A 72,089-nucleotide genomic window follows, 5' to 3' on the forward strand; every position below is an offset into this window, starting at 1 on the left:
TAGGGTATATGTACCCATATCATACCCAGCTTTTATACGTATTTACTATTGGTATATACACATCAAATCAACATCCTAATCAACATTATTACTGCCCTAGATATGAGGTAACTAGGATTTGTCAAGTAGTATGAATTATTAGTATGAAAACAAAATTAGGAATCTTTTTCTTTCTTTATAAACTAAAAACGTTTTTATAAATGAACACCATTTCTTCACTCCATTTTCTCATACCTACACCCTCATTTCTCTCTTAAAATACTCCTAACTTCATACTTGATCATCTCCAAGCATTTTCCCCATCATTTAGCTTCAATTATAAGCCTTAAACACCATAAGAAAACTCTTTTAAGAACATATCAAAATAACCACCCATTTGAAGAAGTTTACTTCCAACCTTTTGATCTAACTCCACCACTCTTTGATTCCAAGATTATTTCTTATCTTTTGAAGTAACTTTGTCCAAGTAACTTGAGGTAGTAACCTTGTTCATAATCTTATTCAATTCATATTCATATAGCTATCTTATTTTGTGGTATAAAATTTTAACAACAAGAACATAGTTTGAATGATTTCAAATTTGTTCGCAAACTAAATAGATCCTTCTAACTTGACTTTTAAAACACTTCAAGACCTGTAATATATCATAATGATATGCTAACCTAACAAGATATAACTTGGTTTTACAAAGAACATCTTAAAAACTGAATCTACGTCGTCGGAGTGCAACCGGGGGCTGTTTTGGATTGGATAATTAAAAACCATCTTGAACTTTGAATTGGAAGTTCATGTTCTGGAAAAATGATATTTCTTATGAATATGTTAACACATAAAAATTTCATGGTTTAACTCAAAGTGTAAGTATTTTTAGAAAAATGATCATTAAATGTTGTTTTTATGATGGAAAATGATCACTTTCATAAGTTTCACCAAAGTTTGACCTATAACCTATGATTTCGAATACAAACTAAGGTATTTTCAGTTCATATTCTTAAAATTTGACTCGATCCAAGGAAGTGGCAAGTTGAACCAACAAAAACGGAGTTGTAATGAAGAAACTACGACTAAAAAAAGATTGGGTATCCGAAGCTAGTTTAGCTACGAAAATATTTGGAGAAAAAGTAAATTAATCATATCTTTTCTAATTAATATGATATTTTATATATAATTACTTATGATTTGATTTTATATATTTCAGGACCACCCGTAAACAACACGAGAAGATTAATCATAAGACCTCATGATTGTACGCAACACGTCATTTGACAACACGGTACTTTATGTACACAACACGTCATTTGACAACATGGTACCATGCGTCGAGATTAATTCTGATCAATACGAATACGATGGGGTCTTTATTTATTTTATTTAAGCAACTAATTGTGGACCACTAACATCGGACTGCTAACTACGGACTAAGAAAATATTAAAAGTATTAAAAGTATATATATATATGTAACGATTACTTAAAAAGAAAATATGTTGATATATTATATATATGGTTGGGTTCGTGATATCTATCGGAGACCAAGTCGAATTAAATACCTTCAAGGCAAAAGTGAGTTTCATTTGCTCCCTTTTTAATTGCTTTTGCATTATATATTTTTGGGCTGAGAATACATGCGCTGCTTTTATAAATGTTTACAAAATAGACACAAGTACTTAAAAATATATTCTACGTTGAGTTGTACCACTGGCATATTTCCCTGTATCTTGGTAACTACTATTTACATGGGTATTCTAAACACGAATCCTGTTGATAGATCTATCGGGCCTGACAACCCCAACCGGACTGGACGACCAGTATTCAACGGTTGCACAGTACTTCGTTTTGGTGACTACACTTGGTACGGTGTAGTGAGATTTCATAATAAAGGGAATATGCAACGTTGATTAAATGTTAAGTATGGTTACCAAGTGCTCAACCACTTAGAATGCTTTACATACACTTGCGAGTGTATTATGTTTATGATTATGAAATCTTGTGGTCTATTAACATATTGAAATGATTGTTATGATAAACCTATGAACTCACCAACCTTTTGGTTGACACTTTAAAGCATGTTTATTCTCAGGTACGAATTAAGTCTTCCGCTGTGCATTTGCTCAATATAAGGACATTACTTGGAGCCGATCATCGCAATGGGACCAAATGTTGATGACTTCGTCCAGGTGGATTAGGACGGGTCCTTTCAGTTGGTATCAGAGCGGTGGTCGTAGTGAACCAGGTCTTGCATTAGTGTGTCTAACTAGTAGTTGTTAGGATGCATTAATGAGTCTGGACTTCGACCGTGTCTACATGTCAAAAGTTTTGCTTATCATTTCTAGTCGGAAATCATCTGCTTATCATCCTTAGGAAATTACCTGCTTATCATTCATAAGTCTAGACACGTTATACTGCATTTACTGCATTGATAGTGTATAGACGAATTCTTATCTTAGCATATCTGTTATTGCGAACTTTGACTGATATCTTTTCAAAGATTCTCCGTAATTTACGGGATTTTGGTATTATATATACATATGTAAATTATGTATTGAAGAGTACCAAATCTAACTCCTATAATCTATTCCATACCAAAAATTCATTTTCCCCATTATACAAGATGGATTCCGTAACTAGTTCGAATTCTTCAGATTCCGACAGTTATGCCGATATGAATTTCCATTCGGGCTCCGAAAGCAGCGTCACCGGAATGGATCAACCAATTTCCCATCATCTATTCTGGATGAATTGGGGATGGGTTCGTAATATACTAAATCACTGGAGAAAAGAAGAAGGTGGTCCATTCAATCCACCAAATTGCCCTCTTGGCGATGAACCTGAAGCACTTATCGGCAAACCTATTCGAAACACCATTTTCTCTCTCATTTCTAGAGTATCTCATCACGATTATATACTATCCCATATTACAAATCTTGTTCATTCGCTCGCTCCAACCGCCAATCATCCCGGTGTACTAGCAGAAGTTAACAAACTTCGCGCACAGCTTTGGAGAACATGGTGCGAAGGTTGCAAACACCAGCAGCAGCACCAGCAGCATAATCAGCACCACCATCAATAACATCAACAATACCATCATCACCACTAACAAACAACATCCGCATCACACGTCTTGACATCATAATCTGTCCCACAAACATCAACATCATACGCACCATTGATACCAAGGAGTACCAACAATAATGAACGATGAAGTATTGATCCATAACTTCGTTGATATTCTGCGAAGAATATGTGGTTTCAAAAAGTTTTAGAGATTTCTTATTCTAGCTCAAACCGAAAAGCAAATGAGATTAATATCATATTAACTCATTAAATTCATGATTTCATCTGAATAAAATATATATGTATATATGTTTTCATAAAGATTGTAATTAAAAGTTCTTTTGTACAAAATATTAATGGTGAAATTTTTTTTTTTAACGGGTAGGTAATACCTGAGGAATAATTAGATTTCATCTTAATAAGTTACATTGTACATTCGTCGAAGCTGATTCAACAGTCATTTACTATCCTACTTACAACCACAGATATACGTATCCGTTCACCGCAGAATAACCATTTTCATTCAATTTCATATTTGGATTTTGACTTCCCAGAATCCAACAAGTGGCATATGAAGAAAACATATGACAAAATAAAATCTGTTAGAAACAAACAAATTAACTATGAAAAATTTTGTTAAGAATCCACGCTAACTGTTCCAGCTAACTGTTCCTAGCTAACTGATTACATTTTATTTATCGCAGTTTATTTATCGCAATTTAATTATCGCACTTTTATTTATCGTCATTTAATTTCTGTAATTATTTTACGCACTTTAAATATCGGGACACGTATACAATGTTTTGACATATCATATCGACGTATCTATATATATTATTTGGAATCACCATAGACACTCTATATGCAGTAATGATCGAGTTCTCTATACAGGGTTGAGGTTGATTCTACAATAATATATATAGTTTGAGTTGTGATCGAGTCTGAGACGTATACGGGTCACGACACGTATTAATTAATTCGTATATTATATATTAAACTATATATGAATTATTGGACTGTTACTGTGGACTATCGACTGTGGACTAATGACATTGGACAATTAAAATGAATTAAAATATTGATTATAACATATGAAACTAAACATTTCTTCAAGATTGCCACTTGATTTCATCTTAAACCTCATTGTATCTCGACGATTACAATCAGCGTTCAAATCTATCATGATTCTTAAAAACAACTCAATCGAGAGGATAAACCAACCGCACTTCATCTACGGAAGAAAAGATTGATGCATATAGTTATGCACCTGAAAAACCCTCGGAGACTGAGTAAACGTTTGACACGTATCTGTTCTAGTTCCTTTGACATTGTTAATACCGAAGATCGTTTTGCAATCCCTTTCCAAAGTAGCTAATTTTGTCACAGCTCCAGCAAGTCAACTCCGATTTTTCATCCGAAACAACTTTATTATAACCGTGATATATATGCATACTCTTTATTGTTACTGGGGAACCTTTTATATTCCACAATATTACCATCGGCGATTAATCATTCTAAAAACACAATTCTCCTGAAACTACCTCGGTTTGATAACCGATGACCCAGATCAGTTAACTTTGAAAATGCTGATGAAGCAGCATGTTGTAGATGATCTTAATGGCCAAAAGTTTGATGATAAAGAAAGGAGTGTTAGGAATGCTCGATAGAAAATTTAGTACCGAAAAGCGGATTATGCGAAACTATGAAGAAAGCCGTGGACAAATCACAAAGAATAAGTTTGCCTTCAAAGAATCCAAATGATTCTGTGCCTGCTGAAATCGTTAGCAAACATCTTATTTCTCATTCTAAACGTTCACAGACAAATCTTCTTCATCATCCATTGATATTAGAAATTCTAAGATATTCTCTTATGTTCTATTATAAATATCCTCCATATTTCTGGCGATATTTTCACAACTATTCTTATCTGAGATCATTTATCTCTCCGTAATATCTGCAACATAAAAGAAACTGTGTTAGTTTCTAAATTCTGAAACCTTCGAGTTTAAAATATGAATGTTTTGAAGTAGTGTTGGGAACTGAAGCATGGATTAGTATAATATAATTACACTTGATCAACGTCATTATATTACAGTAAGTCATGCTGAGTTTCTAATGAAGCATGATGATTCACAGTACCGTCATCATGTGCCATTTACACGACTCTTACATTCTATCTAATCTCTAAACATATCAAGAGAATATTTTTCTGGATGACTCGGTCATCTCCAGGGTATTCTGGTAATTTAACAAATCAAAATTGTTCTATTACCATTTTCTTCTTAGAGCATTAGCTATGTTCATTCTGAATTTCATATCTACGAATTCCGGACCATTACTCGCTTGACTCGAAGTCGGAAAGAGAAAACGAAAGCATGAAGCTCCGAAAAATAATGAAGAATATAAACTTCGATAATAACCCCGAAATTACAAACCGTGTATATCGATGCAGATAGCAATATAGAGATACCGGAGAATTAGAAACACTATAAACACAAGAGTATAGTAGAAGTAAATAGATTCTTCTGGTGGTAGATGAAAAAGAAGAATGACAGATATAAAAATTAGGAGTATATCTAGAATCAGGACTGGATGGAGCATATTGATGAATGCTTTAAAGTAAGAATCAAGGGAGAAAGAATAGAAGGTGTGAGTCGTGGAAAATAAGGAAACGAAGGGGTGAATTTATAGTGAAATATCCGACAGAGCAATCGAAACAGATTATTGCATATAATCAAAGAAGATCCTGATTTCCTTAATCACCAAAGAACCAAATCTTATTACGTAAGATTCTCTTTAAATCCCTTAAATCTCGGAAATCAATCATAACTACGTCATCGGTTAAGACGAATATATTTTACTCATCTCACTCTTTTACGATAGTCTCATTTATATTCTTCGCATAATCGAATCGTTTTATCTACATTACTCAATGATGATAAAACTCCATTATCACCTTATATTTGTCATGAAAACCTTCTTATTGTTATCCATAACAACCTCTATCAAATTTCGGGGACGAATTTTCTTTAACGGGTAGGTACTGTAATGACCCGAAATTTTCAGACCAAATTATACTTATGAGATTAATATTTACATAAATTAAACCATACCAACATGATAAGCAATCCAAATTGTTGAGACTTGTGTTTTTGAAAAGAGTTTTACACAACGTTTGACCGTCCAATATGACCGATGATATCACGAACTATATAACATACGATAATTATATGTTTGTGTATATATATGTATTTATATATATTTAACATGATCTAAGGATGGTTTAACATCTCATTGTGTACTAATGACAATGAGTTATAAGTATATTTTGAAACTACTAACTTAAGTTTTCAAAACGATAACTATACGTAACATTCTTTGATATATATACTTATAATCTATAATGCTTATACATGTATCGTATATATAATGTATTTAATCACTTTTTAAGGACTTAAATACATAAAACAATATAAGTATATTCACAAAAGATAGCTATATTTGAATTCTCGTTCCGTTTCCTCAAGATTTCTATACGTATATCTAGGGTATATGTACCCGTATCATACCCAGCTTCTATACGTATTTACTATTGGTATATACACATCAAATCAACATCCTAATCAATATTATTACTGCCCTAGATATGAGGTAACTAGGATTTGTCAAGTAGTATGAATTATTAGTAAGAAAACAAAATTAGGAATCCTTTTCTTTCTTTATAAACTAAAAACGTTTTTATAAATGAACACCATTTTTTCACTCCATTTTCTCATACCTACACCCTCATTTCTCTCTCAAAATACTCCTAACTTCATACTTGATCATCTCCAAGCATTTTCTCCATCATTTAGCTTCAATTATAAGCCTTAAACACCATAAGAAAACTCTTTTAAGAATATATCAAAATAACCACCCATTTGAAGAAGTTTACTTCCAACCTTTTGATCTAACTCCACCACTCTTTGATTCCAAGATTATTTCTTATCTTTTGAAGTAACTTTGTCCAAGTAACTTGAGGTAGTAACCTTGTTCATAATCTTATTCAATTCATATTCATATAGCTATCTTATTTTGTGGTATAAAATTTTAACAACAAGAACATAGTTTGAATGATTTCAAACTTGTTCGCAAACTAAATAGATCCTTCTAACTTGTGACGATCGCTCCAAATCCATTTGGCCAAATACGTCATTCATTGATTTCATTGCGAGGTATTTGACCTCTATATGATACGTTTTATAAACATTGCATTCTTTTGAAAAGGCACACCATAAATGAATATTAAATCAAAGGTTTTCGACATCTGATGATTTTTACATATAAACAATCACCTTATATAATAGTTTACAACAGTACTTCCATTGACAATGCAGTCTAAATAAGGTATATGGTGATGAATTGGTGAATGCAACGTTTTCTTGAAAAATATGCCATGTAAGACTCCATGCACATGGCTTGTCTATCATATAAGCAAACAGCGGAAGACTTCTAGAGAACCTGAGAATAAACATGCTAACAAGTGTCAACACAAAGGTTGGTGAGTTCATAGTTTTAATGTTTCGTATAATCTGTATATAAAGGTGGATCACAAGATTTCAGTTGTTTCATCTAGAAACGTTTATCAAAATATTCTACAAGATTGAGCACCCTGGTAACTAAACTTAACGTATATATAATTTATACCCTTTGTATAATCATCTTAATAATACACGCAAACCAACGTGTACGCTTCTCAAATAGCATACGTCCGTTAAAAGGCTAGTGCTCTAGCTCGGACGGGGATATCAAGCCCTATGGATCCATATACTACTACTCGCGCCCACCAGTTCTTATAACTGGCAGTTACTAGTTACCAAAGCTAAGGGATTTTCGGTTCAAACTCAGTGTAGAATTTAGTATGTACTTGTATCCATTGCGTTTAAAAAATAAAGTGCATGTATTCTCAGCCCAAAAATATAGATTGCAAAAGCAATTAAAAAGGGAGCAAATGAAACTCACGCATATAAATCTAGTATTTTCAGTATGTATAAACAGTTGCATGTATTCTCATCCCAAAAATATATTGAGTAAAATGGATCATATGAAACTCACGCATATAAATATTGTATATCGGTTAATAAAGCATTTGCATGTATTCTCAGCCCAAAAATGTAGAGAGTATAAGGGATCTTATGAAACTCACAGTTTAATATTGATATACAATATTGCAGGAAAGCACGTAGACGCATCGGAGATGATAAACACGAGGTTTGATTCACAAAAATACCCCCGAACATTACCCATAATTTCCTTGGCAATAACCCATATTTTCCTTAGCTCTAGCTCGCTCGGAAACTCGTTTTGAAAATTACTTGGACAGCACTCCGTCGTAATATTTTATGTACATTATTATTTTTGTATCGCAAAAATAATAACACTAATAATAAAAAAAATAATAAGATTAATAATAATCTTATTAATAATAATAATAATAATAATTATAATAATAATAATAATAATAATAAATAATAATAAATAATATTACGGAGTATATATATATTTGTGTATGTGTGTGATTTAAATCGAGCGAGAACACTGGAATTTATAGATGTGGCCTGACAAACACTGCCATGCGATCTCATGGGTTTGAAGGCCTGTGGCCATGCGATCGCATGGCCTCCCCTTCCAGCTCACATATTGTTTGTCATCAAGCTTGTCGACATATTTTAAAAATAATATATATTATATATAATTTTTACTGTAGCAATTCACTGTAGCAAATAGTGATTTTCAAAAACACTGTAGCATTTTGGGTACTGTAGCAATTTGAAAATGTTACTATCGTTTACTAAATAACTTGAAATTATATATATGTATATATCTTTTTTTAATATACATAAATCAGTTTTTAAATACACATTGGAAGTTATTTATAAATAAATTTTAATAATAAATATTTCAACTTATCATATATATTCAAATAGATATTTAAACCAATAAGTTTAATGCACGGTATCAAATAATTAATACATTGTTACCTTTTCAAGTTATAGTATATATGTATCTATTTACATATAATTGTTCGCGAATCGTTGAAAATAACCGAATGGTATTTAAATATATAAAAGTAGTTCAAAAATTTTGAGATTCAGTTTTACAGACTTTGCTTATCGTGTTGAAAATGTTAATCATACAAAGATTAAGTTTAAATTTGGTCAGAAATTTCTGGGTCATCACATAACTTGACTTTTAAAACACTTCAAGACCTGTAATATATCATAATGATATGCTAACCTAACAAGATATAACTTGGTTTTACAAAGAACATCTTAAAAACTGAATCTACGTCGTCGGAGTGCAACCGGGGGCTGTTTTGGATTGGATAATTAAAAACCATCTTGAACTTTGAATTGGAAGTTCATGTTCTGGAAAAATGATATTTCTTATGAATATGTTAACACATAAAAATTTCATGGTTTAACTCAAAGTGTAAGTATTTTTAGAAAAATGATCATTAAATGTTGTTTTTATGATGGAAAATGATCACTTTCATAAGTTTCACCAAAGTTTGACCTATAACCTATGATTTCGAATACAAACTAAGGTATTTTCAGTTCATATTCTTAAAATTTGACTCGATCCAAGGAAGTGGCAAGTTGAACCAACAAAAACGGAGTTGTAATGAAGAAACTACGACTAAAAAAAGATTGGGTATCCGAAGCTAGTTTAGCTACGAAAATATTTGGAGAAAAAGTAAATTAATCATATCTTTTCTAATTAATATGATATTTTATATATAATTACTTATGATTTGATTTTATATATTTCAGGACCACCCGTAAACAACACGAGAAGATTAATCATAAGACCTCATGATTGTACGCAACACGTCATTTGACAACACGGTACTTTATGTACGCAACACGTCATTTGACAACATGGTACCATGCGTCGAGATTAATTCTGATCAATACGAATACGATGGGGTCTTTATTTATTTTATTTAAGCAACTAATTGTGGACCACTAACATCGGACTGCTAACTACGGACTAAGAAAATATTAAAAGTATTAAAAGTATATATATATATGTAACGATTACTTAAAAAGAAAATATGTTGATATATTATATATATGGTTGGGTTCGTGATATCTATCGGAGACCAAGTCGAATTAAATACCTTCAAGGCAAAAGTGAGTTTCATTTGCTCCCTTTTTAATTGCTTTTGCATTATATATTTTTGGGCTGAGAATACATGCGCTGCTTTTATAAATGTTTACAAAATAGACACAAGTACTTAAAAATATATTCTACGTTGAGTTGTACCACTGGCATATTTCCCTGTATCTTGGTAACTACTATTTACATGGGTATTCTAAACACGAATCCTGTTGATAGATCTATCGGGCCTGACAACCCCAACCGGACTGGACGACCAGTATTCAACGGTTGCACAGTACTTCGTTTTGGTGACTACACTTGGTACGGTGTAGTGAGATTTCATAATAAAGGGAATATGCAACGTTGATTAAATGTTAAGTATGGTTACCAAGTGCTCAACCACTTAGAATGCTTTACATACACTTGCGAGTGTATTATGTTTATGATTATGAAATCTTGTGGTCTATTAACATATTGAAATGATTGTTATGATAAACCTATGAACTCACCAACCTTTTGGTTGACACTTTAAAGCATGTTTATTCTCAGGTACGAATTAAGTCTTCCGCTGTGCATTTGCTCAATATAAGGACATTACTTGGAGCCGATCATCGCAATGGGATCAAATGTTGATGACTTCGTCCAGGTGGATTAGGACGGGTCCTTTCAATCGATTTCATTGCGAGGTATTTGACCTCAATATGATACGTTTTGTAAACATTGCATTCTTTTGAAAAGGCACACCATAAATGAATATTTAAATCAAAGATTTTCGACATCTGATGATTTCTACATATAGACAATCATCATAAATAATAGTTTACAATAGTACTTCCGTTGACAATGTAGTCAAAATAAGATACATGGTGATGATTTGGTGAATGCAACGTTTCCTTGAAAAATATGCCATGTAAGACTCCATGCACATAGCTTGTCTAACATATAAGTAAACAGCGGAAGACTTCTAGGGAACCTGAGAATAAACATGCTAACAAGTGTCAATACAAAGGTTGGTGAGTTCATAGTTTTAATGTTTTACATAATCTGTACATAAAGGTGGATCACAAGATTTCAGTTATTTCATCCAGAAACGTTTATCAAAATATTCTACGAAATTGAGCACCTGGTAACTAAACTTAACGTATATATAATTTATACCCTTTGTATAATCATCTTAATAATACACGCAAACCAACGTGTACGCTTCTCAAATAGCATACGTCCGTTAAAAGGCTAGTGCTCTAGCTCGGACGGGGATATCAAGCCCTATGGATCCATATACTGTTATTCGCGCCCACCAGTCCACATCCTATGTACTGGCAGTTACTAGTTACCAAAGCTAAGGGATTTTCGGTTTAAACTCAGTGTAGAATTAAGTATGTACTTGTATCCATTGCGTTTAAAATAAATTGCATGTATTCTCAGCCCAAAAATATATTGCAAAAGCAATTAAAAAGGGAGCAATGAAACTCACCTTAGCAGCATATAAAGTCGTTCACCAAAATGTGATCGAAACTTGGATTATCAAATAATCGTAGATCTCAACCTAGAGAACATATGATGGTCAATAAATGTCTATCAAGCTAGGTCAGGTCATAGTGTATCACAATCCTAATGCTCGAGATTGACATACAAAAGTTATCCAAAGTCGTTTCAAAAAGTCAATTTTGACATTAGTTCAATAAAACGAGACATACCTTATATAAGGAGTCATTTACTCGGTTGGTAATATTCAAAAAACCATTTTATGAATCTCGTAAACAAGTTGTTTAAATCTTAATTGCAGATTCAAAAGCAATTTCAATTAACGTCAATCATAATTCAGTTGATCATATCTCTTAATCCGTTCATCGAAACTATTTGATATCTAAATGAAAAGTCATTGATTTTTCGCCAGCTTTCCAAAAACATGTATATCATATACCTTTTACCAGTAATATATGTATTTAATTAGTGATTCATTATAAACTGTTTAACGAAGAAATTTAGTATACAAGCGTGCATAAACATATATACTTGAGCACTAGACATGGATACACAATTAATATATAAAAGATAAGATATGAATGCTTACGTATCAATATTGTGATTTAATATTGCAGGAAAGTACGTAGGCACAACGAAGATGATAAACACTAGGTTTGACTTGCAAACGATACCCATAAATATTATCCATAACCTCCAAAGCAATAACCCATAATTTCCTTAGCTCTAGCTTGCTCGAAAACTCGTTTTGAAATCATTTGGACATCACTTCGTCGTAATATTTTATGTATATTATTATTTTTGTATCGTAAAAATAATAATACTAATACTATTAATAATAAGATTAATAATAATAATAATCTTAATATTAATAATAATAATAATAATAATAATAATAATAATAATAATAATAATAATAATAATAATAATAATAATAATAATAATAATTGATAAAATAAATACGGAGTAAATGAATTGCATCAGAAGTGGAAATGATCGAGCTTTATATAGATGTGGCCTGATTTCAGACCCCATGCGATCGCATGAGTTTTCAGTGTTTTTGCCATGCGATCGCATGGCCGCCTTATCCGTTTTTGTTTGCTAGTCCGTCGACATCAAATAGTGTTCACTGTAGCAAATAGTGTGTACTGTAGCAAATAGTGTACTGTAGCAAATAGTGTGTTACTGTAGCAAACAGTGTTACTGTAGCAAACAGTGTTTACTGTAGCAAATAGTGTTTTACTGTAGCAAAGTCGTTTTCACTGTATCAAAGTACGGTTTCACTGTAGCAAATAGTGTTTACTGTAGCAAATAGTGTTTTACTATAGCAAAGTCATTTTTACTGTGGCAAATAGTGTTTTACTGTAGAAAATAGTGTGTACTGTAGCAAATAGTGTTACTGTAGCAAATAGTATTTTACTGTAGAAAAGTCATTTTTACTTGTACATATATATATATATATATACATACATATAATTGTTCATGAATCGTCGAGAGTAGTCAAAGGTAATTGTATATATGAAACAGTTCTAAAATTTTGAGACTCAATCTAACAGACTTTGCTTATCGTGTCGAAAACATTAAATCATTTAAAGATAAAGTTTAAATTTGGTCAGAAATTTTCGGGTCATCACAATCACCATTATTATGAAAGTGTATCTTGACACCAAGCATGACATGACAAGTACCGAATGGAGGAAACGTGGCATGGTTGGGGTAGAACGAGACAAATTAGGAATCTTTTATTGGTTCCTAGGATATAGTGGTCTCGAGTGATGTGCTTGTTGTCACACCGAGTTCTTTGCAAGTCGGGAAGTGTTACGGTGGATTCGTTTAATTAAGTGAGTGAACCAACTCACGAGTTGGGTGCGTGCTTAGTCACCCTAAGTAGTGGGTGCACTATTGAGATTGTTATTGGTTTTAGTTACCCATCGTAACTAGGATAACTGATTTATTGTATGTGTGTGTGTGCGTTGAGGACTTAAATTCCGTAAGGGAATGCGACAAGTCTAATGATTGTAGTTTTGAGTTACACTCGGTAGAGTGTGTGGTTAGAGAATCGTGTTGGGATTCTTATTGTGAGTCGCCTTGGAATTGGCAAATCGAGGAGTCTTTGGGTCGTTAAAATCATGGGAGTGGGACCCGTATGACGGTGATTGCGTTAGTGTTTTGTGGATTATAGGGTAACATTCCTAATGGAATATCCCTTGTAGTAGTGGTGTTATCGAGATGTAGAAGGGTATAAGACTTGGTGTTCCCGAGCATCTCCTTAGTATTAGATGAAGACCTCATTAGGCTAGATCGTTTGGCCTTGTGGAACTGCGGGTGACGTGTGATCGCTAGGAACTTTTGAGAAGACAATAAACCATAAGGTTTGTCGGGTAGGTATGACTTCGGGTCATTATTGTGGAGAAGTTGGTGACATCGGGTGTATGGAACCTAAAGATCGATTTTCTAAATCTCGATAGGTTGCGGTGGGAGTTTGCATGACACTGCGACAGGTGCCTTCTTATACCTGCTGGTGTAATGTTCAACTCCGGTGATGGTGTGGTTACTTTATGCTTAGGGAGTCCATGAGATAACCTTGGAAGTAGCTGAGATTACAATGGTGATCGACGGGTGATAGTAATTCGACGGTTGCGAAAGTCGAAGTTAGAGAGCATTGCGGTAAATACTTCCTATGAAGTGACGGATGAGCGAATCTGGTTGCTCTTGTGAGAGACGGGTGAAGATGACCGGCGAGCCGGTAACGGACTTAATGTTCGGTTAAGACCGAAGGTTAAGATGAAGTGTTGATATTGCGGTCAATGCAATTATTGTGTCCAATTGGTCACTCTTCTCCATGAGAGTGGGCAATTGTTGGTAAAGGTTCGTTGAGTGGAAAGTCGGGTGATCTCGACTGAGATGCACGACTGATTTATCGGAGTGACGTATGCTTAGGCATAGAGACGTATGTGGGACTTTGGTGGAGTTCGCTTTGTGAACGATTAAGGCAGTTGATTGTGATTTGTGGTATGAGGGTGCGAAGTCGTCGCGTGTACGACATCCCTGGTAATTTTGTATGACGGCTCTGAGAGCCTAAAGTGAATTTTCAGTGAATCGATGTTTATGATTAGTGATGAGAATGATCACGTGTGTTGTGGAATGGTAATTCCACGGGATGTTATCATCTTTGCGATAAGAATGTGGAGCTAAATCCTAAGTGGGAGAGTTCTTATTGCCGCCCGAGGAAGCTCCCGTGGTACTAGATCAAGTGAAGTGTAAAATTTCTTATGTAAGGTGGTCGTGTAGTACCAAAGTACGGTGTGAGACCAAGTGTGAAGTTTGAGATCACGGGAGTAAGAGAATGTAACTGTTATTGCGTGTGCTCTCGTGATATAAACTTGGGTTGGTGTGAAACTCGGATAGTACTGTCGAGTGAGTATGAGTTCGAGATGGTGGTGAATACCGTATTTTCCCTGTCGGGAAACGTGATAGTGAGAATTTTCAGTGGATTATCCCACTTTGTGGATGATTGTGAGGCGGGGAGCGCCGGTTCTGATTGTCTCACGTCGAGACACGCGGTTGTTGTTTGTTTGCGAGAGTGCGTTCCTTAGTGATGCGACCCGTTGGTTGCATGGAAATGTCAAGACCATCCTTAATGGACGGTCTAGGTAGGTGGGTTCACCCGACTTCGGTGAATATTTTTATGGGTCGTGTGTCGAGTGGCGAAATTGTGGTGATGATGATTTGCTGTTGATGGGATTCTAGTATATGAATAGTCTCCATGCTAGTACTAGAAAGCCTTCATGTGGTTAGTGTTGAAAACTATCGGTCGTTTTATACACCGATGGTGGGGTCTTCAGGACCATGTTGTGTGATTAGTGATGCGATAGCCGTGTTTCGCTCACATGTTGTTACGGGTGTTACAATAGTCAATTTTGTACACCTTGGGATTAGCGTTGCCATAGTCGTTTTGGACGCGATCGGTTTTAACCGTTTGCTTATGATGTTACGATAGTCGCGTATTAGTCGTATTGCGCACTAAACAAGGGATATTTAGTGATAAGTGTTATCCGTAAGGATTCATTATGTTCGGTCTTCATCGTTCGAGTTGTTGACCTTAGGTTGAGACTTGGTTGCTATTAGCATTGTACTTGGTAAGGGTATGCTAAGGGATTGATATCTCGGTAAAAGATTGGTCGAGTTTTTCCCAATGTGAGCGATTGAGCAAGTTCTAGTGCTCGAATTTTTGGATTTGATAAATCGAGGATGACGATTTGGTGATTAAGATGATTCGTTAGGGAGAATCGCTGATAATGCTAAAAACTAACATATATTTCATAGCATTATTCCTCAAAAAAGACAAGCTTTTAGTTGCAATTGTTCTATTTAAAAGTGTTATTCGTTTAAATAATAAAAGGTGAAGACAAAAGACAGATTCGACGAATTGAAGACGCAAACGACCAAAAAGCTCAAAAGTACAAAAGACAATCAAAGAGGTTCCAATTATTGATAAGAAACGTCTCGAAATTACAAGAGTACAAGATTCAAAACGCAAAGTACAAGATATTAAATTGTACGCAAGGACGTTCGAAAATCCGGAACCGGGACCAGAGTCAACTCTCAACGCTTGATGCAACGGACTAAAAATTACAAGTCAACTATGCACATAAATATAATATAATATTTAAATAATTCTTATAATTATTTATATATTATATTAATATTTAAAACCGTCGGCAGACTAAGATCCAATTTGGAGTGAGCTGTATTTTCAAACTCCGCGACTCGCAGAGTTTGAAGGCAAAAATTGCCGCGAGTCGCGGAGTATCCCTGAACTCAATTCCCTATAAAGTCAACCGAATTCTTATCATTTTTAAAAACATATATCTATCTCTCTCTCAATATATACGTAAATATTTATATTTATATTTTAATTTTAATTTTAATTTTAATCCTAATAATAAGGGTATGTTAGCGAATGTTGTAAGGGTGTAAGTCGAAATTCTGCCCGTGTAACGCTACGCTATTTTTAATCATTGTAAGTTATGTTCAACCTTTTTATATTAATGTCTCATAGCTAAGTTATTATTATGCTTATTTAATTCGAAGTAATCATGATGTTGGGCTAATTACTAAAATTGGGTAATTGGGCTTTGTACCATAATTGGGGTTTGGACAAAAGAACGACACTTGTGGAAATTAGACTATAGGCTATTAATGGGCTTTATATTTGTTTAACTAAATGATAGTTTGTTAATGTTAATATAAAGATTTACAATTGGGCGTCCCTATAAATTACCATATACACTCGATCGGACACGATGGGCGGGGTATTTATATGTACGAATAATCGTTCATTTAACCGGACACGGGAATGGATTAATAACCACTAGAATAATTAAAACAGGGGTGAAATTATGTACAAGGACACTTGGTATAATTGATAACAAAATATTAAAACCTTGGGTTACACTCAGTCGACATCCTGGTGTAATTATTAAACAAAGTATTAAAATCTTGTTACAGTTTAAGTCCCCAATTAGTTGGAATATTTAACTTCGGGTATAAGGATAATTTGACGAGGATACTCGCACTTTATATTTATGACTGATGGACTGTTATGGACAAAAACCAGACGGACATATTAAATAATCCAGGACAAAGGACAATTAACCCATGTGCATAAAACTAAAATCAACACGTCAAACATCATGATTACGGAAGTTTAAATAAGCATAATTCTTTTATTTCATATTTAATTTCCTTTATTTTATATTTAATTGCACTTCTAATTATCGCATTTTTATTGTTATTGTATTTAATTGCACTTTTAATTATCGTACTTTTTAATTATCGCAAGTTTATTTTATCGCACTTTTATTATTCGCAATTTCATTATCGTTATTTATTTTACGCTTTAATTTAAGTCTTGTATTTATTTTTAATATTTTACATTTGGTTTTAACTGCGACTAAAGTTTTAAAATCGACAAACCGGTCATTAAACGGTAAAAACCCCCCTTTATAATAATAATATTACTTATATATATATTTGTATTTTTATAAAAGTAAACTAATATAGCGTTAAGCTTTGTTTAAAGATTTTCCCTGTGGAACGAACCGGACTTACTAAAAACTACACTACTGTACGATTAGGTACACTGCCTATAAGTGTTGTAGCAAGGTTTAAGTATATCTATTCTCTAAATAAATAAATATCTTGTGTAAAATTGTATCGTATTTAATAGTATTTCCTACTAAAATTTAAAAGCTATTTTATATACACCACGCATAACTATCAATCGCCTAGAGGAATTGGAAGAAATGCGTGATGTTTCCATGTATGCAAAACGTTTGTAGTAGTTTTCGGATGATTTGTGCATTGCATATCTCGAAATGCGTGCACGGGTGTATTTTGGTAAATGGGTTAATCTCCGGATTAATGAGAAATGTGTTGGAAGTCGGATTGGAACGATTGTCTGAGAACCATAGCGTATAGGTTTGGATTGGTTAAGTGACTAGGATCACGAGGACGTGATCGAATCTAAGTGGGGGAGAGTTGTAACACCCCGTTTTTCCCCGTACATGATTTACAGGTGTATCGCGTATGTACGATAGGTGTATGAAGGAATTGAGACATGTTCGTGCATTGAAGTTCTTGTATGCGAAAAGTGATCAGACCAAGTTAAAGGTCGCGGTGCGGAGGTATGGGTCGCGGCGCGACATTTCAAACAAACCAGGATCAGGAGGCACGGTAAAGAAGGCACCAGACCATGCCTTGGGTCGCGGCACGACAGAAAGGTCCGTGGCGCGACATTCAGCTGATTTCAATTCCAGGAAGCATGTTAAGGAAACCACCAGAATACGTTATAGGTCGCGGCGCGACGATTGTGGCCGCGGCGCGGCATTCTGGGCGAGCTGGTACCAATTTTGTGATTTTAAAAGATATTCAAGGGCATTTTGGTTATTTCGCGTATGTGCCAGATTTGGGATCTTAAATCCCATCCACTCATTTCATTTCTTTTTATCTTTTTCCTTTTCTTCTCATTTTCCTCTCAAAAACTTCAAACCCCAATTGATTCTAAAGGATTTTTGGAAAGGAAAAAGCGAGTTTTGATCGAAAGCGTAAGAGATAAGTTTGTTCTCCTCGTTCTTAGCTACAAGTTGATACTAGCGGTAAGTTCTAACTCCAAAATTCATCTTTATGATTTGATATTCAAGTTAGGGTTTTGAGCTTTTTAGTTGTAAAACCCATTTAGATGATGAAGTGGGTTTATGGAAACTGGTTATTTTTGATACATATGACGTCATTAAACAAGTGCAATGTTGGCCTTGGATTCACGAACCTATATTAATTATATATATTTATATTCTGGTCAATATTTATCTAACAATTTAGGCCAAGTCATAGTGTACCACAATCCTAATGCTCGAGACTAATATGAAAAAGTCAACAAAAGTCATATTGACCAAAATGTCTTCCAAAATTTATACATGATTATTATATAGTTTAAATATAGTCATTTTATTTATATAAATATTTTTAATAGATTTTATTAAAGTAAATAATATAGTTCATTTATTAATAAATAAAATTTTATATTAAAATTTATATAATAAGAATATACTTTTATAAATCTTAAGTAATAAAATTTATAAAGTTCATTTAATATCATAAAAATAATGTAATAGGTATTATTAATGTAATTATATTATACATAGTAAAATATCTTTGTATCACATATTTATTTGATAAAATAATATTGATAATAATAATAATAATAAGTAAAAGTTGTATTATTTTGTAATAATTATTATTATTCTACTAATAAAAATTACAATAATTATATTTCTAAAAATGATAAAATGATAATTTTTATTAACAATAGTACTAAAATTATAATAATAATGATGTTTCATATTAACAATGGTATTTTTATAAAAAATAATAATTTTAGTAAAAATGATAGTTTTAATATTAATAATACTTTTAATCATAATAATAGTAAAATAATGAAAACGATATTTTTCCTTTAAATCAATATCTTACAAAATCTTAATTTCATCATGATACTCATACTCATTATTTCCTAATCGCTTCGTTTAATAGCTTTTAGTCGTTTTTTATATCGCGTTCATATTAATAATAATAATAATAGTAATCATAATAATTAGATGTTACTAATATTAGTTTTAATTATAATAATACTAATAATAATGATAATACTAATAACTATTTGAATGATAATAATAATAATAATAATAATAATAATAATAATAATAATAATAATAATAATAATAATAATAATAATAATAATAATAATAATAATAATAATACTGATTATAACCTTAACGATAATAACGATAGTAATAATAATAAAAATAACAATAATATCTTTTATTAATAACGACAATGATAATAATAATAATAATAATAATAATAATAATAATAATAATAATAATAATAATAATAATAATAATAATAATAATTGTAACACCCCGTTTCTCCCCGTACATGATTTACAAGTGTATCACGTATGTAAGATATGTGTATGAAGGAATTGAGACATGTTCGTGCATTGAAGTTCTTGTATGCGAAAAGTGATCAGACCAAGTTAAAGGTCGCGGCACGGAGGTATGGGTCGCGGCGCGACATTTCAAACAAACCAGGATCAGGAGGCACGGTAAGGAAGGCACCAGACCATGCCTTGGGTCGCGGCGCGACAGAAAGGGTCGCGGCGCGACATTCAGCTGATTTCAATTCCAGGAAGCATGTTAAGGAAACCACCAGAATACGTTATAGGTCGCGGCGCGACGATTGTTGCCGCGGCGCGGCATTCTGGGCGAGCTGGTACCAGTTTTGTGATTTTAAAAGATATTCGAGGGCATTTTGGTCATTTCACGTATGTGCCGGATTTGGGATCTTAAATCCCATCCACTCATTTCATTTCTTTTTATCTTTTTCCTTTTCTTCTCATTTTCCTCTCAAAAACTTCAAACCCCAATTGATTCTAAAGGATTTTTGGAAAGGAAGAAGCGGGTTTTGATCGAAAGCGTAAGAGACAATTTTGTTCTCCTCGTTCTTAGCTACAAGTTGATACTAGCGGTAAGTTCTAACTCCGAAATTCATCTTTATGATTTGATATTCAAGTTAGGGTTTTGAGCTTTTTAGTTGTAAAACCCATTTAGATGATGAAGTGGGTTTATGGAAACTAGTTATTTTTGATACATGGCGGGTTTTGGGTTGATTGACGTTTTGGCCATGATCAGGCTTTGGTTTTGGGTGTAATCACTTAGTTTAGTGATTTTGGTAGTGTTGGAACCCTTTTGGGTGTATTTGGGTTGACTAATTTTGAAATGGGTCAAAATTAGAGTTTATGGGTCAAATTGGGTAAGCTAAGTGTTTAACACTTGTGATTTGGTTTAATTGGTGTATTAGGGCCATTTTCACTTGTGTTAGTGATTATTAGTTAGTTTGGGCATTTTTATGACTTTGGTCAAAATGGTAAATTGAATTGGCTCAAACTTGATGATGACACTAGTTTTGGTCAAACGATTGTTTAAACACTAGTGTTAAGTGTTAAAGGACGTGTTTGGATGTGAGTTAATCGTTGAAAATGATTTTGGGTTGAAATTTGGTGTTTTGGCAATAAAGTCAAACTTGGTCAACCATGGAATGGGTTTTTGTGTAAAATGCGAACTATTATGCGTTTAAAGGTTAAAGTTGATGCATTTGGGTATTTTGGGAGCGCGGGAACTAGTCTCATCAGTTTTAGACCTTCGGGTAGCGTTAAAAGTGTAAAAGGGTGTATTTTGTACTTATGGTTCATTTGGGTGGGTCAAGAGTCCAAATGAGGTAGTATGTTGACTATGTGTATACCTATATTCGTATTATAGGTAAAATCTTGCTCGGTTGCATGTGGTGGAGATTTCGCGCATGGTTGGTAATGCTCGAGTTCACAAGGTGAGTGTAATAATTATACGTGTATGTATATGATGTATTTATTTGCGTAGCGTGAGATGTGAAGTGTCGAAGTGTTAAGACGCCACATTTCACGTGACGAGTGAAGTGTCGAAGTGTTAAGACACCACTCCGGAATGTTTAACAAGTGAAGCATCGAGGTGTTAAGATGCCACTCGGGGTGAAGCATCGAGGTGTTAAGATTCCACCCGGAGTGAAGTATCGAGGTGTTAAGATGCCACTCGGAAGTGAAGTGTCGAGGTGTTAAGACACCACTCCGGAATGTTTGATGAGTGAAGCATCGAGGTGTTAAGATGCCACTCGGGGTGAAGTATCGAGGTGTTAAGATGCCACCCGGGGGTTAGTGATACGAGGTGTTAAGTACACTAATGGATGTTATGAACTCCGATGGTCTTTCGCGGGCACCATTCCCTTGTACGATTGGTTAACCATGGTTATGTGTTGTAGTGTAGCATATTATATTGTTCGAGTTATATGCTATTGTTTGTGCTAGCTTGCGTATTGGAGATTTAGCGTTATACTTTGCGATGGTATGCTAATTATATTGCTAGCGTGTATGCGGTAATTGTGTAAGTGATTGCAAGTAAGTAGGTTATATAAGTATATGTATAACTATTGCACTCATTAAGCTTTAAGCTTACCCCTCTCGTTGTTTACTTTTTACAGGGTTTGAGATTGTGAAGCTAGCTAGTTGTTAGACTAGACGAGTAGGAGCACTTGGCTCGATGGGGTAGCTTTTGGATGATTTGGATGCGAATTGGGGATTTGGTAGTCCCCGGGATTATGCTCTTGGTATTGGGTTGGGTTATTGAGTATTAACCCGTGTTTGTGTAATTGGATTATTAATACAAATGCTTTTGTAAGGTGTCATTTGGATACCAAGGGTCATTGTAAGTTGTTAAACGTAATGTCACGATGTTATGTTTTTGGTTAAAACAGAGTTGGAAATATTGTGTATTATTGGGACCTAACTTATAAAAAAAAAATGTACTCCGTTTTTGGTTTAATGGATTGGGGTTGTTTCAATAATAATAATAATAATAAAAATAATAATAATAATAATAATAATAATAATAATAATAATAATAATAATAATAATAATAATAATAATAATAATAATAATAATAATAATAATAATAAAAATAATAATTAGATAATAACGACGATAATAATAATCATTTTTAATAATAATACAAAAATTCAATTGACTATAAGTTCTAAACCGTTCATCGAAACCATTCGATATCTAAATGAAAAGTTCTCAATTTTTCGCTAGCTTTCCAATGACTTGCATATCATATACCTTATCTTAATAGCATATGTATTTAATTCAAGATTCGACATAACCTATCTAACGACAATAACGAACGTATAAGCATGCATAATCCTATATACTCGAGCACTAGTCAGGGATACACTAATAATATATAAAAGTTAAGTTATGAGTGCTCACGTATCAATATTGAGATTCAATATTGCAGGAAAAGTACGTAGTTGCAACGGAGATGATAAACACTAGTTTGACTCACGAGCAATACTCCCGAACCATACCCATAACCTCCATAGCTATAACCCATAATTTTCTTAGCTCTATCCCGCTTGAAAAACAATTTCGAAATCACTCGGATAGCACTCCGTCGTAATATTTTATGTATACTAATAATATCTTGAAATAATACGGAGTAAATATATATATGTAAATCGATTGAGAGAGTTTAGAGAAAAATATTTTCAAGTTTCTATGAAATAATGAAATCTATTGAATTCTATTTATAATAGATTTTTGAATTATTAAAGTATGAATTATTAAAGTGAATTATTAAAGTATGAATTATTAAAGTGAATTATTAAAGTATGAATTATTAAAGTGAATTATTAAAGTATGAATTATTAAAGTGAATTATTAAAGTATGAATTATTAAAATGAATTATTAAAGTTAAAGTAAAGTAAAAATAAAGTAAAGGTAAAGTTTAAGTATAGTAAAAGTATAAAACTATGTACGTATAATACGCGTATAAATATATATAATATTAATTTAAATCGTTATATATATTTAATAAAATAAAATATAAATATCGTTATCTTTATCATACTGGTTAAGTAATGAGTTGTCAAAAGTGGTTCTAGATATTTATAAAAGTTATATACGTTTTAATAATAAAGTTCTTTTTAAACTGAAAACGTTTTTGTACGTTTGAAACTAAATCAAATAAATATGATAATTTTGTTTTCCAAAACTAAATATATTTAAGAATCATTTTGTTTAAAGGTTAAAATAATAAAAATCGTTATACCATAAAACGTTTTAGAAAAGTAGAATCATATATATTCATGATATGTTTCAAGTTTTTAAATTACAGTCTGTTGGTGAAGCATGGGATAAAGTTCAAAGGTTAAATAAACGTATAAAATCATCTTAATGAAAAATGTCGAGTTACTTAACTTGTCGATATCCAACATCTAAGTTATTTACACTTCACGTTCTTACTTATGAATTATTTTACTATTTTCCGAATATTGTCAAAAAGAATATATTTCTTAAATCACAGTGGACCTCATAAGATAGACCCGTAATCATATCACAATGTATCTGATAAATCATTCATTTGATAATATCTTCTAATTCCATCGATAAACATATTGAAACAAATACGTTCATGTAAAGTATTATACGTTTAATACTTTATTAATATTCTCAAGTTATAATATATATATATATATATATATATATATATATATATATATACATACATATTTATTTATATATAACGCTTCGTGAATCGTCGGAATATGGTCGAGGTTATAATGAATGTATGAACACAATTTAAAATTCTTGAGATTTAACTTAACAAACTTTGCTTATCGTGTCGGAATAATATAAAGATAAAGTTTAAATTTGGTTGGAAAATTTTGGGTTGTCACAGTACCTACCCGTTAAAGAAATTTCATCCTGACATTTGAATGGGATGGTCATGGCTGACAATAAGTATGTTTTCATGACGTATACGAGTTGAAAATTAGAGTTTTATTATCATCAAGTAATATAGATAAAGCAATTTGATTTTTGTGAAGAGTACGAGTGAAGTTATCACAAAAGAATGAAATGAGTAATTGCACGTTCTTTTTAACCAATGACATAGTCACGGTTGATTTCTGGAATTCAAGGAATTTAAAGAAAATCTTCGTAATAAGATTTGGTTCTTCGGTAGTTAAGGAACTTAGGATCCGCTTTGATTAAATGCGATAATATATTTTTATTGCTCTGTCGGATATTTTACTATATATCCACCCCTTCGTTTCCTTATTTCCACAACTCACACCTTTTATTCTTTCTCCCTCAATTCATACTTTATAGCATTCGCTAATATGCTCCATCCAGTTCTGATTCTTGATATACTCCTAACTTTCATATCTGTCATTCTTCTTTTTCATCTGGTGCTGGAAGAATCTATTTACTTCTACTATACTCTTGATTTTATAGTGTTTTTAGTTCTCCCGTGTCTTTATATTGCTATATGCATCGATATATATGGTTTGTAATTTCTGGTTTATTCTTGGGTTTTATATCTTCCCTTATACTTCAAAGTCCCTGCTTCTGTCTTCTATGATCATTGTCATCTACAGTTAATACTTCCTCCTATTTGCTGCGATTTATACTCCAATTTCTATTTTGGAGCTTTGTCCTTTCGTTTCTTCTTCTTGCGATTAAGCATCGCTTGTAATGGTCCATAATTCGCAGAAATAAATTTCGGAATGAACATTGTTAATGTTCTAAGAAGGAAATGGTAATGGCACGGTCTTGATTTGTTAAATTACCAGAATACCCTGGAAAAGACCGAATCATCAAGAAATATTTTCTTAATATTTTAGAGGTTAAATAGAATACAAGAGTCGTGTAACATGGCACATGATGATGTTATGATCTGTGAATCATCACGTTCCATTTAAAAACTCAGCATGACTTACTGTAATATAATCACGTTGATCAAGTGTCATTATATTATACTAACTCATGCTTCAGTTCCCAACACTACTTCAATAGTATACATATTTTAAATTTGAATTTTTCGGAATTTAGAAACTAAAATAGTTTCTTTTATGATGTAACACAGATAGCGCAAAGAGATAAATGATTTCGAATAACAATAGTTATGAAGATATCTTCAGAAACATTGAAGATATTTATAATGAAAGATATGATGATATCTTAGAATATCTAAGATCAGAGGATGATGAAGAATATTATTCACAAGGGTTTAGAGTCAGGAGTAAGGTATTTGATAATAATTTCAGCAGACACTGAATCATTTGGATTCTTTGAAGGCAGGTTTAGTCTTTGTGATTTGTCCACAGCCTCCTTCATGGTTTGCTTAATCCATTTTCCAGTTCCAAACCTTCTCTTTTTCTGAGCTTTTCCAACACACTATTCTTTATTATCAAACTTTTGACTGTTAAGGTCGTTTACAGTTTTTGCTGCTTCATCAGCATTTTCCAAACTTCGGAGAACTAGTTCGCAGTTTAGGGTGTTTTCAGAAACTTCACATTCGAAGTATATAAGTCTAGGAGATAGACGTTATATATACACCTATAACCGTTAGCATAGACATGCTGCAAGATTTCAAAATACTGATTGCTGATTCCCAGTAATTGGCATGACAATTCTTGTTACAAGATGCGGATGAGTAAATGATGGGGTTTCGATAAATATAATGATTTTTCGAAAAGTCAAAGATCAGTGAAGTTGTTGATAAGTTTATTGCTAATGTGGTGAGATATAAACGGTTCTCCGGTAACAATGACGAAAGGGCAACGTCTATATCAAGGTTATAATAAGACTGTTTCAACTGAAAAGTCAAAGTTGACTTGCTGGAGCTGTGGCAAAACTGACTAATTTGAAAAGGAATCGCAAAGTTATTTTTGCTAATAAATGTCAAAGGGTTTGACACGGATACGTGTTAAATTATGACTCTGATTTCGAGAGCTTTTCAGATGCAAGACTGTGGTTAATATGTGGTTGGATCATCATCTCGATTGTTCATTATTTGAAGTGTCTTCAGGAATTTCGAAGGGTTTTGAACACAGATTGTAATCGTTAATATACATATGATGTCCTAACACAGTTTTGAAGTTAAAGTATAGCTTGTGAAAGATGTAAGGATCTAAGAGTGATGATTTTGGTCATATCTCGAGTTGAATACTGAGATTTCAAAATCAGAATATGTAATTAAATTTTGAATGAGTATGGTTGTTTTGATTTCTATAAAAGAATGTATATTGTTGTGAAAGTAGGGAGTATAATAGATGGTTTGCTGAATCAGATTCGAAGAATGTAACATATTAATTGTGAATTTATATATCTCTCGGGTATTACCTACCCGTTAAAAAAAAATTCACAATTAATATTTTGTACAAAAGAATTTTATTACAGTCTTTATGAAAATATATATATGTATATTTTCTTCAGATGTAACATAGATTTAATGAGTTAATGTTAAATTAAATTCATTTGATTTACGGTTGAAACTAGAATTGAATAATCCCAAGAGGCTTTAAAAAATTACATAACTTTTACGGAGTATTTCTTTAATGACATTGAAATTATGAATCAATACTTCATTATTTGTTGATGTATGATGTTCGGTTCGCGGAATTCTTGTGAATTTCGTAAAGTACGAATGATGTTATTTGAAAAGTTTCGAGTACATCGATGATGAAAGGGTAAAATCAAACATATATTTGAATAATACACTTGATTTATTATGAGATGAAATTTATTGAATTAAAACATAGATTGTAGTTAACGATGGTTAAGTTGTTAATGAAGGATGTACATCTTAGCATATTAGTAGTATGAATTTAATCGAGTAGTATCTACCCTTATTTAATTCATACATAATAGCTTAGTACGAAAGATTTATTTTGATCTCAAAATTTATATATATATATATATATATATATATACATATATATATATATATACATATATATATATATATATATATATATATATATATATATATATATATATATATATATATATATATATATATATATATATATGTATATATATATATATGTATATATATATATATATAATATACATATAATTTCTTCAGAGGGAATGAGAAAATACTTCATAACTCGTTGATACAATATACGCATTATTGATTCGTAATGATGTCCACGGTGATTCTTGAACTGGCGGAGCTTGTGATGTTATAGGTGCTGCTGATTCTGACGATACTGACAGCACTGACTGTTCTGGTGATGCTAACGGTACTGTTGATGCTGCTGGTAAAACAAGTCTAGCTTGTAAATTGCACACCACCCTATTAGGGTTTATATTATTCCTTCTACCATTTCGGTTCACTCATCTGATTTATGGTTAAGGCTAGAATAGATAATCTCTGAGACTTTGAAGATTACATAATCGCCACTGAATGTTTCTCCAATGAAGTTATAGATTAATACTTCATCGGTCATTGTTGTTGGTACTACTTGGTATCTATGGTGTGTATGATGTTGATGCATGAGGTACAGATTGTGATGTTGAGGTGTGAGATGCGGATGTTGTTGTTGGTGGTGGTGAAGGTACTGTTGGTATTGATGATGGTGGTACTGGTTATGCTGCTGGTGCTGCTGCTGGTGTTTGTAACATTTGCACCATATTCTCCAAAGCCACTACCCGAGCGCGAAGCTCGTTGACTTCTTCTATTACACCGGGGTGATTGTCGGTTCGGACGAGCGGATAAATAAGATCTAGAATTTGGTATAGTATATAATCGTAATGAGATACTCTGGAAATGAGAGAGAAAATGGTGTTTCGGACAGGTTCGCCGGTAAGTGCTTCAGGTTCTTCGCCAAGAGGGCAATGTGGTGGATGGAAAGGATCGCCTTCTTTTTGTCTCCAAAGATTAAGGAGGCTACGAACCCATCCCCAATTCATCCAGAATAGATGATGGCTTATTGGTTGATCCATTCCGGTCACACTACTTTCGGAGCTCGAGTGAAACTCCATATCGGAATCCGAGGAACTTGAACTAGTGGCGAGTTCCATTTCGTACGATTGAATAAAGGATTTTTTTTCGATATGAAATGATTTCCGGTTATCGGATGGTATTCTAATTACATAGAATATCTATATATATAGAGTAAAAGATTTCGTAGATTACGGAGGAATTTATGGAATATGACAGGTAAAGTTTACAGTAACAGATACGCTAAGATGTGATTTAGCAGATACGCTAAGATATGAATTTTGTCTATACACTATTCAAGCAATCAATGCAATAAGATGTGTCTAGACTAAGAATGATAAGTAGGTAATTTTCGACAAAAATGATAAGCAAAACTTTTGACATGCAGACACGGTCGAAGTCCAGACTCACTAATGCATCATAACGACTATCAGTTAGACACACTAATGCAGACCTGGTTCGCTAAGACCACCGCTCTGATACCAACTGAAAGGACCCGTTCATATACATTATAAACGATTCACAATAGTTGATTACATAGCGAGGTATTTGACCTAGATACATTTTACAAACATTGCATTCGTTTTTAAAAGACAAACTTTATTCACATCTAAAGTTGACGGCATGCATACCATTTCATAATACATCCAACTATAATTGACTTAATAATAATCTTGATGAACGCAATGACTCGAATGCAACGTCTTTCGAAATATGCCATGAATGACTCCAAGTAATATCCTTAAAATGAGCTAATGCACAGCGGAAGATTTCTTTCAAACCTGAGAATAAACATGCTTTCAAGTGTCAACCAAAAGGTTGGTGAGTTCATTAGTTTATCATAATCATTCATTTTTATTATTTTAATAAACTACAAGATTTTTATTAAACATAATTCCAATAGCAGAATCCTCTCGTCTGCATAAAAGTAAAATCATTTTCAATAATATAATAGACCACAAGATTTTCATTTTTCATAAACATAATCCTCAAGCAGAATCCTCTCGTCTGCATTAAGGTAAAATCATTCATATGGTGAACACCTGGTAACCGACATTAACAAGATGCATATAGAATATCCCCAAAACAGAATCCTCTCGTCTGTATAACAGAATCCTCTCGTCTGTATAAAAATTGAAGTACTAAAGCATCCGTACCTCGGATGGGGTTTGTTAGGCCCATAGATCTATCTTTAGGATTCACGTCAATTAGGGGTACTGTTCCCTAATTCTTAGGTTACCAAGCTAAAGGGGTGATATTCGATTTCGATAATCCAACCATAGAATGTAGTTTTGAGTACTTGTGTCTATTTCGTAAAACATTTATAAAAGCGCATGTATTCTCAGTCTCAAAAATATATATATTGCAAAAGCATTTAAAAGGGGAGCAAATGAAACTCACAATACTGTATTTTATAGTAAAAATACATATGACGTCATTGAACAAGTGCAATGTTGGCCTTAGATTCACGAACCTATATTAATTATATATATTTATATTCTGGTCAATATTTATCTAACAATTTAGGTCAAGTCATAGTGTACCACAATCCTAATGCTCGAGACTAATATGCAAAAGTCAACAAAAGTCATATTGACCAAAATGTCTTCCAAAATTTATACATGATTATTATATAGTTTAAATATAGTCGTTTTATTTATTTAAATATTTTTAATAGATTTTATTAAAGTAAATAATATAGTTCTTTTATTAATAAATAAAATTTTATATTAAATTTTATATAATAAAAATATACTTTTATATATCTTAAGTAATAAAATTTATAAAGTTCATTTAATATCATAAAAATAATGTAATAGGTATTATTAATGTAATTATATTATACGTAGTAAAATATCTTTGTATCACATATTTATTTGATAAAATAATATTGATAATAATAATAATAAGTAAAAGTTGTATTATTTTGTAATAATTATTATTATTCCACTAATAAAATTACAATAATTATATTTTCTAAAAATGATAAAATGATAATTGTTATTAACAATAGTACTAAAATTATGATAATAATGATGTTTCATATTAACAATGATATTTTTATTAAAAATAATAATTTTAGTAAAAATGATAGTTTTAATATTAATAATACTTTTAATAATAATAATAGTAAAATAATGAAAACGATATTTTTCTTTTAAATCAATATCTTACAATATATTAATTTCATCATGATACTCATACTCATTATCTTCTAATCGCTTCGTTTAATAGCTTTTAGCCCTTTTTTTATATCACGTTCATATTAATAATAATAATAGTAATCATAATAATTAGATATTACTAATATTAGTTTTAATTATAATAATACTAATAATAATATTAATGATAATACTAATAACTATTTGAATGATACTAATAATAATAATAATAATAATAATAATAATAATAATAATAATAATAATAATAATAATAACCTTAACGATAATAACGATAGTAATAATAATAAAAATAACAATAATATCTTTTATTAATAACGACAATGATAATAATAATAATAATAATAATAATAATAATAATAATAATAATAATAATAATAATAATAATAATAATAATAATAATAATTAGATAATAACGACGATAATAATAATCATTTTTAATAATAATACAAAAATTCAATTGACTATAAGTTCTAAACCGTTCATCGAAACCATTCGATATCTAAATGAAAAGTTCTCAATTTTTCGCTAGCTTTCCAATGACATGCATATCATATACCTTATCTTAATAGCATATGTATTTAATTCAAGATTCGACATAACCTATCTAACGACAATAACGAACGTATAAGCATGCATAATCCTATATACTCGAGCACTAGTCAGGGATACACTAATAATATATAAAAGTTAAGTTATGAGTGCTCACGTATCAATATTGAGATTCAATATTGCAGGAAAAGTACGTAGATGCAACGGAGATGATAAACACTAGTTTGACTCACGAGCAATACTCCCGAACCATACCTATAACCTCCATAGCTATAACCCATAATTTCCTTAGCTCTATCCTGCTTGAAAAACAATTTCGAAATCACTCGGATAGCACTCCGTCGTAATATTTTATGTATATATATATATATATATATATATATATATATGTAAAAAAATAAAAATAAATGTGAATATGAATATGGATGGATTTTGACCGTAACAAGAACTAAAACATTCCCTTAATTGATTTAACTGCTTCACTACTGCAGATCTTGAACACATATCTCCAGATCCATTCATGTTCGTCACTTAATAACGACCATGAACAACATGAAACAGCTACACAAACAATCAGCATCAAATCAACGAAAAGATCTTGAAGAATCACCCAACACTCAAAACCCAAATTACTCTCCAAAATCCCAAAAAAACCCATCATTCACATCTTCAAGATTCCTCACAAGATCCATCCTTTACATCACCAAAGAACAGCGTCTTTTATTCATCTTAATCGGAATCTTGATCGGTTCTGCTTTCGTCATCTTCAAACCCACAATTTCCACCATAAACGGAATTGAACATTCTTCTAATCCCAGTTTAGTTTCAGTTTCCCACAAAGAAACTGCCGCCAATTTCTTCCACCGTGGTGGAACTGGGCGGATTCCGGTGGGGCTTGGCCGGAAAAAGAGGAGAGTGGTGGTGACAGGTGGATCAGGGTTTGTGGGTAGTCATTTAGTTGATAAGTTGATTGAAAGAGGTGATGATGTGATTGTGATTGATAACTTTTTTACTGGTAGAAAAGAGAATGTTGAACATCATTTTAGGAACCCTAGATTTGAGTTAATTAGACATGATGTTGTTGAACCTATTTTATTGGAAGTTGATCAAATTTATCATTTAGCTTGCCCTGCTTCACCTGTTCATTACAAGTATAATCCTGTCAAGACCATTATATCCTTTTTTTTCTTTTTCTTTTCAGTCTTTCAATTGTTACTATTACACTAATACTTATTGTTTATGTTTATTCTTATATGTTCTTATTGTCGAAATCGAAATACCTTGCATTGTTTCATAAGTTAGTAATCTTAGAAAGCTAAACTTGTTACATGCCAGAAGCTATGTGCTTACATTTATATGCTTAATAGGAGGATTTTATCTCTCAGTATAATGCATTACTATATAAGTGCGAAAGTCTTTGCTTTTATTGTCTTTATGTATATATTCTATGACTTAGATTCGACCTAGTGTTATTCAAATACATATTTGATATGGTATTTGTTGTTACTTATATATGAGTACAACTAACATGATTTCTATCCATATGTCGCAGTTAGCCGTATGGTGGATTGCAAATTTGCATTATCATAGCTCATGTTGTTAATGATATTTTTGTGAAAAATAAAGGATTTCTATGAATTCTTAAGTTGAAAGACGATTTGAAGTAAATTTAAGTGAAAAGTCATCTTTTTATATGTTTGTTTTTAGTTTATTATTATGTGAATGTTGTGTTATATATGAAAAAATTGAAAAGCCTTGATAGTTAGATTACAAGACAAATGTGATGGGTACACTAAACATGTTGGGACTTGCCAAGAGAATTGGGGCGAGATTTTTGCTTACAAGCACCAGCGAAGTTTATGGAGACCCGCTTGAGCATCCTCAAAAGGAGACGTATTGGGGACATGTGAATCCAATAGGTGGGCCATTATTTGATACTATATGTTACGTTCATTTTATTATAAGTTTCTTGGCAACAATTAAGTTTATAATTTTATGTAGGTGTCAGAAGCTGCTATGATGAAGGGAAAAGAACAGCTGAAACCTTGACGATGGATTATCATCGAGGTGATGATGTAGAGGTTTGTTATTACCTTCTATCGATGCTCTTTTAGTTGTCATTTTTGTTTTTGTGACGATATTGAGTTTGAGGTGGAACAAGATACAACTTTAGTTGCTTTTGTAAACAAAGTTAAGGGTATTCCTAATATATGTTTGTTGATGTGGAAAGAAATCTCTTAAATTAGATACAAGAACTATTGTTAAAAACCGTACATTGCACTTTCGCAGGTCCGGATTGCTCGTATTTTTAACACATATGGTCCTAGGATGTGTCTGGATGATGGTCGGGTTGTTAGCAACTTCGTCGCACAGGTAAAATTGTGTTTTGTCTGTTAATCTCTCTTTCTATCTTACTATTTTACAACTGTAGATTTCAGATAACACTTTGTTTTGCAGGCCATTCGCAAACAACCAATGACAGTTTATGGTGATGGAAAACAAACACGAAGTTTTCAGTATGTCTCTGACTTGGTATGCTATTTTCCATATTTATATAGCTTATTCTCTCTTCTATAGTAGACCAACAAACAAATGATTATAAAGATTTTCCTACTTTTAAAACCTTTTCATATCAGTTTTGTTGTTCAAAGTTTTAAAACTTGCGTTGATTTCAGGTTGATGGACTAATGGCATTGATGGAAGGCGAACATATCGGACCGTTCAATCTGGGAAATCCCGGAGAGTTCACCATGTTAGAACTTGCTCAGGTTTCTCACTTAATCTCTCTCTTATTTATTTATTTATTTATTTATCTATTTTCCTTTAATTTTCAGTAGAGGTGCTAATCTTGAACCACTTGCTTTAGAAATAGGCCAGGTTCTTTTCAATCTTTAAAGGGTCAAATGTGTAAAAAGTTAGCTTAAAAGTGTTAATACATTGACCAACATAATTCATTTTGTATAAACAGTTTAGAACCAGTTTTTTAAATATTTTTGGACCTCGAGTATTTCTGGGCTACCCATTCCATTTTGACCCACCCAATTCACTACAACTAGTTCTGAAACTAATTGTGAGCATAAAAACTTTGGTATTAGGTGGTGAAAGAAACTATTGATCCGAGTGCTACGATTGAATTCAAAGAGAACACTGCCGATGATCCTCAGAAGAGGAAACCAGATATTAGCAAGGCTAAAAGTTTGTTAAATTGGGAGCCCAAAATTACACTCCGAGAGGGCTTACCACGAATGGCAGCTGATTTCAGAAACCGTATCCTGAATGAAGATGAAGGGAAAGGCAACAAGTGAGATATTATTGTTTAGATGCATGTGTGTATAGATATTAGATATGTCAAGTCGTCAACTTATATCTAAATGTTTGTTTTTTATTTTATTTTATGTGTTATGTTTTTTCTTTTATTCCTTTTAACAAAAAAATCTATGTCATTCAATTATTTCTACATGTAGAGGATATATAAAGCTATTCTTGATTCGAAGCCTTAATAGGCCTGTTTTGTTAGTGTTAAAGATATATTTGTATCATAAAGAATGGATCTTTTTTCTCTCTCTCGAAATCTTGCAATAATTTCCTCGATAGTTTCTTTTGTGCGTTTCTGGGATCTCGCTTTTGTTGCTGATTTAAGTAACATAAAGATTATCTATGATAATATCGTCATTAGTTCAGGTAAAAGAATTATCACTTTTATCCAACGTGTTGCGGCTTTTGTTAAGTTTAGAAGCTTCTTTATGGAACCATTATGTATTTGTGGGTATAAAGAAAAGGGTGAAAACAACCTTTGAGTCCTAAAAGACAGAACACATAATGTTGAATTTTGGTTAGTGGTAGGCATCTGATTCAAAGATGATTGCAGCAGCATGTGAAAAGTGGCTTTGTGTGACTTTGTTGTATATGAACCATGAATGGATATGTTTGGTTTTAAGCATTTGTTTCTTTGGAATACAATTCCCCATTATCCTTCTATTGCTGTCTTTATTCTTCTTTTCTAAAGGCCCTTTTCCTTTCACTTACTTTCTTTGACAAAAAGAGAGATGCCACAATGGTGCCTTATCATAACAATGTTCTTTGGGTTGGACTAAAACAATAGATGGTTTTGATTAGTAGGTATGATCCAAATTAATAAGTAATTAACCAAACCATTTTGTTGATTGTTTGGAGAAGGCGAAAACAAAAAGATTCTAACACATTTGAGGAGTGTTAGATAAAGTTTTTCCTGTTCACGCTACTCGAGAAAAGAAAGTATTTCGTTATGATTTTCGTCCCTTTTCTCGGGCCTTTTTGGCTTTGGTATAATGATGTGATACCGATACCGATTTTGGTTGACATTGTCAAACCATTCTTTCCCCAGAATTTACCTCTTTGAAATTACTCATCTAGTTATCTAACCCTACTAGCGAGTAGTGACAAATTGTAAAACGATTAAATGGATAAAGTTTTTCTAGTTAACTAGTGACACTCCGTCAGCCGTCTGTTTTACAAATAAATTATCATAAAGATATGAAAAGATTCATGCTTTAAAAATGAAAATATCCCAAAATCTTTTATTACAAGGATGAAATGAATTAGAAAGTGACCAAATTAACCTTTTAATAAACATCCTTGAATTTGAAGATAAGTTCATCAGATATACTCATATATGTTGGGCACGCCAGAAACCACAAGGGATATTAAAATGGTGTCTTCTGCCACTCTTGTCATGGTGTTCACTGCAACCAATCAGAGAGAGTACCTTCATCATGTACAACTCTTTTTGCACATTTTACAACTTTTGCTGCCATCTTCATGTGATGGTACATGTAACATGTTGAAGGATGTCCCATGACCACATCTTTGGTCATTTGTAGAGTATTTCATCTCCAATTGATTTACTTTTACCTACTGCTATTTTACTACATACCTCTTCTAACTAAAAATGGACATACTTACTAGGTACAAACGTACCTTCATTTTATGAATTAGACAATAGATACAAATTATTACTCGTACTAGTCATTATGAAATGTACAAGCATAACAATTTCATACATTTCCAATAGGTGTGTCATACATTTATCTTTGGATTATGTTTCTGTTAAAATTGATTTTCTTGTGACTATTGTACACAAACATGAAATGAAAAGTTAATTGATTATAAGGCTTGAACATGTTGTGATCCGAACCCATTATGACCCGAGTGCATTGTGTTTCAAACCCGTTATGACCTCATTACACAAATCAGCCCGTCCGTTTTGCCACCTCTTGAAATGACCCGTTCATATACATTATAAACGATTCACAATAGTTGATTACATTGCGAGGTATTTGACCTCTATATGATACATTTTACAAACATTGCATTCGTTTTTAAAAGACAAACTTTCTTTACATCGAAAATTGACAGGCATGCATACCATTTCATAATATCCACTATCCAACTATAAATTGATTTAATAATAATCTTTGATGAACTCAATGACTCGAATGCAACGTTCTTCGAAATATGCTATGAAAGACTCCAAGTAATATCTTTAAAATGAGCAAATGCACAGCGGAAGATTTCTTTAACACCTGAGAATAAACATGCTTTAAAGTGTCAACCAAAAGGTTGGTGAGTTCATTAGTTTATCATAATCATTTATTTCCATCATTTTAATAGACCACAAGAATTTCATTTTCAGTTCTCATAAATATACGTCCCATGCATAGAGACAAAAATAATCATTCATATGGTGAACACCTGGTAACCGACATTAACTAGATACATATAAGAATATCCCCTATCATTCCGGGATCCTCCTTCGGACATGATATAAATTTCGAAGTACTAAAGCATCCGGTACTTTGGATGGGGTTTGTTAGGCCCAATAGATCTATCTTTAGGATTCGCGTCAATTAGGGTGTCTGTTCCCTAATTCTTAGATTACCAGACTTAATAAAAAGGGGCATATTCGATTTCGATAATTCAACCATAGAATGTAGTTTTACGTACTTGTGTCTATTTTGTAAATCATTTATAAAACCTGCATGTATTCTCATCCCAAAAATATTAGATTTTAAAAGTGGGACTATAACTCACGTATCAATATTGAGATTCAATATTGCAGGAAAGGTACGTAGACGCAACGGAAATGATAAACACTATATTGACCTCACGAGCATACCCATGAACCATACTCAATCACCTCCATAGCTATAGCCCATAATTTCCTTAATCCTATCCTACTCGAAAAACAATTTCAAAATCACTCGGACAACACTCCGTCGTAATATTTTATGTATACTAATAATATCTTGAAATAATACGGAGTAAATATATATATGTAAATCGATTGAGAGAGTTTAGAGAAAAATATTTTCAAGTTTCTATGAAATAATGAAACCTATTGAATTCTATTTATAATAGATTTTTGAATTATTAAAGTGAATTATTAAAGTATGAATTATTAAAGTGAATTATTAAAGTATGAATTATTAAAGTGAATTATTAAAGTATGAATTATTAAAGTGAATTATTAAAGTATAAATTATTAAAGTATGAATTATTAAAGTGAATTATTAAAGTTAAAGTAAAGTAAAAATAAAGTAAAGGTAAAGTTTAAGTATAGTAAAAGTATAAAACTATGTACGTATTATACGCGTATAAATATATATAATATTAATTTAAATCGTTATATATATTTAATAAAATAAAATATAAATATCGTTATCTTTATCATACTAGTTAAGTAATGAGTTGTCAAAAGTGGTTCTAGATATTTATAAAAGTTATATACGTTTTAATAATAAAGTTCTTTTTAAACTGAAAACGTTTTTGTACGTTTGAAACTAAATAGATCAATCGAGTCTTTATGAGATTCAATCTTCCACTATCCTTTGTCTAGTTTTCAATGATTGACAATTTGTTCTTATTTATAAATTACTTTACCATTTTCTGAATATTGTTAAAATGGAAAGATTTCTCAAATCAACGTGGGCCTTTCAACAGAGACTTGTAATCATAATTTAATATATCTGATAATTCAATCAGTTGATCTTATCTTCTAATTCCATTGATAAACATTTTGAAACATATACAATCATATAAAGTATTTAATCTAATATTTTGTTTACGTTTCAAGTTATAATATATATACACATATACATATATAATCATATTCGTTTAATGGTTCGTGAATCGTTGGAACTTGGTCTAGGTTGAATGAATGTATGAACATAGTTTAAAATTCTTGAAATTTAACTTAACAAATATTGCTTATTGTGTCGGAAACATATAAAGATTAAAGTTTAAATTTGGTTGGAAATTTCCTGGTTGTCACAGTACCTACCCGTTAAAGAAATTTCGTCCCGTAATTTAAGTGGAAAGGTCGTGAATGATAATAAGTATGTTTTCATGATACATACGGGCTGAAAATTAGAGTTTTATCATCAGCAAATAATTTAGATAAACAATCCATTTATATGAAGAGTACGAATGAAGCTAACATAGAAGAGTGAAATGAGTAAGTGTAGATTCATCTTATCATTTGACGTAGATATGATTGATTCCCAGATTTCAAGGGATTTGAAGAAAATCTTCTTAATAAGATTTGACTCTCCGGTAATCAAGGAAATTAGGATCCGCTTTAAATGCGATCGTCCATTTTAATTATTCCGTCGGAGATTTTCTTATAAATTCACCTCCTTCGTTTCTTTACAACTCACACCTTCTGTTGATGCATTTTATGCAAGTCCCTAGACATCTACCCACGTCCAATGCAGGTACAACAGTTTACAGGCCACCATGATTGCTCATTATTATCATGTGTTTGTATGTGGTTACAGGAACTGCAGGAACGAGATTTAGATGTTTGACTATGTTAGACTTAGTCAGACGTACGAGTGAAGCCTCACTAGTACGGCTGACAGGCTCATACGCACGATTGATGCTGAGCTAAGTCACAATTACAACCTAAATGAGAAGACACGAGTGAGTGATCACCCGTACGGCTGATGAAGCCAACTCGTACGTGTGATGAATGAATCGTATGGGTGAGTCAACAGCAGGGGTATATAAAGTCTTATGTTCTTCATTTTAGGTTAAGCCTCTTATTTGTTACACACACTCAGATCTAGTGAGCTCCTCCGATTCTCTCTCAGTCCAAATCACCCATGTGGTGAATAATAGCTCTAGGTGTTGATCTAATCACACTTGATTTAGTTGTGGTTTGACTAAATTAATCAAAAAAAAAAAAAACTTAACCTATTCACTAGAGGGTTTGATTCACTTATTCTGCCATTGTGTGAGTTAAATCTGTTGATTTCTAAGTTCCTAGTCATGTTTCATCACCTTCTATTCTTTCCCCCTCAACTCATATTTTAAAGTATTCATCAATATGCTCCATCCAGCTCTGATTCTCGATATACTTCTAACTTTCATATCGGTCATTCTTCTTTTTCATCTACCGCCGGAAGAATCTATTTACTTCTACTATACTCTTGGGTTTATAGTGTTTCTAGTTCTCCCGTGTCTTTATATTGCTATATGCATCGATATATGGTTTATAATTTCTGGTTTGTCGTTGAGCTTTATATGTTCCCTTATATTTCAAAGTCTCTGCTTCTGTCTTCTATAATCATTATCATTCACAGTTAATGCTCTCTTTTATTTGCTGCAATTTATACCCCAATTTCTATTTCGGAGTTTTGTCCTTTCGTTTCTTCTTCTTGCGATTAAGCACCGCTTGTAATGGTCCAGAATTCACAGATATGAATTTCGGAATGAACATTGTTAATGTTCTAGGAAGGAAATTGTGATGGCACGATCTCGACTTGTCAAATTACTAGAATACCTTGGAAAAGGCCGAATCATCAAGAAATATTTTCTTGATATTTTAGAGGTTAAATAGAATACAAGAGTTGTATAACATGGCACATGATGATGTTATGATCTGTGAATCATCACGTTCCATTTAGAAACTCAGCATGACTTACTGTAATATAATCACATTGATCAAGTGTCATTATATTATACTAATTCATGCTTCAGTTCTCAACACTACTTCAAAATATTCCTATTTTAAACTTGAATCTTTCAGAATTTAGAAACTAAAATAGTTTCTTTTATGATGTAATACAGATAGCGCGAAGAGGTAAATGATTTCAAATAAGAAAAATTAAGAAAATATCTTCAGAAATATGGAGGATATTTATAATGAAAGATATGATGATATTTTAGAATTTCTAATATCAGAGGATGATGAAGAATATTGTCCGCAGGGGTTTAGAGTCAGGAGCAAGGTATTCGTTAATGACTTTAGCAGGTACTGAATCATTTGGATCCTTTAAAGTCAGGTTCAGTCTTTGTAATTTGTCCACAGCCTCCTTCCTACTTTGCTCAATCCGTTTTCCAGTTCCAAAACTTCTCTTTTTCTGCGCTTTGCCAGCACACTTCATCATTATCATCCAGCTTTTACCATTTAAAGTCGTTTATAGTTTTTGCTGCTTCATCAGCATTTTTTCCATTTTCGGAGAACCAATTCGTAGTTCGGAGTGTTTTTCAGAAACTTCACATTCAAATTAAGTCCAGAAGATAGACGTTATATATACACATATAACTGTTGACGCAGACATGCTGCAAGATTTCAAAATACTGATTGCTAATTCCCAATGATTCGTATGGAAATTCTCATTACAAGATGTGAATGAGTAAATGATGGGGTTTCAATGAATAATTATGATGACTTTTTGGAGAGGCTAAAGTCAAAGGGTAATGAAGTTGTTGGTACATCTGCTAATAATATGGTGGAATGTAAAAGGTTTCCTGGTAACGATGGTGTATATCTCAAGGTTATAATAAGGTTAGTCTGACTAAAAAGTCGAAGTTGACTTGCTGGAGCTGTGACAAAACTGGCTACTTTGAATAGGAGTCGCAAAGTTATTTTTGCTAATAAATGCCAAAGAATCTGACGCGGATACGTTGTTTAAACTTTTACTTTGGTTTCAAGAGTTTTTCGGGTACATAACTGTGGGTAACATGTGGTTGGATCATCATCTCGATTGCTCATCATTCGAAGTGTCTTCAGAAATTTTCGAAGGGTTTGAACACAGATTGTAATCGTTAACATACATTTGATGTTCTAACACAGTTTTGAAGTCAAAATATAGCTTGTGAAAGATGTAAGGATCTAAGAGTGATGATTTTGGTCATATCTCAAGTTAAATTTTGAGATTTCAAAATCAGAATATGTAATTAAATTTTGAATGAGTATGGTTGTTTTGATTTCTATAAAAGAATGTATATTTTTGTGAAAGTAGGGAGTATAATGGATGATTTGCTGAATCAGATTCGAAGAATGTAACATATTAATTGTGAATTTATATATCTCTCGGGTATTACCTACCCGTTAAAAAAAAAATTTCACAATTAATATTTTGTACAAAAGAATTTTATTACAGTCTTTATGAAAATATATATATGTATATTTTCTTCAGATGTAACATTGATTTAATGAGTTAATGTTAAATTAAACTCATTTAATTTACGGTTAAAACTAGAATTGAATAATCCCTAAAGGCTTTAAAAAGTACATAACTTTTACGCAGTATTTCTTTAATGACATTGAAATTATGAATCAATACTTCATTATTTGTTGATGTATGGTGTTCGGTTCGTGGAATTCTTGTGAATTTCGCAAAGTACGAATGATGTTATCTGAAAAGTTTCGGGTACATTGATGATGAAAGTGTAAAATCAAATATATACTTGATTTATTATGAATTGGAATTTGTTGAATTGCGACAGAGATTGTAGTTAACGCTGGTTAAGTTGCGGCCGAAGGACGTACATTATTGCATATTTGTAATATGAATTAACCGAGTAGTTAAGATTCACACACAATAGCTTAGCACTGAAAGATTTATTTCAATATATATATATATATATATATATACATATATATATATATATATATATATATATATATATATATATATATATATATATATATATATATATATATATATATATATATATATATATATATATATATATATATATATATATATATATATATATATAATATACATATAATTTCTTCAGAGGAAATGAGTTAATTCTTCATAACTCGTTGATACAATATAAACGTTATTAATTCGTAATGATGTCCACAGTGATTCTTGAACTGACGGAGTTTGTGATGTTATCGGTGTTGTTGATTCGGATGTTGACTGTACTGACGATGCTGGTAACGCTGATGGTACTATTGATGTTGTTGGTAAAGCAAGTTTAGCTTGTTAATCACACACCATTTTTGTCAGGGTTTCTACTCTTCCTTCCATCATTTTGGTTCGCTTAACTGATTTATGGTTAGGGCTAGATTAGATAATCTCTAAGACTTTAGAGATTACATAATCGCCGCGGAATGTTTCTCCAATGAAGCTATGAATTAATACTTCGTCAGTTATTGTTGTTGGTACTCCTTGGTACCTATGGTGCGTATGACGTTGATGCTCGTGGAACAGATTGTGAAGTTGAGGTTTACGACGCGGTTGTGGTTGGAGGTGGTAATGGTACTGTTGGTGTTGATGATGGTGGTACTGGTTATGCTGCTGATGCTGCTGCTGCTGGTGTTTGTAATCTCTGCACCATATTCTCCAAAGCCACTACCCGAGCGCGAAGCTCGTTGACTTCTTCTATTACACCGGGGTGATTGTTGGTTCGGACGAGCGGATAAATAAAATCTAAAATTTGATGTAATATATAATCGTGACGAGATACTCTGGAAATGAGCGAGAAAATGGTGTTTCGGACAGGTTCGCCGGTAAGTGCTTCAGGTTCTTCATCAAGAGGGCAATGTGGTGGATGGAAGGGATCACCTTCTTCTTGTCTCCAATGATTGAGGAGGCTACGAACCCATCCCCAATTCATCCAGAATAGGTGATGACTGATTGGTTGATCTATTCCGGTCACACTGCTTTCGGAGCTTGAATGGGATTCCATTTCGGAATCTGAGTGACTTGAACTGATGACGAATTCCATTTCGTACGATTGGATAAAGGATTTTTTTTTTCGATATGAAATGATTTTGGCTAACGGATGGTATTCTAATTACATAGAATATATATATATATATATATATATATATATATATATATATATATATATATATATATATATATATATATATATATATATATATATATATATATATATATATCAAAAGATTTCGTAGATTACGGAGGACTTTGCGGGATATGTCAGGCAAAGTTTAAAGTAACAGATACGATAAGATATGATTTAGCAGATATGCTAAGATATGAATTTTTATCTATACACTATTCATGCAATCAATACAGCAAGACGTGTCTTAGACTAAAAATGATAAGCAGGTAATTTTCTGAGGATGATAAGCAGTTAATTTTCGACACAAAATGATAAGCAAAACTTTTGACATGCAGATACGGTCGAAGTCCAGACTCACTAATGCATCCTATCGACTTATCAGTTAGACACACTAATGCAGACCTGGTTCGCTAAGACCACCGCTCTGATACCAACTGAAATGACCTGTTCATATACATTATAAACGATTCACAATAGTTGATTACATTGCGAGGTATTTGACCTCTATATGATACATTTTACAAACATTGCATTCGTTTTTAAAAGACAAACTTTCTTTACATCGAAAATTGACAGGCATGCATACCATTTCATAATATCCACTATCCAACTATAAATTGATTTAATAATAATCTTTGATGAACTCAATGACTCGAATGCAACGTTCTTCGAAATATGCTATGAAAGACTCCAAGTAATATCTTTAAAATGAGCAAATGCACAGCGGAAGATTTCTTTAACACCTGAGAATAAACATGCTTTAAAGTGTCAACCAAAAGGTTGGTGAGTTCATTAGTTTATCATAATCATTTATTTCCATCATTTTAATAGACCACAAGAATTTCATTTTCAGTTCTCATAAATATACGTCCCATGCATAGAGACAAAAATAATCATTCATATGGTGAACACCTGGTAACCGACATTAACTAGATACATATAAGAATATCCCCTATCATTCCGGGATCCTCCTTCGGACATGATATAAATTTCGAAGTACTAAAGCATCCGGTACTTTGGATGGGGTTTGTTAGGCCCAATAGATCTATCTTTAGGATTCGCGTCAATTAGGGTGTCTGTTCCCTAATTCTTAGATTACCAGACTTAATAAAAAGGGGCATATTCGATTTCGATAATTCAACCATAGAATGTAGTTTCACGTACTTGTGTCTATTTTGTAAATCATTTATAAAACCTGCATGTATTCTCATCCCAAAAATATTAGATTTTAAAAGTGGGACTATAACTCACGTATCAATATTGAGATTCAATATTGCAGGAAAGGTACGTAGACGCAACGGAAATGATAAACACTATATTGACCTCACGAGCATACCCATGAACCATACTCAATCACCTCCATAGCTATAGCCCATAATTTCCTTAATCCTATCCTACTCGAAAAACAATTTCAAAATCACTCGGACAACACTCCGTCGTAATATTTTATGTATACTAATAATATCTTGAAATAATACGGAGTAAATATATATATGTAAATCGATTGAGAGAGTCTAGAGAAAAATATTTTCAAGTTTCTATGAAATAATGAAACCTATTGAATTCTATTTATAATAGATTTTTGAATTATTAAAGTGAATTATTAAAGTATGAATTATTAAAGTGAATTATTAAAGTATAAATTATTAAAGTGAATTATTAAAGTATGAATTATTAAAGTGAATTATTAAAGTATAAATTATTAAAGTATGAATTATTAAAGTGAATTATTAAAGTTAAAGTAAAGTAAAAATAAAGTAAAGGTAAAGTTTAAGTATAGTAAAAGTATAAAACTATGTATGTATTATACGCGTATAAATATATATAATATTAATTTAAATCGTTATATATATTTAATAAAATAAAATATAAATATCGTTATCTTTATCATACTAGTTAAGTAATGAGTTGTCAAAAGTGGTTCTAGATATTTATAAAAGTTATATACGTTTTAATAATAAAGTTCTTTTTAAACTGAAAACGTTTTTGTACGTTTGAAACTAAATAGATTAATCGAGTCTTTATGAGATTCAATCTTCCACTATCCTTTGTCTAATTTTCAATGATTGAGAATTTGTTCTTATTTATAAATTACTTTACCATTTTTCGAATATTGTTAAAATGGAAAGATTTCTCAAATCAACGTGGGCCTTTCAACAGAGACTTGTAATCATAATTTAATATATCTGATAATTCAATCAGTTGATCTTATCTTCTAATTCCATTGATAAACATTTTGAAACATATACAATCATATAAAGTATTTAATCTAATATTTTGTTTACGTTTCAAGTTATAATATATATACACATATACATATATAATCATATTCGTTTAATGGTTCGTGAATCGTTGGAACTTGGTCGAGGTTGAATGAATGTATGAACATAGTTTAAAATTCTTGAAATTTAACTTAACAAATATTGCTTATTGTGTCGGAAACATATAAAGATTAAAGTTTAAATTTGGTTGGAAATTTCCTGGTTGTCACACCTCTAGTGGTTCCATCGACACAATTTCAACTTTCAGGCATGTTACGATTACGCGCATAGTGAGGTAACAACGTGAAGATTGAACTTATAATTAGAGTAGTTTGAGCGTCTGTTTTTGTCGCTCCAACTGCATAAAAAACCTTAAAGTGTATATAGGCCGGTATATAATATGGATGTACTAAGAAAATTGATAGTTCCACTACAATTGTGTATTAGACACTTGTACGTATTTACACACAGTTGTAGTTGATTTATCAATTAAAAAAAAAGAAAAAAAAAGAAATATATGTGTCTAATATGCTCCAACCTGATTGTATAGTTGCTAAGTATTTCATTATATACCCATTATACATATGCAGTTTATACAAGTTAAATTTGAAGATTTTGTAAAACATGACCTATTGTACTCATAAATTCAATATGATGTTTTTTTATTCGAAAAAACGAGTAGTCATATAGAAACGAGACCGTTTCCAAAGGAAATGCCCTCAACAAAAGGATAAAGGGAAACGGGGAAGCTCGTACCTTAAAAGTCTTTCTAAACAAAAACTATCAATAAACGAAACGAGTCTCCCTAACAACCCGAACGAAACCTTACAAACATATAAAACCAAACAAAAAACCGAAAAATACCCGAAAATACAAGGAATGAAACCAGTCGAAGAATAGAAAACGGACCCCAACAATCAACCTCGAGGATCCGCACTTTTCAATTTTTTATTGACCGTCTCTTTTAAAGAATTTTTCCGAACGAATTCTCAATCTTATAAAAAAACACGTTAGCAGATTCATCACCCAGTACGCTTTCCTCATCTAGCCATGTCATCATTCAAAATGAAGTTGTTTTTTAAAATGAAATGTAGCGTTAATTTTTTACATGTACAATAATCAGGTCCCACATTGTTAAGAAAATAGTAAATGTAATTTGTTTGTGTTTGAACATTTAAATTCAACCATGTGATGTGTAAGGTTTTGTTTTCACTTTGAATGCAAGTCACCCCACATCTGGACTGTGGTTCTGAACCAGACTGATTAATCCATTTATATTTAATTAAACTCATCCATCTTTTACCTTAACTACAAAATTATGTGTTTAAATTAATCATAATAAACCAAAATTATTTTGGTCGGTTGTTTATTTGTTTATAAGTTTTAAGTTAACAAAGTAAATAAGGGAAAAAAGATAACGGTCATCTGTTCATATATTTATTATTACCTCTGTCCCAATTACCAATTAGATACTCTTGTTTTTCCATTTTGAGATGTCTCAAATTAATAGTCCACTTCCATAAATAGAAAGGAAAGAGGATATTTGATTGGTGGATCTGGAGAGAGAAAATATTTCATTGGTGGATAAATGAAGTTATTAGGATTTCCTAAAACTGTGTGCCATTTTGTCTGTGGACTATTAAATTGGGAGGGATGGAGTAATTAAAAAGATTCTTTAGCTAGCTCAAAAGCACAACACACAAACACAACTCATACTTAACATGAAAACTAAAGATATATTCTGTGCTTCTCAAGCCTCCACCACCATCATGGATTCCGGAAATCACCACCAACCGTCATCCTCTGCCGCCTCAGGCGGTCGAACAATCGACCGCCACAATCCAATCATCCGAGACGAAAAAAGACTTACAAAAACCCTACTCACACCACCTCTTTTCACCACCACCTCCTTAAACAACAAAACCAAGCCCGAGAAACACAAAACTAAACCCGATACAAAGAGAAAAAACATTGCGTTTGCGGACGAAAATAATGATCAAACAAATAAAAATGTGGTTAGAAAGCAAGGAACAAGTGCGTTGCTCGGATGGAATTGTACAAAGCCTAGTGATTTCATAAGCCCGGCTACTTCTTCAAGGTTTTTGTTAGGTGATAAATCGTTAGTGTCTGATCAGTTATTTGATCCTCTTTTAAAGCAACTTTCGACACTGTTGCCGCCACCACCACCGCAACTGTTGCCGGAAAAAATAGATAAATGTGATGGTGATAAAACTTATTACAAAAAGAAAGATGAGGAAATATTATCATCTTCTCCGGTCAAAACACTGCCACGGACGTCCTCGTCCTTGTCATCACGTTCATCCGATCATCAGGTTTTTGTTACTTTCAATCATTTATTAATTACACATATCTTAATCTAAACTGTAGTAATTATATTAAAATGCATTTTTTATGTGAACGTTGATGAATAGTAACTTTTTCTTTTTACAATGAAAATTAAAAATTATAGGATAATATGATTAATATAAATGTATAAATAAATTGATGAAAGGAAGTTAATACTAATCATATGATTCATATCTTAAAACACATATTCTACATACAAGTGATGGTTTATACCTTTACACTTTTACAGCAAAACATATTTATTCAATGAATATATTATATTTGAGATCAGCTTTATTCATCTTCTTTACATTATACCGGAAAGTTGTTTTTTTAATTCAGGTGGATTTAATTTAATATTTCTCATTATATGAAAAGTATACATATGGCAGTATTATATAATTTAAATTGTTGCAGGTGGTTGTGTTAAGAGTGTCATTGCACTGCAAAGGCTGTGAAAGGAAAATGAGGAAACATTTATCTAAAATGGAAGGTATAGTAAATTAGATCATTAACCTTTATATGTTGTACATAGTGTACCTTTTATAAATTGTATCTATGTTTAAATCTTAATATTAACGTGGCCTATAAAATATTTGATAAGTAAATAAATTAATGTAAATTACTTAATTATAGGGGTAACATCATTCAACATAGACTTCATTGCAAAGAAGGTGACTGTTGTTGGAGACATAACACCGTTAGCTGTTCTAACAAGCATATCGAAGGTCAAGAACGCAAAATTATTGACTCCTACAACGATTTCGTCATCAAATGTTCCTCAAGTGGATCCGAATTTCTCAGAGATCAAAAAACAGTTAGGACTCGTCGCATGAAAGTTATTAGAAGATCAAAGTAGTCTTAATTTTGGATTATTTGGTTGTTTTTAGTTAGTATGTTATGGACGTTAAGTTTGTGATTTTAGGGAGATGGTACAAAACTTTTTGGTATTGTTGTGATTTAAATTAAAATAAGTTGATTGCAATATTGGGTAACATAGTGATCAAGATTTGTGAATCTTTAGTTATACTCATTAGTCATTAACGGTTACAACTTTGGGCTTTTTTTTTTTTTTTTTTTCTGAAAAAAAAAAAAGAAAAGAAATTGAGTGATAATAGTTAACTTTAGAAAGGGCCATCATTTTTAATAGGCCTTAAAAATGGGCCTTTGTGGATTTAGTCAAATTCTATTCTATATATGCTCAACGAATAAAAAAAGGGATTATCACCAAAATGCCTTTTTTTTAAGCTTTTTGACTGACAGCACTAAAAAAAAAAGTTTGACAATTTGCCCTCGCAAGGCGCAAGACACCTTGCGTCCTTGCGACCTTGCGTCCTTGCGACCTTGCGTCTTTGCGTCTTTGCGACCTTGCGACGTTGCGACCTTGCGTGTTTCAGTAAAAGAACTAATTAAATGATCAGTTTGCGTTCACTGTTCCCACACACATACGCAAACTCCTCTCTGGTGCCCTTTCGCTCGTCATTCGCAAGATCATTATCAAGCTTTCTTACATTCTCCAAACACTCGCAAATCACCCGCAAAATCTTCATCATCATCCTCACGTCATCCTCCTCACATCTTCATCGTTACTAGATCTTCTTCATCCTTCCATCTTCGATCTTCCCGAGTACAAGCGAGCTTCTACGCCACCAACATCATCGAATCACCATCATCGTTCACTATGTCTCAAGAACAGGTTAGATTTCTTAGATCTATGTTATATTATTCGATCTACTTCATAGTTCTTAGATTTATGTGCTAAAATAAAGTTTTTGCACTCTTTGCACGCCAACTGTTCGAAAAAATGTGTCAATGAAATTTGTTTGTATTTTGTGTTTTTGATTGTATATTATTGAGATTGCGTACGATACCCAAGAATTTTTGCTAGATTCAAGTTGTGTAACTCTGTTGCTATGTAGACGCAAGACAATCCTCGCGTCCTTGCGTATGCCTCACAATGTACGCAAGGTGATATTTGCGACCTTACGTTTGCCATAAGGTTACCTTTGCATGTGCACGCAAGGTAATCCTTGCGTCCTTGCGTCTTGATCATATGTTACGCAAGGTTAACCTTGCGTCCTTGCGTCTTGCACATCGGTTACGCAAGGTTAACCTTGCGTCCTTGCGGCCTTGTACGCAATCTCTGTCTTGCGTGCTTGCGTCTATGTGATTTTCTTCTGATGTTCTTCTGACTTTTACAGGGCTATGTGGAAGGTAAATTGACCATGAAGAATATGTTGACCGTGATTCCTCAGGTCAAGAAAATGTTGACTGAGAGACAAGAAAAATTATTTAGAAGTACATGCTTTGGTCCTGATGTGTCAAGACGTAACCTTTAAAATGTAGACAATATGCTTAATAATTAACACATAATACAGGCAACTAAAACCCGATCATGTAGTAACTAGCAAGTAAATTGACCAGTTCGATCCACAGGGAGAAGTTTGTTTAAATGATTTTACCACGATTAATTATTCTAAAAAGGGGGTTTATATTTGAAGTTGTGTTTTTGTTTAACGAAACAGTAAATAAATATAATGAAAGACAATAATGAGAATGCGGTGTTTACTTCTATGCTTGATAGATGACAGGGATTGTTCTTTTATAATTAAAACTGTTATGCGATAGTTACAATAGAGTAATTTATATCAATTTCACAATATCTATAAATTTAAGAACTATGTTTAATCAACAGGATTTTTTCTTGGTTAAATTCACATAAAACCTAGTTTACTAAGATCACTCTAAGTAAACTACATGATTGTAAAACCTAAATATCATCCAATTACCATCCTATATTCACATATAGGTGTCTAGATCACTAGGTGTTGAAGTACAAATTATAGCCTTTGATAAATTCACATAAATCAAGTCATAACTCGTATAATTGAACTAGAATATAAAGATAGTTACAACAATGGATTTCTTGAAAGAACATGGTGATTTAGATTGATTAACTAACTAGATTCAACCCGGTTAAACTCACGTGAAACCTTAATTACAACAATCACTTGAGGTAATTTCATAACTATGTTGCTTTGGAACTTATTCAATTACCGAATTAAACACATAACAAAATCACTTAAGTGTATGTATCTAATCGTCTAGATTACTAGATGTATTGAAGTATAGATTGTTTTCCTAGTTAACTCACATTAATAGGTTGCAATCTATATAATTGAAGTAATGATCTAAACATGCATAACAATGGTTCTTACTGTTGAACTAGATAATTAAATCAATCAAACATATGTATAACTAGCATAACATCAAAGTATAGAACAATCCCAAGCCATAAATCTTACATTGAAGCAAACACACAAGGCTTTTAGCCTAACATAATCATAGTAGAACTAATGAAACAGTAAATACAAGTTGAATTCATGTTAAAAAGATATAGAACAATAGTACCAATTGCGATAAACGATCCTAGCTTAATATTGATGTTGAAAGAGTGGAGATTAACTTGCAGCCTTCCTTGGACCTTGAAAATCATCTTAAAACTGGGGGAGAACGTAGTAGTGAAGGTGTCTCAAGTAAGTAACCATTTGCTTCATTAAATAGCCTAAAAAGTTAGGTATTTTGGCCAGAAAGTGACCAGATGCGCCGCATCTCTTTGGGATGCGCCGCATCTCTTTACATTTAGTAGATTCCAGCTCGATTCTGCACTCAGGACTGTCGGCAGGGGGTCAGATGCGCCGCATCTGGGACAGATGCGCCGCATCTGGCTTGGATGCGCCGCATCCATCTCAGATGCGCCGCATCTGTTGCTGTTTTGGCCCAGAAGTCTTCATGCTCCGCATCTGAAACTGTCGGGAGTTATTTGGTGTAAAGATGCGCCGCATCTAAGAGAGATGCGCCGCATTTGGACCTGTTTCAGTGGTTTCGGGCTGTTTTACGCATTTGATCTTCGTTTTAACTCTGTTTTAACTGTTGGTCTTCATTTATTCATTCACAATGGACTTTTTACAAATGTACATGAATTACAATACATACGTATAACAATTACATACAAATGGAACAACATTGGATCGAAATAACGACAATAAACATGTATAATTTTGGCGTTATCAAAATCCCCACACTTAAACCTTGCTTGTCCTCAAGCAAGACTTACAAGAAATTGAAATTTACTACAGTAAACACACTTATTTAAATGAGAACACAAAAAAAAAAAAATGGGACTCACACTCTCTCGATATAATACACAAGACACACAAGTTATTTAGTAACACAATAACTCACGCTATATGGAAATCACACTCGGGTCAAAATATATCACACTCACACTTATTTCACACACGAATCAAACTCACGCGTTTTGAGTACACACGCCTTTGGAGTACACACGCGAAATGAAATCACGCCAAAGTCGAAAGGTGGGTTTTAAAGTCCACATTTCTTGAAAATTTGGATCCTTAGGGAAATTAGGACCTTTGCTAAAAACCTTTTATGTTTTGAAAATTATTCATGTTAGTTTTTACACTAATCAAGTTTTCCGGTTTTAACCTCAAAGTCCGGTTGAGGGTAACTGAAAACCGGAGCCTCAGTCGGCGCTTAGCAAGCTACTCGCCCCCATGATTGAAGTATCATAGAACTTGAAACCGGATGTCCTAAAAATGGTTTTACACAATATAGTTCATAAAATAGCATAAGTTTTTAGAAGAAACTATATCATGTCTAAATATCATCGGTGAACCATGAGTTTGCACACCTCAATTTGTTATGGCATATGTATGTTAACCGAAGTCAACATATATGCGGTTGATCTTTACGGAGATCATCCATCTGGGGATTAGATTCATTAGTCTTAAAAGCTAATTTGCACTGTGCCCCCCCCATTGTACGAGACAGATCCATCTCATGGTTAGGATAAGTCTGACCACCAAAAACCCTATTTGATGCTGAGGTGAGGTGGATTTCCAGCCGATGATAGATATGACTTTTCAAGATTTTTCGTCAACCTACAGCTGTTCTGGACTACGACTTCTAACATAAGTTAGCAAGTGTGTCATATTTGGAAGACTTGACTTCCATCACAATCATTACATGGATGAGCATTGGATTAGATTGTTAGAACAACAAATTACTTGATGACTTTCATTTCATCCAGAATGTGGTATAGCATGATGATTATATCTTTTATATGACAAACTCAATCATTTGGTCGTTTCTTAATTTGTTTTGTGATAATAATTTCGGTGTATACACCTAGTTTTAAAATCTACAAATTTTAAACAAAATTTGAATTTATGAAGATAAAAGTTTAAAAATTTTCACCATTTTAAGCCTTTTTAACTAAAATCAAAAACCCGAAAGAATTTATAACTTCCTCCCCACACTTGAGTTCATGTGTCGTCCTCGTTACATGAAATCAGAAAAATTTAAATTCAAGAGGGTCAAAGAGTGTAAGAGAGTTTATTACTTTCCAGGTTTAAAACCGAAGTTCACGGGATGATGGCGCTGAACTGAATGCCAGCATAAGAACATCATCCGCTTCTTGCAACCACAAAACAATCACCAATCAAGTATGTGCTGAACATACTGCCAGTCTTTGTAAAAATGCAGCATATAGCACAATGCTCACCTGTAGCAATTCAAACAAAGGTACCATACGATTCACACAAAAAAAAAAAAAAATGGGGGTGTACTCCATGTACTAAAAACCCCACTTTCAATTATCTAAATTATTCAAATCACAATTATTCAAAATATTATCTAGTTATTACACACCAAACTTGAAAAGAAATTGTTTTTGAAATAAACCAACATCAACCAAACCTGTCACACATCAGGAAAAATTACGTCATCCTCAGAAAAATCCCCAAAATGAGTTACTTGGGCCAGCTCCACCTTCGCTTTGATTTCCCGCGTCGTCATCCTGAAATATTGAGGGGTTGTACCCCTGATAAGTTCCTTGAGCAGGGACGACCGCAGTGTCTTCAGTAGGCGGGTTAGGAGGAGGAGGATAAGGCGCAGGATATGGATCACCCATTCGAACCCAAGGATCGTATGCAGGCCAAGGAGAGGGGGTATAGTTAGCGGGATCTGCAGCGTATGACACTGCCTGTTCATGTATCCAATTAAGCTGATTTTGCTGCCCTGCTTGAGTATACCATGTTCGATCATTCCCAACATCGATGTAATGTTGCATCTCCCTGTTACCTGCATCGTAGTGATCAATTACCTTTTGGGTGTTTTGATCACTATGGAGTCGCATATCTGAAAACTGGCGCGCCATGTAAGCCTCCCAATCATTTCTCGGACCCGAACTACTTCCAACATGCGGCTGTGGATCTGGTTGGTGTTGGGGTTGTTCTGGTTGCCTGTTCACGGGATCCTCATACCTAGTTAGAAGGCCGTTCGACCCCCTCATCAAAATGTTCGCCCTTGTATAACTCACTCTATCAAATGCAATCATATGTTTCTCCTCTAACCCACTTGTGTTAATTCGAAAATGTTCGGCAATCCTGGTTACAAAATGACCGCCCATGATTGGTGTAATCTTTTTCCTTTCTTCGAGGAGGAAAGTGAGAATCATTCGTGGGATATGAACATGGGAGTGATCCATTATTGCGTGAATGTACCATATATCCAATTTGGTGACCTTTTCACTACTGTCTTTTCGACAGTTTATGGTACTTGAAATGAATCGTTGGACGCATCGGTGCTCGTAGGTACGTAGCTTGCTACAAGTCTGCTTGCTTGCACTATATGCGGTATTGCTCATGTCCACCCATGCTTCTGAATGATTAAAAGAAGAAACATAGTATATACACTGATTAAAGTAATTTTGCATCAGTTGATGTGGCAACCCTTCATAAATATCCAACGCCTTCACAAATTGCAGCAGCGTTAATGTCCTGTCTTGCCCTCCAAGACGAAATCTCATAAATGTACCCGATGTTGGTGACGTGTAATCAACCCTAAGTGAACCAACGAATTCTTTGACTAAAAGTGGATACACTTTTTCTTGCATTCTGAACAGGTTTTCCCAAGCATATATTCGATGGCCGTGATACGTTACTCGGAAAAGGTTGCGAAAATTTTGATATTCGCCGGCTTCCTCTAATGGTGTCCAATCGATGTATTTCCCCGGGTGTACATCTTTGTGTAGAAGTGCCTTCATCCGTTCATGGTATTCTGGATGCCTCAAAACTGCATTGATCCATGGATCCGGAGTGGTTAATCCACGGACATTTAACTGCCGGTTATCAATATCCATTTCTTCCTCTTCAGCAGCATGTTCTTCTTCACTTGTATCCTCATCTACAATTGCTGGGGCTTTTTGCTTTTTTGATTTAGGGTTTGATGATGATGCTCTAGTCTACAAAAACACAACAAAACCAAACAAACAAAATAACAAACCAAGTTGATTAGCGTTAAAGAATTTCAAAACATCTTTCATATAGTACCTAGCGAAAACCATGTGGATATGTTAAGTTCCAATTAAATCTCAATGTTTATGTTAACCAATATCTTAACATGGTATGAACTATTTTCACTCTTTAGCAAACATGAACTAGTATGCCAATTGATTCAAATCACTTTACAAGTATAATCATACATAGCATGCTTCATTTCACCAAACACTTGCAATGTCATAACATATGGAACCATAGGCATTCATCAAAAAGCATGTTAAACAATATGCAATCAATGGTTTTCATACATTTAGAACATTAAAATCATCTCAAGTCAACAACTTCATCAAAATGCTTAATCATATAATCCTCAACTTATATAATAATTACTTTCAAATCGAAATAACACCAAGTTAAGGTTCACATGTGTTTTACCATAAGTAATGATTTGCATAACTTCAACTTAGAACACTTACTAGTTAACAAAAGTCAAAATCCCTAATTCAAGAACCCTAAAATTCAATAATTTGTGTGTTCGTGTAATTCAACAAAGGTTCATGCGATTTTGTTAATGTATACTAGTAATCAAACTTCAAAATATCTCAATTGAATAATTTAATGGCCAAAAGTCCGAAACCCCTAAATTCATGAAGAACCCTAATTTCCAAAGTAAAGATTTAAGCAAATAATCATGAAATTAGAGCATGAATAAGGATTAGTAGCAACAATTTAAGCATATAATGACCAAAACATGAACATTCAAACATCCTCACACTAAGAACAAGCAAAATCTGATTTTTAGATTGAAGAACACAAGAATCATGAAGTGTTTAGGATTAATCTTACCTTTCTCATGTTGATAATCGGATTTGATGCTCAAAGATGGGATTAATCGATTCAATTAGTGAGTAGAGATTGAAATTTTGAGAGAGAATGAGATGGAATTCGGAGTAGTAGGTGAAAAAATGAGAAAAAATGATAAACTCCCGTATTTGTGCAAAAAAATGGGGCAGAAACCAACATACAGACACAGATGCGGCGCATCTGTAACAGATGCGGCGCATCTGGCTCAGATGCGGCGCATCTGAAGCAGATGCGGCGCATCAGATGGCACAAATGCGGCGCATGACCCTTTCTCAGCGCATTCAAAGTTCACGGGTTTTTCTTGTCTGCAGATGCGGCGCATCCATCACAGATGCGGTGCATCTGCACCTGTTGCACCAGTTTTTGACGTTTTTTCGCGTTTTAAACATTTCGGAAGGTCCCTAAACAACTTGGTTCGTATAATAACTTAGAAATCACTCAAAACACTCAAATATATTAAAATACGTAACACGAGTGGGACTATATACATGTTGTGAAGTTTAACGAGTCGTTCACACGACTCCGTCCCAAGCTAATTAGCATTGGGGAATAGGATGATGTCATCTCGAACCGTGGTGTCCACTCCATCGAAATAGAGTTTCAAGCGATGACCATTCACCTTGAAGGTATTTCCATTTCCAAACAACTCAACATATCCCGATGGGAATGCTTGTTTCACCAAATAAGGTCCCGTCCATCGGGACTTCAACTTTCCGGGAGAAAATTTAAACCGTGAGTTAAAAACCAAAACCTTATCACCGGTTTTAAATTCTTTCACTTCTTTCAATCGGGCATCATGCCACCTTTTCGTTTTCTCCTTATACGAGCTCGAATTCTCGTACGCTTCTAACCTCAACTCTTCCAATTCATGCAATTGCATGAATCGGTTGTCACCAGCCTTTTCTATGTCTAAATCACAAAGTTTTAATGCCCAGTATGCTCTATGTTCCACTTCAACCGGAAGATGGCATGCTTTACCGTATACAAGTTTAAATGGTGTGGTACCGATTGGTGTTTTAAAAGCAGTCCTAAAGGCCCACAACACATCATCCAACTTGCGTTGCCAAATCTTAGGGTTGTTATCAACCGTCTTCTCAAGTATGCGTTTCAAGGCACGATTTGTGTTCTCCACTTGACCACTCGTTTGCGGGTGGTACGGAGTAGAGAAACGATGAGTTACGCCATACTTCTTCAATACCTTTTCAAGAAGGTTGTTGGCAAAATGAGTTCCTCGATCGGATATGAGCGCTTTTGGGATTCCAAAGCGCGAGAAGAGATTTTTCAAGAAGTTTACCACCACCCTAGCATCATTCGTAGGTAAAGCTTTTGCTTCAGCCCACTTAGATACATAGTCAACGGCTACTAGGATGTATTTGTACTTATGGGAACTTGGAAATGGTCCCATGAAATCGATTCCCCAAATATCAAAGATTTCACAAACTTGGATGCCGGTTTGAGGCATCTCATCCTTTTTCGTGATGTTACCCGTTCGTTGGCATGCATTGCAAGTCCGAACAAAATTATGGGCATCTTTAAAGATCGTGGGCCAATAAAAGCCTGAGTCAAGGATTTTTCTTGCGGTGTGGTTTGGTCCGAAATGACCACTGGTGGCCCCTTGATGGCAATGCTCTAGAATTTGTTGAGCCTCTTTTCCGTACACACAACGGCGAATCATTTGATCTGCACCAACACGGAATAGGTCGGGATGTTCCCAGAAATAGGACTTCAAATCCGCAAAGAATTTCTTCTTTTGTTGATAAGAAAGTCCTTTTTGAAGAATGCTTGAAGCAAGATAGTTTGCAAAATGGGCAAACCATGGGATTTCAGATTCCTTGTCAACCCTCATTAGAGATTCGTCCGGAAATATGTCCTTGATGATTGTATCATCGAGTTTATCTAATTCGGGGTTTTCAAGTCGGGATAAATGATCGGCGGCTAGATTCTCGGCTCCTTTCTTATCACGTATCTCAATGTCAAACTCTTGAAGTAGAAGAACCCAACGTATGAGACGATGTTTTGCATCTAGTTTCGAGAATAAGTACCTAAGAGCCGAATGATCCGTGTAAACAATGGTTTTAGACAACACCAAATATGACCGAAATTTATCAAACGCATAAACAACCGCTAGGAGCTCTTTTTCCGTGGTGGTGTAATTAATTTGAGCTCCCGTTAGCGTTTTGCTTGCATAATAAATTGGAAGAAAATGATTATCGGGTCGTTGTCCTAAGACAGCACCTAAGGCATAGTCGCTTGCGTCACACATTAGCTCAAATGGCATACTCCAATCCGGAGATACGATAATGGGAGCTTGTGTGAGTTTTGACTTTAGAATCGAGAATGCATTTTCGCAATTAGAATCAAAGTCAAATGGAGCATCCTTTTCAAGAAGCTTGGTCAATGGGCGGGCGATTTTAGAAAAATCTTTGATAAATCGCCTATAAAATCTCGCGTGACCAAGAAAGCTTCTAATTGCCTTGACATTCGTCGGTATAGGTAGCTTAGAGATAACTTCAATTTTAGCTTTATCTACCTCTATTCCCGCACGAGATATTTTGTGACCAAGTACAATGCCCTCCTTCACCATGAAGCGGCATTTCTCCCAATTCAGGACCAAATTTGCTTTCTCACATCGGATAAGCATACATTCAAGGTTAAAAAGACATGATTCAAAAGAGTCTCCAAACACGGAAAAGTCATCCATGAAGACTTCCATACAATCCTCTACCATATCATCAAAAATTGCCATCATGTACCTTTGAAAGGTTCCGGGTGCATTGCATAAACCAAATGGCATGCGGCGATAGGCAAAGGTCCCAAAAGGACAAGTGAATGTGGTCTTTTCTTGGTCGTTGGGATCAATTGGAATTTGGAAGTAACCGGAGAAACCATCTAGAAAGCAATAGTATTCTTTCCCCGCTAATCGTTCAATCATTTGATCAATAAAAGGTAACGGGAAATGATCTTTTCTAGTGGCATCATTGAGACGCCTGTAATCAATACAGACTCTCCAGCCGGTAACCGTTCTAGTTGGAACGAGTTTGTCTTTTTCATTTACAATAACGGTTGTACCCCCCTTTTTGGGTACTACTTGTACTGGACTAACCCAAGGACTATCGGAGATGGGGTAGATTAACTCGGCGTCAAGAAGCTTGACTACCTCCTTTTTAACAACCTCTTTCATGTTGGGATTTAGCCTGCGTTGTCTTTGTACTACTGGTTTGAAGTCATTTTCAAGGAGAATTTTATGTGTACAATAAGACGGGTTTATCCCTGGAATGTCGGTCGTTTTCCAGGCTATAGCCTTTTTATGGGTTTTCAAAACAGAGATTAACCGTTTCTTCTCGTTACCGGAAAGATGTGAAGCAATAATTACTGGCAATTGAGATGTACCTTCGAGGTAAGCATACTCCAAGTATTTGGGTAGCTCCTTAAGCTCTAGTACGGGTGGTTCTTCCAAGGAATTCTTTATTCAGAATCTATCTTTATTTCCGATATCTTCAAATGATTCTTCTTCCTTAGGAAACTCTTCTTTCATGGTCTCATCATCTGTGACCGCTTTCATCAACTCATCAAAATCCTCATCAATATTGAAATATTCACTTTCACTCACCGGGGCAAACCCCGAGGTATCAATTTCAAGTAGCTCCTGTAATTCATTCTCAACACAAAAGTTTATAACATCAATTTGAAAACAAGAGTCATCGGTGGAAGTGGGTCTTTTCATGGCTTTGTCAATATTACAAACTATTCTCTCGTCTCCCACACCTAGACTTAATTGTTCTTTTTGGACATTAATGATAGCATCTGCAGTGTTAAGGAAAGGACGTCCTAAAATGATAGGAACTTTTGTGTCCTCTTGCATTTCTAGAATAACAAAGTCGACGGGAAAGACAAGTGAGCCAACTTTTACAAGAATATCCTCGGCTATACCTATGGGGGTATCAAATGATTGGTTTGCTAATCGAATACCCATCCGGGTTGGTTTCAAATCTCCTAAGTCAAGTTTCAAGTATAACGAGTAAAGCATTAGGTTAACACTTGCACCTAGGTCGGCTAGCGCATCATACACTACTGAATCACCCATCATACATGGTATGATAAAACTACCCGGATCTCCCAATTTTGGAGGTACATTTTACTTTTTCAAGATGGCCGAACACTCCTCGTGAAGGAATGTGGCAGATACTTCTTGGTATTTTCCTTTCGAGGATATGAGATCTTTCAAAAACTTCCCGTAATGGGGCATACCCTTAAGAACCTCTGCGAGTGGCATGTTAATGCTGATTTGCTTGATCATATCCGCAAATTTCTGATATTGGCTCGCGAGTCTGTCTTTCTTCAACGCTTTTGGGTATGGAATGGGTGCCTTGTACACCTTCACTTGTGGTGTCATAACCCGTCCTTAACCATAAGAACGCGTTAGATAACGTATGATTTCATTGCGAGGTATTGACCTCTATATGAGACATTTTTGAAAGAAAACTGCATATATTATACATTACAAACCATAACCATTATTTTTGTTACAAGCTTAAGACAATAAAAAGAAGATTAACGTTTAGCGATAATCTTCGACTTACAAACTTTACAAATGATGACAACAACACGGTTTCTAGCATATTTTACAATACAACATCTCGGATATGCAGTTTTATTTTTGACACAAACATGCGTACGCAAGATCCTGGTTAGATCCAACATGATGCAGCGGAAGCTTTAGAAATCACCTGAGAATAGACATGTTTTAAAAAGGTCAACATAAAGTTGGTGAGATATAGGTTTAATGCCGGCAGCAATATATATATAGACCACAAGATTTCGTATATAAACAGTTTAATAAAAGTATTCTAAGTGGTTGAGCAGTTGGTAACCATACTTAACATTTTCACGTCGCATATTCCCTTTAATATGAAATCTTACTACACCGTACCAAGTGTAGTCACAAAACGAAGTACTGTGCAACCGTTGAATACTGGTCGTCCAGTCCGGTTGGGGTTGTCAGGCCCGATAGATCTATCAACAGGATTCGCGTTTACAATACCGCTGTAAATATTAGTTACCAAGCTACAGGGAAGTATGCCAGTGGTACAACTCAACGTAGAATATATTTTTCAGTTACTTGTGTCCATAGCGTAAAACATAAAATACATGTATTCTCATCCCGAAATATTTAGAGTTTAAAAGTGGGACTATATACTCACTCTTGTCTTGATGATATATATATTTTGACTCGGTCTTCCGGTTGATATCACGAACCTATCCATATATAATATATCAATATGTTTTCATTTTAAAACAAACGTTATATATATATATACTTGTTATACTTTTAATATTTTGAATATTTCCTTAGTCCGTAGTTAGCAGTTCGTTGTTAGTAATTCAATTTTAATGGTTCATTTTTAGATGTTTAATATACCCGCAATGAAATAAATAAAACCCCTAACGAAATAAATAAAACCCCATCGTATATGTATTGGTCGAGATTAATCTTGACCCATGGTACCGGTGTTGTCAAATGACGTGTTGCGTACATAAAGTACCGGTGTTGTCAAATGACGTGTTGCGTACAATCATGGGATCTTATGATTAATCTTCTCGTGTTGTTTACGGGTGATCCTGAACCATATGAAATTGAATTATGAGTACATATATATAAAATATCATGTTATCTTAGAAGTATGTGATTTTATGTAAATTTTTCCAATGAATCCCGAAGTTGAAAATGTCTAGGATAGCCAATTTTGTTTCGGTCATAGTTTCTTCGTTACAAGTCCGTTTTCGTTGATTCAAATTGCCATCTTCTTGGATCGAGTTCTTCTTTAAGACTATGAACTGTAAATACCTTTGTTTGTATTCAAAATCATACGGCATAAGTGAAAGTTTAGTGAAACATATGAAGTTAAACATTTTGTTACAACAAAATCATTTAATGACCATTTTTCCAAAAATACTTATACTTTGAAAAACCAAGTTTTACCTTGTTAAATTAACATATAAATAAGTTATGTTACATGTCTTGAAGTATTTTAAAAGTTAAGTTAGAAGGATCTATTTAGTTTGCAAACAAGTTTGAAAACATTCAAACTATGTTCTTGTTGTTAAACTTTTGTACCACAAAATAAGATAGCTATATATATATGAATCGAATAAGGTTATGAACATAGATTCTACCTCAAGTTCCTTGGATAAGTTTGCTGTAAAAGAGGAGTAAGAAGCTAGAATCAAAAGGGTGATAGAAGTGGATGAAAGATTGGAAGTAAATTGGTGTTCTTGGAGGGTTTTCTTGAAGTGTTTTTGTATGGTTTTCTTATGGTGTTTTAGTATGGTTTTTGAAGCTAGATCTTCTTGGTAAGTTACTGAATTGTTATGGAGTTCAAAGATGAAGAAAGAGTGTGTGTTTTTAGCTAGAGAATTGAAGTGAAAATGAATCAAAGTGAGGATACATGATGATCCTTTAAAAACGTGGCCAAGGAGTATCAAGACAAAATTTCAAGTGATAATTTTATGTATCTAGTCCTAATTGCTTCCAAATTCAATTACCTAGCCCTCATGGCATGAATAATGGCTGGTTAGGTGGTGATTTTGATGTGTATTTACTATTAGTAAATACGTATAGGAGCTTGGTATGATACGAGTATAAATACTCTAGGTATACGTATAGAATTTTTGTGAAAAATGGAATGAGGATTCAAATATAGCTATCTTTTGTGAATACACTTATATGGTTTTATGTATTTAAGTCTTTAAAAGTGATTAAATACATTACTTATACAATATATGTATAAACATTATATGTCTTAAGTATTTATGTCAAATAACGTTACGTATAGTTATCGTTTTGAAAACTTAAGTTAGTAGTTTCAAAATACACATATAACTTGTTGTTATTAATACAAAATGAGATATTAAAACATTTATTAATCATGTTAAATATGTATATATACATTTATATACACAAACGTATAATTATCATATATTGTATAGTTCGTGATATCATCGGTCAAACTAGACGGTCAAACGTTGTGTAAAACTCTTTTCGGAAATATAAGTCTCGACAATTTGGATTGCTTATCATGTTGGCAAGGTTTAATTTATGTAAATATTAATCTTATAAGTATAGTATGATCGAAAAAGTGCGGGTCGTTACATTACCTCCCCGTTAAATAAATTTCGTCCCGAAATTTTAAAATTGTACCTATTTTGCGTCATCGAGAAACAAGTGTGGATACTTTTGCTTCATCTGATCCTCTCGTTCCCAAGTAAACTCGGGACCTCTTCTAGCATTCCAACGAACCTTAACAATCGGTATATTGCTCTGTTTGAGCTGTTTAACTTCACGGTCCATGATTTCAATTGGTTCTTCGACGAATTGTAGTTTCTCGTCGACATGGATTTCTTCAAGAGGAATGGTAAGGTCTTCCTTTGCAAGACACTTCTTAAGGTTCGAGACGTGAAAGGTATTATGTACTCCGGCGAGTTGTTGCGGTAACTCGAGTCGATAAGCTACCGGTCCAATGCGTTCGATGATCTTGAACGGGCCTACGTACCTTGGGTTCAGTTTACCCCTTTTGCCGAAACGTATTACACCTTTCCAAGGTGACACCTTAAGCATAACCATGTCCCCAATCTGAAACTCTAATGGTTTCCTTCGGACATCGGCGTAGCTCTTTTGGCGACTTCGGGCTGTTTTCAATCTCTCCTTGATTTGTACTATCTTCTCAGTCGTTTCGTGTATGATCTCGGGACCAGTTAATTGTCGATCTCCTACTTCATTCCAACAGATAGGAGGTCTACACTTCCTTCCATACAATGCTTCGAATGGTGCAGCATTAATGCTTGCATGATAACTATTATTATACGAGAATTCTGCTAACGGTAGATATTTATCCCATCCGTTTCCAAAATCGATCACACATGCCCTGAGCATGTCTTCAAGAGTCTGAATTGTTCTTTCACTCTGCCCGTCGGTCTGCGGATGATATGCGGTACTCATATCCAACCGAGTTCCTAGTGCCTCCTGTAGTGATTGCCAAAACTTTGAGGTAAATCTACTATCACGATCGGATATAATGGAAATAGGTATCCCATGCCTTGAAACAACTTCCTTTATATACAATCGTAATAGTTTCTCCATTCTATCCGTTTCCTTTATAGGTAAGAAATGTGCAGACTTGGTGAGACGATCAACAATCACCCAAATGGTGTCGTATCCCCAGGCAGTCTTTGGTAACTTTGTGATGAAATCCATGGTAATACCATCCCACTTCCATTCTGGGATTTCTGGTTGTTGAAGTAACCCTGACGGCTTTTGGTGTTCTGCTTTAACCTTGGAACAAGTTAAACACTCCCCAACATATGTTGCAACGTCTGTTTTTAAATTAGGCCACCAATAACGTGTCTTAAGATCTTGATACATCTTTCCAACTCCAGGATGTATCGAGTATCTTGTCTTATGTGCCTCGTTCAATATCAACTTCCTTAATCCACCCAACTTCGGTACCCAAATACGATTTGCAAAATATCGAATTCCGTCTTCCCGTATAACGAGTTGCTTCTCATACTTCTTCATTATTTCATTTCCTATATTTTCTTTAGTAAGTGCTTCTCGTTGAGCCTCTTTGATTTGTGAGTTGAGATTCATACGAATTTTTATGTTCATTGCTCGAACTCGAATTGGTTCTCGTTCTTTTCTGCTTAAAGCATCAGCCACCACATTCGCCTTTCCAGGATGATAACGAATTTCACAATCATAGTCGTTTATTAACTCGACCCACCTACGTTGCCTCATGTTCAATTGTTTCTGATCAAAAATATGTTGAAGGCTTTTATGATCAGTAAACACAGTGAATTTAACCCCATACAAGTAGTGTCTCCACATCTTCAATGCAAACACGACTGCTCCCAATTCTAGATCATGCGTCGTATAATTCCGCTCGTGAATCTTCAATTGTCGGGATGCAAATGCAATTACTTTCTTTCGTTGCATAAGAACACAACCAAAACCTTGTCGCGAAGCGTCACAATATATTTCAAAATCATCGTTCCCTTCAGGTAACGATAAAATAGGCGCCGTAGTTAACTTCTTCTTCAGTAATTGAAATGCGTTCTCCTGCTCCGAGGTCCATTCGTATTTCTTCCCTTTTTGTGTTAACGCTGTCAACGGCTTAGCTATTCGGGAAAAATCTTGAATAAACCTTCTATAATAACCGGCTAAACCCAAAAATTGACGTATCTGCGTTGGTGTCTTAGGAGTCTCCCATTTTTCAATAGCTTCAGTTTTTGCTGGATCAACCTGAATTCCTTCGCTATTAACAACGTGACCAAGAAATTGCACTTCTTTCAACCAGAAAGCACACTTAGAAAATTTAGCATAAAGTTGTTCTTTTCTCAACAACTCCAGTATCAACCTTAAATGCTCTTCATGCTCTTGCTCACTCTTGGAATAGATAAGAATATCATCAATGAAAACGATAACAAACTTATCTAAATACGGACTACAAACTCGATTCATGAGGTCCATGAATACAGCTGGCGCATTCGTCAATCCAAACGGCATAACCAAAAATTCATAATGACCATAACGTGTCCGAAAAGCAGTTTTCGGAATGTCCTCTTCTTTAACACGTAGTTGATGATAGCCCGATCTTAAGTCGATTTTCGAATAAACACATGATCCTTGCAATTGATCAAATAAGTCATCAATTCTCGGTAGTGGATATCGATTCTTGATAGTTAACTTATTTAATTCACGATAGTCTATACACATCCTAAAAGATCCATCTTTCTTCTTAACAAACAAAATTGGAGCTCCCCACGGTGAAGTACTCGGTCGTATGAATCCACGGTCTAGTAATTCTTTTAACTGACTTTGAAGTTCTTTTAATTCGGACGGTGCAAGTCTATATGGCGCACGAGCCACTGGTGCAGCTCCTGGTACTAAATCTATTTGAAATTCTACCGATCTAAATGGAGGTAATCCCGGCAATTCTTCCGGAAAAACTTCAGGAAAATCTCTTGCCACAGGCACGTCATTGATGCACTTTTCTTTCTTTTCGACTTTATTAACATGTGCTAAAATCGCGTAACATCCCTTTTCTAAACACTTCTTGGCTTTCAAACAGCTAATGAGTTTTAGCTTTGAATTACCCTTCTCTCCATAAATCATCACCGGTATTTTATCCTTACCAGGAATACGAATTGCCTTCTTGGCACAAACAACTTCCGCTCCTATTTTGGACATCCAGTCCATGCCGACTATTACATCAAAACCTCCTAATTCCACGGGTATTAAGTCGATTTTAAACGTTTCTCCGGCTAGATTTATTTCACAATCACGACAAATTTTATCGGCTTTAATTAGTTTACCATTAGCTAACTCAATCAAGTACTTAGCATCTAGAGGTAATGATGAACAATTCAATTTAGTGTAAAAATTTATACACACGTAACTTCTATCGGCGCCAGTATCAAATAAAATAGATGCTGATAAGTTATTAATGGTAAACGTACCCGTAACAAGCTCCGGGTCTTCTCGTGCCTCTCTAGCATTAATAACAAACGCTCTTCCACGTGCAGGTCCGCCATTCTGATTCGGGCACTGGCTCTTATAGTGACCTTGTTTTCCACACCCAAAACAAGTAATGTTAGCCAAAGCAGTTCTATTTGTGTTGGTGGCAGGAGTCTTGTTACCATTTGTAACGAGAGCCTTACAATCTTCAGCAAGATGTCCCTGTCTATTGCATTTAGTGCACAACACACTACAGTAACCAAAATGATGTTTGTGACAACGGTTGCATAAAGGACTTTGTCCTTTATAACCAAAGCTTGAACCACCACCTGCACCTTGTATGGTTTCTTGTTTCTTAAAAGATTGTTGTTGGTTACCTCGATCATAATTTCCATTCCACTTTCTTTTGTTACCTGATACCTTCACATCAGTATTGGATGCTTTCTTATCCAGAATGACCTGATCCATTAACTCGTTCGCCATGGTTATAGCTTCATGAATTGTCTTAGGTTTCGATGCTGTAACGTTTGCCTTGACCTTTTTGGGCAAACCACCTTTGTACATTTCAATCTTCCGTGCTTCGGTTGGAACCAATTCAGGACATAGTAAAACCAATTCCATGAATCGCTGATTGTAGTTGGTGATTTCAGTACCAACCACCTTCAAACTTCGTAACTCATCTTCTAACTTAATAACCTCATTCCTTGGACAATACTCGGTGATTATCATCGCTTTGAATTCTTCCCATGGAGTATCATAAGCTACATCTCCTCCTACCGCCTTCACATAATTCTTCCACCATGTGAGTGCACTATCTTGTAAAGTGCACGATGCAAACTTGGTCATGTCTTTTTCATCACAACCACTGATTTTGAACACCGTCTCCATCTTTTCTATCCATCGGGTTAAACCGATCGGTCCTTCCGTTCCACTGAATGATGATGGCTTGCAAGCTTGAAACGTCTTGTAGGAGCATCCTACACGAGGATTTGGGTTAACTGCAGCAGCTCTTGCAGCTTCGACCCATAGCATTCTATCGTTCACTCGCTGGTTGATGAGTTCCTCGAGTTCTTGTTCCGTCATTCGATTCAATCGCGCCATTTCCTAATGAAAGAAAATAATTATTCACATGGAATATTATAGATGTAGTGTGTATTTATAGTACATTTATAGCTTGTTAATAATATGAACCAGGTATTATTATAAAAGCCTTTTCTTCTTATTAGCGTTTTATAATTATATCTTGGGTAGTACCTACCCGTTAATGTTCATACTTAATAGCTTAGTACAGAATCAATTACTACAATCTAAATAATACTTAACCATGGAAAATTATTGCATTTCATACTTCGCTATTTTACATATGCTTATCTTACATCAAACTTTAAGCAAACCACACTAATAATATTATACAAAACATTATATGATTCCATGGCTTAATACGGCAGTGCATCGTTCGGTCTATTTTCTAGGGCGTTTAGTTCCAATGAATGGCCTAACGCTTATCCTAGCTGTCTGCCTACGTTTTGGCTGAGGAGCCGAAGAACTAGATGCGGGGATAGCACTAATAGGAATAGCGGGAATAGGGGTGGTAGTGTTGAGTGAAATTGGTGCTACGTCATTCTCACTAAGTTCGGGATTTGAATTTTCTAATTCATTCGCTTTTCGTTTCTTTCCTTGATCGAATTTTTCTTTCGTAATTTCTAGTATTTCTTCCTCGGGTTCACTTTCTTCTTCGGGTTCACTTTCCTCTTCGGGTTCACTTTCCTCTTCGGGTTCACTTTCCTCCTCGGGTTCACTTTCCGATATTTCTATAGTTGGTTCATCCGGAAATTGTGAGTCTTCCCCAAAAATACCACTTTCGTCATCGGATATGTTAATGACTGAAACACAATCTGAAGGTTCTGATTCGGAGTCGCTGAATGTGATAATAAGTTTCGAGCCCGACATCTATCACACAACAACTAACCCATTAGTACTACATAATATTTACATATAAATTTTAACCAACAGTGATAAGCAATGTTTTTTTTTTTTAAATCAGACCCGGTCAAAGTCCAGACTTTACTAATGTATCCTAACGACTTCTCGGTTAGACACACTAATGCAAACCTGGTTCGCTAAGACCAACGCTCTGATACCACATGTCATAACCCGTCCTTAACCATAAGAACGCGTTAGATAACGTATGATTTCATTGCGAGGTATTGACCTCTATATGAGACATTTTTGAAAGAAAACTGCATATATTATACATTACAAACCATAACCATTATTTTTGTTACAAGCTTAAGACAATAAAAAGAAGATTAACGTTTAGCGATAATCTTCGACTTACAAACTTTACAAATGATGACAACAACACGGTTTCTAGCATATTTTACAATACAACATCTCGGATATGCAGTTTTATTTTTGACACAAACATGCGTACGCAAGATCCTGGTTAGATCCAACATGATGCAGCGGAAGCTTTAGAAATCACCTGAGAATAGACATGTTTTAAAAAGGTCAACATAAAGTTGGTGAGATATAGGTTTAATGCCGGCAGCAATATATATATAGACCACAAGATTTCGTATATAAACAGTTTAATAAAAGTATTCTAAGTGGTTGAGCACTTGGTAACCATACTTAACATTTTCACGTCGCATATTCCCTTTAATATGAAATCTTACTACACCGTACCAAGTGTAGTCACAAAACGAAGTACTGTGCAACCGTTGAATACTGGTCGTCCAGTCCGGTTGGGGTTGTCAGGCCCGATAGATCTATCAACAGGATTCGCGTTTACAATACCGCTGTAAATATTAGTTACCAAGCTACAGGAAAGTATGCCAGTGGTACAACTCAACGTAGAATATATTTTTCAGTTACTTGTGTCCATAGCGTAAAACATAAAATACATGTATTCTCATCCCGAAATATTTAGAGTTTAAAAGTGGGACTATATACTCACTCTTGTCTTGATGATATATATATTTTGACTCGGTCTTCCGGTTGATATCACGAACCTATCCATATATAATATATCAATATGTTTTCATTTTAAAACAAACGTTATATATATATATACTTGTTATACTTTTAATATTTTGAATATTTCCTTAGTCCGTAGTTAGCAGTTCGTTGTTAGTAATTCAATTTTAATGGTTCATTTTTAGATGTTTAATATACCCGCAATGAAATAAATAAAACCCCCAACGAAATAAATAAAACCCCATCGTATATGTATTGGTCGAGATTAATCTTGACCCATGGTACCGGTGTTGTCAAATGACGTGTTGCGTACATAAAGTACCGGTGTTGTCAAATGACGTGTTGCGTACAATCATGGGATCTTATGATTAATCTTCTCGTGTTGTTTACGGGTGATCCTGAACCATATGAAATTGAATTATGAGTACATATATATAAAATATCATGTTATCTTAGAAGTATGTGATTTTATGTAAATTTTTCCAATGAATCCCGAAGTTGAAAATGTCTAGGATAGCCAATTTTGTTTCGGTCATAGTTTCTTCGTTACAAGTCCGTTTTCGTTGATTCAAATTGCCATCTTCTTGGATCGAGTTCTTCTTTAAGACTATGAACTGTAAATACCTTTGTTTGTATTCAAAATCATACGGCATAAGTGAAAGTTTAGTGAAACATATGAAGTTAAACATTTTGTTACAACAAAATCATTTAATGACCATTTTTCCAAAAATACTTATACTTTGAAAAACCAAGTTTTACCTTGTTAAATTAACATATAAATAAGTTATGTTACATGTCTTGAAGTATTTTAAAAGTTAAGTTAGAAGGATCTATTTAGTTTGCAAACAAGTTTGAAAACATTCAAACTATGTTCTTGTTGTTAAACTTTTGTACCACAAAATAAGATAGCTATATATATATGAATCGAATAAGGTTATGAACATAGATTCTACCTCAAGTTCCTTGGATAAGTTTGCTGTAAAAGAGGAGTAAGAAGCTAGAATCAAAAGGGTGATAGAAGTGGATGAAAGATTGGAAGTAAGTTGGTGTTCTTGGAGGGTTTTCTTGAAGTGTTTTTGTATGGTTTTCTTATGGTGTTTTAGTATGGTTTTTGAAGCTAGATCTTCTTGGTAAGTTACTGAATTGTTATGGAGTTCAAAGATGAAGAAAGAGTGTGTGTTTTTAGCTAGAGAATTGAAGTGAAAATGAATCAAAGTGAGGATACATGATGATCCTTTAAAAACGTGGCCAAGGAGTATCAAGACAAAATTTCAAGTGATAATTTTATGTATCTAGTCCTAATTGCTTCCAAATTCAATTACCTAGCCCTCATGGCATGAATAATGGCTGGTTAGGTGGTGATTTTGATGTGTATTTACTATTAGTAAATACGTATAGGAGCTTGGTATGATACGAGTATAAATACTCTAGGTATACGTATAGAATTTTTGTGAAAAATGGAATGAGGATTCAAATATAGCTATCTTTTGTGAATACACTTATATGGTTTTATGTATTTAAGTCTTTAAAAGTGATTAAATACATTACTTATACAATATATGTATAAACATTATATGTCTTAAGTATTTATGTCAAATAACGTTACGTATAGTTATCGTTTTGAAAACTTAAGTTAGTAGTTTCAAAATACACATATAACTTGTTGTTATTAATACAAAATGAGATATTAAAACATTTATTAATCATGTTAAATATGTATATATACATTTATATACACAAACGTATAATTATCATATATTGTATAGTTCGTGATATCATCGGTCAAACTAGACGGTCAAACGTTGTGTAAAACTCTTTTCGGAAATATAAGTCTCGACAATTTGGATTGCTTATCATGTTGGCAAGGTTTAATTTATGTAAATATTAATCTTATAAGTATAGTATGATCGAAAAAGTGCGGGTCGTTACATGTGGTTCTTTACTTTTCTTCGATATGACCTCCGGTGGATCACCTTTTTCTTGCTCTTTTTCAACATGCTCATCTATATCAACAGGCTCCTGCAAAACAGAAGGAGACAAGGGAACTTCCGGGGACTTAAGGGTCTCCGGGTTAGTAGTTAAACCGCTTCTAGTGGTTATAGCATTTACATGCTCATTCCTTGTTTGATTGTTACTAGGATTCACTTGAGTATTTGAGGGGAGAGCACCAGGTGGTCTCTCTGCTAGTAACTGTGAGATCCTTCCAACATCCCTTTCTAAGTTTTGAATTGTAGCTTGTTGATTGCGAATTTGCTGAGTTTGAATTTCTGAATTTTGTTCGTGTTTAACCATAAAATCTCTCAACAGATCTTCTAA

At 33.7% G+C, this 72,089-nt stretch overlaps 2 protein-coding genes across 2 annotated transcripts; both read left to right on the forward strand.

Moving 5' to 3' along the window:
• Positions 1–31,835: 31,835 nt before the first annotated feature.
• Positions 31,836–34,901, forward strand: LOC139896095 (UDP-glucuronic acid decarboxylase 1-like). The gene is made up of 7 exons (XM_071878678.1): positions 31,836–32,556; positions 33,131–33,275; positions 33,358–33,437; positions 33,646–33,729; positions 33,814–33,888; positions 34,032–34,124; positions 34,452–34,901. Exons 1-7 carry the CDS (start codon positions 31,900–31,902, stop codon positions 34,659–34,661), a joined length of 1,344 nt encoding a protein of 447 aa, XP_071734779.1. The 5' UTR covers positions 31,836–31,899; the 3' UTR covers positions 34,662–34,901.
• Positions 34,902–47,425: 12,524 nt separating this feature from the next.
• On the forward strand, positions 47,426–49,079 carry LOC139896096 (protein SODIUM POTASSIUM ROOT DEFECTIVE 2-like). Its single transcript, XM_071878679.1, has 3 exons — positions 47,426–48,043; positions 48,474–48,549; positions 48,693–49,079. Exons 1-3 carry the CDS (start codon positions 47,432–47,434, stop codon positions 48,890–48,892), a joined length of 888 nt encoding a protein of 295 aa, XP_071734780.1. The 5' UTR covers positions 47,426–47,431; the 3' UTR covers positions 48,893–49,079.
• Positions 49,080–72,089: the final 23,010 nt, after the last annotated feature.

Source organism: Rutidosis leptorrhynchoides, chromosome 3 (genome assembly GCF_046630445.1).
Source record: "Rutidosis leptorrhynchoides isolate AG116_Rl617_1_P2 chromosome 3, CSIRO_AGI_Rlap_v1, whole genome shotgun sequence".
NCBI classification, from domain to species: Eukaryota; Viridiplantae; Streptophyta; class Magnoliopsida; order Asterales; family Asteraceae; genus Rutidosis; species Rutidosis leptorrhynchoides.

Excerpts from the sequence above, each read along its gene's own strand:
- LOC139896095 (XM_071878678.1), top strand. The coding sequence starts at position 31,900 with ATGAACAACATGAAACAGCTACACAAACAATCAGCATCAAATCAACGA. Across the intron at positions 32,557-33,130 it reads TTTTTTTCTTTTTCTTTTCA|ACAAATGTGATGGGTACACT; the intron begins GTCTTTCAATTG and ends TTAGATTACAAG. Across the intron at positions 33,276-33,357 it reads GGGACATGTGAATCCAATAG|GTGTCAGAAGCTGCTATGAT; the intron begins GTGGGCCATTAT and ends AATTTTATGTAG.
- LOC139896096 (XM_071878679.1), top strand. The coding sequence starts at position 47,432 with ATGAAAACTAAAGATATATTCTGTGCTTCTCAAGCCTCCACCACCATC. Across the intron at positions 48,044-48,473 it reads CACGTTCATCCGATCATCAG|GTGGTTGTGTTAAGAGTGTC; the intron begins GTTTTTGTTACT and ends AAATTGTTGCAG. Across the intron at positions 48,550-48,692 it reads ACATTTATCTAAAATGGAAG|GGGTAACATCATTCAACATA; the intron begins GTATAGTAAATT and ends ACTTAATTATAG.